Source organism: Quercus lobata, chromosome 8 (genome assembly GCF_001633185.2).
Source record: "Quercus lobata isolate SW786 chromosome 8, ValleyOak3.0 Primary Assembly, whole genome shotgun sequence".
Classification (NCBI taxonomy): domain Eukaryota; kingdom Viridiplantae; phylum Streptophyta; class Magnoliopsida; order Fagales; family Fagaceae; genus Quercus; species Quercus lobata.
Genome location: NC_044911.1, coordinates 27,529,029 through 27,589,976, shown reverse-complemented (window position 1 = coordinate 27,589,976; position 60,948 = coordinate 27,529,029). Strand labels below are relative to the sequence as shown.

General features: G+C 35.2%; 4 protein-coding genes across 4 annotated transcripts; 2 read left to right on the top strand and 2 right to left on the bottom strand.

The window, feature by feature from the left end:
- Positions 1–772: 772 nt before the first annotated feature.
- On the bottom strand, positions 773–6,615 carry LOC115956684 (glutamate receptor 2.8-like). Its single transcript, XM_031074993.1, has 5 exons — positions 6,348–6,615; positions 2,673–3,916; positions 1,842–2,154; positions 1,346–1,743; positions 773–1,257 (listed from the first exon to the last, which is right to left on the bottom strand). The coding sequence occupies exons 1-5, from the start codon at positions 6,613–6,615 to the stop codon at positions 868–870; spliced, it is 2,613 nt and encodes an 870-aa protein (XP_030930853.1). The 3' UTR covers positions 773–867.
- Positions 6,616–9,045: 2,430 nt separating this feature from the next.
- Positions 9,046–32,789, top strand: LOC115956683 (glutamate receptor 2.1-like). The gene is made up of 5 exons (XM_031074992.1): positions 9,046–9,336; positions 22,662–23,908; positions 29,507–29,819; positions 30,006–30,403; positions 32,418–32,789. Exons 1-5 carry the CDS (start codon positions 9,066–9,068, stop codon positions 32,787–32,789), a joined length of 2,601 nt encoding a protein of 866 aa, XP_030930852.1. The 5' UTR covers positions 9,046–9,065.
- Positions 32,790–38,769: 5,980 nt separating this feature from the next.
- LOC115954441 lies at positions 38,770–41,969 on the top strand. Its single transcript, XM_031072296.1, has 4 exons — positions 38,770–38,996; positions 39,102–39,155; positions 39,387–39,438; positions 41,566–41,969. The coding sequence occupies exons 1-4, from the start codon at positions 38,899–38,901 to the stop codon at positions 41,794–41,796; spliced, it is 435 nt and encodes a 144-aa protein (XP_030928156.1). The 5' UTR covers positions 38,770–38,898; the 3' UTR covers positions 41,797–41,969.
- A 981-nt stretch (positions 41,970–42,950) lies between these two features.
- LOC115956682 (glutamate receptor 2.8-like) lies at positions 42,951–47,377 on the bottom strand. Its single transcript, XM_031074991.1, has 5 exons — positions 47,113–47,377; positions 45,399–46,651; positions 44,659–44,977; positions 44,056–44,453; positions 42,951–43,590 (listed from the first exon to the last, which is right to left on the bottom strand). Exons 1-5 carry the CDS (start codon positions 47,375–47,377, stop codon positions 43,270–43,272), a joined length of 2,556 nt encoding a protein of 851 aa, XP_030930851.1. The 3' UTR covers positions 42,951–43,269.
- Positions 47,378–60,948: the final 13,571 nt, after the last annotated feature.

Sequence of the window (60,948 nt, the reverse complement as noted above, 5' to 3'; positions counted from 1 at the left end):
TAATCCAATCATAAGTTGTCACATTAGATTTGTGTAAATACAAGAATAGAGAGTAAAGGTCTGTTTGGATATTGCTTATTTGCTAAAAACTGAAAACTTATTGCTGAAAATACTGTAGCAAAATAATTTTTAAAGGTGTGAATAGTATTGTAGGACCCAAAAATACATCGGTATACACGTTTTGCTGAGTTTGGTGGTCCCATGAACAATGTCGTGAGACCCAAAAAAAGGCCAAATGTAGCTGAAATATAATTTTCGCGGTTGGCAAATGCACACTTAGTCAATTGCCTAAGGCTCCAAGTGGATGGTCCCATGATTTTGTATTAGCTAGATATGTGCATGCATGCATGGTAATTGCTTAGACTTCTAAAAATTAAAGTTCCTTTTGGATAGAACTTATTTTGCTGAAACTGAAAACTGAAAACATTGTAGCAAAATAATTTTTAAATGTGTGAATAGTACCGTGAGACTCATTTTTAATGAAAAAGTTGCTGAAAAGTGAAGTTTGTAAGACCCGTGAACAGTGCACGGATGCATTGTTCACTGCTGACTTGGTCAACAACTGCGGTTGAAACCAAAAAAAAAAGAAGGGAAAACACAGACTTAAAACGCAAACTTGTATCCAAACCCACACTAAGACTCATACATGTATAAAGTGCGTTTTAATTTCAGATATGCTAATACATAAAAGTATATTTACAGGAAGGATAAGAAAAAAAGGAAAATAATTCCCATAAAATGCGAAGCTGTGTCTTTTACAATGGCCCTAATATTTTGTTCTCTCTAAATTTAATGTAGTACTTCTGGCATTCATGAAGAGATTTATTTTGGATCCACATCTCTAGATGCCAATAGCCGTAAAGCGTTCTATACTTGATTCCGCAGTTCGAATGTGTTGGGAGAATTACTTGCATTCTCAGCAACATCACTGACCCTTCTTGAGAATCGTCGCTTTTGACTCCCCCAATGCCCCATTATAGTCCTCATTACCCTCCACATGATTTTGTGACGAAGTATTGATTTATCAACACGCAAAATGTAGACAAAAAGAGCGATGGTTGATGTGCCTCCGGATAATATGAAGAGTACTAAAAAGCTGTTGGGGCTAAGACTAGGAGTTTCTTTGTCCGGTTCTACGTCTTCACACTTAGCGGATGTAATCATGTTGTTCTCTAATTCACGTAGCTGACCACTCTCAGATACCTTAAGTAGTGCTTCAGTTATGCTAGAAAGCAATGGGGATCCCCTTGGAAATGCCTGAGGCATGCACAGAACATATAAATCTAATTAATCAAACCATATTGGTCAAAAAAGGAATGCAAAAAGAAAGTATTAGAGGAATTACAAATCCAAACCCCCCAACTTTGTATGTTGGCCCAGCTTTAGTAAAGCCCGTGCAGTATTTTGCAAGGAATAAATTGGCAAGAGGAACATCAAGAAAGGCAGCTGCCATTTCTCCATTTTTAAGAGCATGAGCATAAGCTTCAGTTGAGGAAAACGTCTTGATGTTGTTAGGGTTGAAATGTAACACTTCCACCAAATATCTCGACAGAAAGGATCCACTACAATGTCCGATTATAGCATTGCTGCTTTTTAGTGTCTCAATGTCTGTTACAGTAGGTCCAAGGTGCTGGACAGTAAGCATGCTGGTGAGGTTAGCTGTGTAAGTCTGCATAATGACGAGTGCTACAAACAACCATACCACCATTGTCATCCGTGATAAATTGCTATGTAACCTTGCTCCTTTTCCATCCAAGTCAATTAAAGTGAAGTTAGATGCATGATCTATTTCAAAACAAAAGCTTATTTGAACCAACCTAAAGAAACGAAATTTCGATTACCATTTGTAGATAAGAGTGTATTGAAGGCCAACCAAATTAACATTCCCATTTGATTCAGCACAGAGCCTTTGAGTTCTGGGCAATTATTTCGTTCTAACAACCATATAACGAAGCCATTGTAGAAATTTATTACTCCTGTCAGAATCCACATGGCCATTGTGAAAGGCTTCATGAATAACCAAGCTCTATTTGATGTTTTAGATATAACAGGAACTACCATCACAATTCCTGACTCGGTGTAGGGGTGTGTGAATTCTGCGTATTGATATCGCCCAGCCACTATTGTTACATCACCAACAACTGCATCGAAAATCTGGTCCAGTGCAAAAAAGAAAATAGTTTTATAGAATTGGTCCTTAATTTTATAAGAAATGAGATGTCATGTTGATTAAGAGGAAGAGAAGGCAGTGTTAACTGTTAAGTCTTCCATAAAAATTAGTCAAAACTATAGCGTAAACAGGTCTAACATAGTGATTTTGCACTGAACCTCCTGCTCTAATTCCATGACAAATTTCTAATTCTCCCAAAAGATTGAAATGTTAGGAAATGGTGAATCTAATCATTTAATCATTATTCTAATAGAGATGTATATTTCTTTCAAGATAGCTGCAATGATATTGAACTAGGTTTAATCAAATTTGAAAAAATTAGCTTATTATAAGATCAACATAAAATTTAATTCAAGTTAACAATTGTGAACCTAAATCATAAAAAGTAGGGCAATAAGTAAGGTCCAACAAAAAAAAATCAATTAAAATACTTCTTCTCGCCAAAATCTTATGTGCAACTTGAAATCAGTTTATTACTATTCTTAAAAAGTGATTCTCATACCTTCAATTGAATTTGCTCAACTAGAGCATTGTATGTGCCATTGAAGGGGAGGAAATTGTATGGCAAGTAGAATGGCAGCTCTTCTAAAGTTGCTTTAAAGACATCAATTGCAAATCCAGTATAAGAAATATTGCTTTCAGATTGATCATATTCCACTTTAACATACTCTTTGAAATTGGCTGCAGCAGGTACACCAATTTTCAGTGGGTTGGTGCTTGTTGGTAGAGTCCATCCTCTTGGAGTATACCAAGGTCCCCCTGGCCAAAATACTTGTCCCAGAACCTTCATGGAAGAGTTGTAAGCAGCATTTTCATTGATATGCTCCGAAAAACCATGTCCATATGACCAAAATCCGAGTTCTCTATAACTCTTACCCATCACATTGACAATCTGAAATATATTTAAAGAGACTAATTTATTGTCAATGAATTCAACCTTTCCACTTAAGCCATGAAAATCACTATGAAAAACTTTTTCTAACAAAAGAGGAGGCACTTTGTTGCTTTCCCTCATTGCTAGGGCCACAGTCCATGCAGCATCATAAGCTTGTGCAGCAAAAATATCTGGCTCATGATTATTCTCTTCAGGATGTTCTGACCTAAACCTTTTGCGAAATCTACGATGGAATTCTTTAAAGTGGCCTCCAGTTTCAGGAAAGTAGCTCTTGACTCCTAAAATTCCTTGCATATTGGAGATGGTGGTGGCATTCATGGCATGGACAAGGCTTGTAATGGGATCAGTGGTGATCCATACATAATCCCTTTCTATCATTTTCATTCTTTTTGCCATTTCAAATAGTTTTTCTGCCAAACTTAATGACAAATGAACCACAAAGACTCTATATTGCCCTTCTTTAAGCCTCGCAAGCTCTTTAGACAATGAAGAAGATGCAAAAGGTGCAAGAGCTACAAGTTGGCTTATTTCTGCACCAACTTCACGTAGGGCATTGGAGAGATGAGGTAAGACACTGGTGGCTGAAGAATCTCTATCTTCGTATATAACAGTGACCCGCTGCCATTCCCAGGACTCAACAATAGCAGCTACAGCTTTCATTTGATTAAATTCGTTGGTTGATGCTTGCAACAGGAAGGGCCACCTCTCTGCTGCCCATTTTGGAATTGTATTAGCAAAGGAAAAAATTGGGATGTCACTTTTGCTTCCAACCTCGGCAACTAATGATGTCTCTTCCCATGTTTGAGGTCCTAAAATGGCTTGCACTTGTTGTGTGTTTATGAGATCCATAGCTGCAAATTTGATTAATTAAAGGGATAATATTCTCTTACACTCTTTCATGTCTACCATTTTACACAATATTCATAATTAATGCATTGATGTACACATTTTAAAAAGAAAAAAAGAAAAGAAAAAAGAAATGTTTATGTTTAAACATGATAGTGGATATGAGAGTATCATTACCCTTGATGAAATTGAATGGGATACAAAAACTACTTGATTCTTACCCTTTTTTTTGGTTTTTGGTTTAGGTTAAAAATCTACTTACTACTAGTAGCTCGTGGTAGTAGCTCACGCGTAGTAGTAAGTACTTGTTAATTAATTTCTCAATTAGGCCTCATTACCATAGATTTACCGTACAAGAATATATGAAGTGTAACTTGTTCTTTTCAATTTTTCCAAAAAAAAAAAAAAAAAAAAAAAAATCCAGAGAAATACGGAAATCGAAAGATTAAAGCAGAGAATTTATCACTTGCACAGACGATTCAGTATTTTAAAATTCTTGTAAATTGTGTGCTTTTATGTAAACATTAAAAAAAGAAAGGAAAAAAAAGTGTGCTTCATTTATTGTTGATCTCCTTTTGAGTTTGAATCAACTTTGAACCAGAGAATGATCTTCAACTGTCACCACGGAATCAGTACTGAATAAAACATTATATAAATCCAAATGATATGGTCTTCTTTTGCTTAAGCTAATTACTTTGGTCAGTCCTTTACTCAAATTTTTCATTAAAAATTATTTCTATGATACTTATAATATGGTGCCTTTCGGAACTCATTTATGCATAAGATTCAGATATCATGCTCTAATTTAGTGCTATGATAATAAGTGGAATACTAGTTATGAGTTGTTGAGGCAAATCATTAATCTATATATATAAAAGCACGAATCTCATGATGTTTTTAAGAGTATTGTAGTTTAACTAACATCTTATAGTGTTTTCAACGAATACATTCACCCCTTATTATAATTATCAAATTAAAAATAAGTAAATAAATAAAAACATAAACCTTATGTATGAAAATATTCATCCTTAAGAATTCTTTTATTTAGCATATTTCATGTTTAAATTAAATATTTATTGTTTATTTAATCTTCCACCCTAAGAAAAGGGTTTTAACAAATTACTTATTTATATTGGATAATAAATAACTTTATGTATTTAATATTTGAATTTAATAAAATTTTTGAAGCAATATATATATATATATATATATATATATTTCGTACCCAAAAAAAAATCCCAAATTTAATAATAGTATTGTGCATAAAAAAAACGACTTGCAATTGTATAAATGTCAAGTATGTAAATTAACATGTTGGCTAATAAAATTTTAAAATAAAAGATGTTCAATATATATTATCCTATAGGTTCCCAACATGGCAACACATAATTTTATTTCACATGTTTTATTTCAAGCTACAATAGCGTAAGTTTTTGTCATGTAGTGCATTTATTGAGAAGGAAATAAAATACTCCTAATTTAACCTTCTACCTTAGCAAAAATTTTAAGAATTTTTAAAATAATTTTAACATGCTTAATTTTTTTTCAGCAAAGAATAATAGTGTTTTATTTATAAAAAAATATTAATTTTTTTCTCATGATTTTAGTTAAGTACATGCATTCATTTTTAAGTATTAATCAAATTTTTATGGTGCCCTAATTATTAACATAAAAAGGGAATTAATATTTTTTTTTAACCTAACAATAATTTGGAAGGGATTATTTAAATTTGGGGTCTTCCAAGCAATGGCACTGAGAGACATAATGGTCTTCCTAATTTATATGATTATTTTTTAAGTTTTAAATTTGACAAGAGAAAATTGATAAGGAATATGAAATTTTTACTCAAGTCAATAGCAATTATTCACTTTTCCTCTATTTTTATGATATGTCATATAAGTAATTCTCAATTCTCAAATATAATACTTACCTAATTATATATGAACAATAAAATAATTTTTTACAATATATTTTTATATCAACTTATAATAGTGTCACGCATCACATGAGATGTTAGCTAGTTAAGAAAAAGAAAGGAAGACAAGAAACAAGTGTTTGATAAGACCACTTGTTATACTCCTAGATAGTTGATGGATAAAGTTTTCCTTCAAACCATTATTAGGTGGTAGTGGATAAGACCATTGACTTGCATTAAACCATATTAATCTTTAAATATTATAAATAAGTCATATAATTATTAAATAAATTATGTAACTAAGAAAATTCAGGTGAATGGTTTTTTAAGTTACCACATACTGAATTTGAAGAATTGGAGGGAAACTCTATCCATACTGAATTCATTATTATCATGATCAGGTTGCTTGGATACCGAAATATTCTTAAACAAGCTAATTAAATTGGAGAGTGTTGTTTCATATCTGAGCATAAGGTCTAGATAATTCAGTAAAACGAAAAAAGTATGATATATTTTGTTACCTTCAAGAGCTGCCTGAATGGGCTGACCTTGAGAGTTCCTGACTTCCAGAACCAAACTTTGGTTGAACTTGTAATAGAAATCTTCCAGTGCCATCTTCATTGCTAAACGTTCTTCTTTGCCAATACGAGAACTATTATCTACAATTGCACCTATAACGCCCATAACGCTGTCATTTCCTTTTGTGTTAGTACTACCATTAATTTTTGTAGTCTGAGTAAATATGTAAACAAAGACCAAGAAACACCACAGAGGACCAAGCTTGTCCATTTCGTTCAGAGAGGACAACTATTAGAACTATTGGTCCCCTTTACTTTATATATGCGTACAAGATTGCTATTAAATATATTTTATTTAGAATACTTTTAGGTTTGGCAGAATTGCTTGCAGGTTGCAAGCTAGTATCTCTTCACCTTCTAAGTTCTAACATGATTTTGATTGCCATCATAATATATAATTAGTTTGGACAAATTACATTTTTTCACTATAAACCATAAACCCGATTACACTTAATTCTTTAAATTATTGAAATGCGTGATTGATCTTATAAAGTTATAATTATATTTCAATGTCCCTTTTACTACTATTTTGGTGTTAATTATAATGGAATTTAGCATTAAAAAACTAATTTGCCTTTCTCCAAAACATACAATTGAGGGATAAATTGGTTTTTCAATACTAAATTTAGTGAGAGTTAATAGTAGAACAAAAGGGCAAGAATTTACAGTAAAGTATTTCTAGTTTTGGAGTTAATCGTGTTTTATTTTCAATATATAGTTCAGTGCATAATTAGGATAATAGTTTGAGGTGAAAAAGTGTAGTCCTATTAGTTTAGGAAAAAATATAGAGCCACATCCTATTGTATAATAACTCTTACATGACATACTATGAGTTCATATAAGATAGTTGTGGAAAAATATGTGGTAAAGTATATTCCTAAAATTATTCTCAATTTAGTACTACCTAGATAGAGCCTAAGCGCAACGTGGAGTCCAAGTAACAAGTAAGGATTTTGAGTTTCGCGGTACCTGATGAAAAGAAATTGACTTGAAAAGAGAAGAGAAGAGCAAGATTCCTGGTGAAGGAGTGAAGGGATACCAAGCCCAGACGATATATATGCGGATTTTCAACTATTATATATATGAATATGAGAAGATAAAGTAATTTAATAATAATAATAATAATAATAGCATTTCGTACGTACTAACTAATTTGGTAGACTGCAATGCAACCAATTAAAGCACACGTAGGGGCGGGGGAGAAAAGCCACTGGAATTTCCTTGCAATATTCTTGTTAGTTTCATGCAGTTTCCGCGCAAGTACTAAATATGGAACTTTGAAATTTTGATTTGAAAATCATTCAACAAGAGAGTGACTTCTTATTATGATGCAACCCGCAGTATAAAGGCGAGGACTAAATTAAAGGGTTTTGATTATTTTACATTCAACAACACTGTACTTATGAATTCATGGGCAATAGTGTAAACCCAAATATTTTTAGTGTGGAAAATTAAAGTAAAACTACTGGTATTTTGAGTTTTGATCGAGTCAGTTAAAGAAAGTTGTGAGTTAATCTTGATACTAGAATCTTTACTACAATTTGATTCTTTCAACATTAAAATTTTACTCAAGACAAATTCTTGTAATTAATTTCCACATCTTGGCTTTTGTTTTAGTTAATTGCCATTGCTTGCCCTATTAAGGCTAATAATTGAGATGCCTGCACTTCAGCTAAAGAATGTGGAAAGTGCTAAGCATCTTCACTGCTTTTAACTAATTATGACTAAACTAGGAAAACAAGCATTTTCCAATAATAAAAATTTAAAAAAAATTATTTAAAAAAAAACAAAAACAAGGAAAACAACCATTCACATAGGCGAAAGGAGATTTAGGCCCCGTTTGGTAGAACATCTTAGTAGCATATTTCAGTTTTTAAACAACATTACACGCATTTTTACATACTTTTTTACCTACACGTATTTCAAAAAAATATAAACACATTATTCAAACTCTTCTATCAAACGGGTCCTTACTTGTCTAGTTGTTTTCTTGTTTCTTTAGCCAGTCAACATACTTACCATAATCTTAAATAAAACGTTCATCGTTAAGCCATCAATATCTATAGAAAAATTATAAGGTACATATTTCTATCAAGGAAATTACTTGGTCCAATGGTTGGACTAATAGCTTCAACAACCAAGATTGACGTATACACAACGAAAACCAGATCAGCAATTTCCAAATCCTATATTACTGACTTTTGAATATGACGCTCCTATATTATATTTAATTGTCTTACCCAAAACAGTACAAGCTGAACCACAACAACAAAATAAATAATAGCATTATTCATCCTTTTCTTTCAATTTTTTTTTATTTTTTTTTGCATCCCACTTGAACTTTGACGAACCTGCTGAATTCAAAATGTTAAACGTTTAGTCCTTGTTTACATGACGCCCGAAAGTTGCAAGAATTCTATGAGGAAATTCTTGTGATGGTTCCTACGTACCTTGCTCGTTTTGATGTTATCCGGCTTGGTATGTAGTCATAAGAAGAATAATTAGTAAGTAAGAAAATCTGTTCAGTTATTATTAATCCATTATCAAACACAAGATCATAAATTTCTGCACTCCATGTACACACACACACACACACACACATATATATATATATATATGTATGTATGTATGAAGGGTCTAACGTACCACATTCCGTACAATATGAAAGCTTTTCCTCCTTTTCACTATTTCTTATTGGCCATACTTTTGTTGATTGCGGTAAAAGCGCCCACTAACCGAAGCACTGAGATAACAAAAAACAGCCATGCTAAACGAGTTATAGGTGCCATTATAGATGGCAGTTCACGTATTGGTAAAGAACAGAAAGTAGCTTTGGAGATGGCAATGGAGGATTTCTGCGAGTTCAGCAATCAGAGTTTTCTTCTTCAAATAGAAGACTCTCACGGTGAACCCATTCGAGCAGGTCTAGCAGGTAACTCTCTCTCTCTCTCTCTCTCTCTCTCTCTCTCTATATATATATATATATGTGTGTGTGTGTGTGTGTGTGTGGGGGGGGGGGGGGGGTTGTTAAACTTGTTGCATAGAGGTTTGTTAATGAATAAGTCTAGTGCCATACATTTTAGCATAACGAATGTCACAACTCGCCATAGTTGATGGTCCATGTGAGGCCACCCCTACACCAACCACAACTAACCACATGAACGAGTTGTGGCATTTGTTATGCCAAAATGTATGGCAATAGACTTATTCTTTATTAATAGATGCTACACATCCGCGTGTGTGCACGTGTGGGGCCAGCCCTTGGGTAAGACCACTTATAGGCAATTGCCTAGGCCCTTATAGAAAAAAGCCCCAAAATTTTTTAATTAATAATAATAATTTTTTTGTAAAATATATAGGTGACTACACTCACTTCAAGAAAGTCCCAAAAATTGTGGGACAATAGAAATCAATTCAAATCATAAATAGTTTCACCCAAAAAAAAAAAAAACCATAGTTGTACAAAATTATCATTGATGATTAATTTTCCATAAAGACTAGAGATTTCAATTTTTATAAAATCAATCCTTCACACAATAGATTTCTAATATTTCAGTAGTATTTTGGTCAATTTGGTCACTTGAAACATTTTGGAAGTATTTTGGTCATTTTAGGGGTATATTGTTAATTTTGGACATTTTAGGAATATTTCGGTAATTTTAGAGACTTGAGTAAAGGGAGGGTATTTTTGCCAATTTGGTGGTTTTGGGGGATCTTTTAGTCATTTTAGACGTCATGCGAATATTTTGGTCATTCTGAAGGTTTCTAGGATAATTGTGCTCATTTTAGTGGTTTGGGGGTCTTTTGGTCATTTTCTAGCTTTTGAGAGTAGTTGGTCATTGTTGAAAGTATTTTAGTAATTTTGAACATTTTAATTGTTCAATGGTCACTTTGGACGATTTAAGGTAATTTGGTCATTTTGGACATTTCAAGGGTTTTTTCTTTTTATTATTTTTTTTTTAAATTGGGTTATTTTTTGTCATTTTTTAAGTTTTGGGGTAGTTTTGTCCTTTATGAGGTGTTGCAAATTGTAGGGACCAGATTCGAGATCCAAGCCCAAAACAATGAATTTGTAAAAATATGGGTTAGAAAAACTGGGCTTTAGTTAACTGAACAACAAGTTAGGTAGGTTTGATGTCTAAAGAATGAAAATACACGAGTGTATGTTGAAAAAAAAACATCCTTCGCCGAGGACAATGGTTTTTATATAATGCTCTTAGGTAACGTTACAAGATTGATTCTTAATTACTATAGTGTTTCTTTCCTCCTTTTTCAGATATCCTTTTTTCACTCCTTCCTTCTCATTTTATAATGTCCTTCCTTTTCATCTCCACCTCCCACGTGCATTCTAGATGGTTGGTTTAGATACTTGTCCCCTCAGCACTCCCCATAAGTCCTTATGTAGTAGTTGTTAGGCTGAAATCCACTATTCAGACATTACCTCCACATTAATGCGGTCAAAGAGTTAGTTACAGTGCATTTAATGCGGAGACAACAGCTTTCACCTAAGATATTTTGGGACTCCTTTTTATCTGATGTCTCTGCAATACTTGTCCGCTCCAACTGAATCTTCGGGATTGTCACCCTTGCTGATAAACCATCTCTTAGGACCTCGACTTTGTCTCGCCGAGGACGCCTTCATCCTCAGCACACTCTCTTGAGCTATTATGACCAAATTCCACCTTTTTATTCATCAACACAGTCTTCTCTGACGAAGACTTCTCCTCCTTGGGCAGATCCTTATTCTCGGCTTAGGCCATAGGCCCAATATACTGATAGATAATGAACTTCTGGGCCTAAGGGCCCTGCAATAGCTCCTCGAGATTCTTCTTTCTGGCTCTTCGGGAAGAAATGAGGATTTCGATGTCCCTATATTAGCTCTGTGCCCATTTCGCCCTCCCTCTGCTTATGAAGACACCTTTTTGACTACCCAAGACACACTCCTGGCGCTGCAACATTTGAGACACGTCCTCATTAAATTATTACAGCTCTTTGTCCCCTACGTTCTACGACGTGATGTGAATCCTACGGTTGAGGGCCTCGCTGGGAATTGAGTGGGAACTTTCCCACTCTCTACTCTCTCCTTCGTATAAATATCGCTTAAATCAAACCTTATTTTTACTTTTAGCATTCACTTAGCTTTAACACACATACATTGAATCTGCCAACCTTCCCATTTCATTTGTGATCTCTACAAATATCTAAAGTCTGTCTGAGGAGACCCTCCTTATATCTATAAGTCTTCACAAATCTCTACACTTTATTTTTCCATATATTTTTCTGTTTTTCATACATTTCCCCTTCTCGGCCCTCTTTTCTCCTTCCAACCTTTCAAGTTCCCTCCAAACCCTTATAGAAATGGGTAGATTTAAGTGTCTGGCAGACTCCGAGGAGGGGATAGAAAACTTTAGGGCTAGTTATAGGATCCCCCCAAGAGTAGGCATTAGGTACTATAGTGAGGGCCAATGGCACGAGGATAGGCAAGTCGGAGAGGTAGTAATTCTGATGATTGCCTTCATAGAGGGAGGGATGAAAATCCCTATGGGTGGAGTCACTAGATATTACCTTAGAGCTCATAGGTTGGCTCTTACTCAATGTGCCCCTAATATGTTTAGGATCTTAAACTCCGTGGATGCCCTTAACAAAAAGATGAGTTTAAGTCTAACCCACCATGATGTTAATTGGGTCTATAATCTTCACTGTCTAAAAGGGCAGGGGTACTACTTGAAATCAAGGTATCCCGAGGTTAGGCTCATCCAATGCCTTCTCAAATCCAACAAAGGGCTGAACAAAGATTTCCTAATCTTGTCAGAGGAGTGGAGTGATGGTCTCCCCTACCTGACGAGAGAGGGAGAACTAGGTGGGGTACTAGGTCTAGGGTGCTTATTTATAGGTCCTCTCTTTTGATTCCTTGTATTTTCATATCTGATAAAATTCTATTACCTTGATGAATTTGTAGACAAACACACTGCTGAGCCGAATCTCAACTTGGTCAACAAGGAAAGTTTAGATAAAATACTTCAGGTCGAGGTCTTTGTACATGACGATGGCCAACTGCGAGTGGCTCACATAATCTTAGGGTACAAGCTGATCTCATCTAGCTTTTAGGCATCGAAGTGCGTGATCAGAGCCAAATACCCCTGTCTTCACCACATAAGTGTAGCTGTCCCTGGTTTTCTCCTTCCCGAAGGTGCCCTCGTCCCAGAAGGCACCTTCTCCACCCAACCCGTCCGGGAAAGTGATCTTTTCATTCAATCGATCCTGGAGGGTATTCCTAGAATAGATCTTCCCTTCCAACACACAGCTGGTGCATCTGGTTCTTTTAACCTACCGATAAAAAAGAAGAAGTAGTTGAAGTACTAGAGTCCGAGGACGAATTTGAAGCCTTCAACCGACCTTTGTCCCCAGAAACTTCAACTCCTGATCTCGACCCACCATTCTCACTAATACTTGACAAAATGGGGATACAACGCAAATCAAAATCCAGCCTAATGGATTTGATAGAGTCCTAGTCGGGGAGGGACGCACCGGTGAAGACTGCCCAAACTAAGCCCCCCACTCCTCCACTTACTTTGCCCCTCCCGTCTGGACCTGCTGACCTGAAGAGGAAGAAGGAGAGCAAAGGCAAGGTGGTGGTGGATGCTAGTAAATCCCTCCCCCCTCAAGAGGACGAGGCTTAAAGGGTGGCTAAGTGGGGCAAAGTGAGGTAGAGGGGTGCCAAAAGGAGGGGCGACATCCAGGCCGAGCCCTCAGCCTGGCTCCCTGAGCCAATGCTAGATGGGGCCCCTCTATTAGCCAATGCCTCCATTAGGGACTTCCAAGAAGGAAAAGCCGGCTATGTGGCCAATGCAGTGGAGTAGGCCCTACTGCTCTCTGGGGAAATGGCTGAGCTACAGTCCATAAGGAGGCATGAGGTCTTTCTCAGCCTCAAGAGATATCTGGTCATGGTATGATCTCTTCTTTTCTTTTCCTTCTTAGTTTGCTTCCTTAACTTTCTTTTTCCAATTCTCGTTTCTCTCTTTGGCAAGTTGTTCAAGCCTTCTTCCGAGTAGAAGAGATGACCAACTACTGTCATCGGCAAATGAAGGAAGAGGGAGGAAGGCGTATCGTCACTATGGAGGCCTTTTAGGTGGCCGACAAGAGCCTCCAAGAGCTTAAGAAGAGGCTGCAATAGGAGGAAAAGGAAATAAAATACGCAACAGTCGCCCTTGAAAATGCTGAAAAGCAAGCTGAGAGCCAAAGGCTGCTATTGAGCAGTGCTAAGGACCAGCTGGCCTCCTCCAAGACTCAAATTGCTGCATTGAAAATGAAATTGAAGGAGGTTGAGAAAGCCAAGGCTTTAGCCGAGAAGGCAAAAAATGAGGCAGAGAAGGCCAAGGATGAAGTTGAGCAGCATGGGTATGATGTTGGGGTGGCCAAGACCAAGGATGCCCTTAAGGCCGAGGTCCCTACCGTATGTAGGACTTACTATTCCTTGGTATGGGATGAAGCCCTCAACCAAGCCGGGGTTGAGGCTTCTTCCGTGCTTAGGAAAGCAGAAAACGTCTACTACCCCCCAGCCATACGCCCTTTAGGCTCTTTAGACTCTAAAGCCAACCCAGCATCCTCAGAGGTAGGTGGCATTCAAGGCAGCCTACCCAAAGTTCCTCTTGCAGCCAACACTCCTTCAGAAGGGGCAGAGTAAGCTGAGGACACTTCAAAGACAGGGGAGATCAATAAGGATGTAGTTCAAGGCTCTGGCCTACCCCTAATTGCTCCAAAGGATCCCTCAAAGGAAAAAGAAACTTCACAAAGCATGGAGTTAGTATTGGCAACTCTCACCGTACCCCCAAAAGAGGATACTAAGGATAAGGCTAAAGTGTCCTCCATGGCAGCAAATACACAACCTCCCAAGGATTCAAAAGAAAAACTTGTAATAAAGATGAAGCAATAGGTTTTTTTTTTTCTTTTTCTTTTTTATCAATTGTAATCAACTTGCCTCTTTGCATTTGATCTGCCTTGTTTTAAGGCTGTTATTAATGAAAATTATGGGCATTTTCTTTCTTCTTCACTGTGACTTACATGTTGAAGTCAATATGATTTTTGTTTTATCTAACATTTAACAAAAGTAGTGATAAAATAGAATTTCTCTCACTAATCTACTCGAGTGACAAAACATTTCTCCCATTTCATATGATCTACAACAATAATGAGCGAAATTTACTAAGTCCACCATCTCGGCAAGGGATAATTCCAATTTCAAGAACATACTCTACAACATTACTTGCATATAGTTTCAAATATGCTATGTTCCTTACTTATTGGTAATTTTAGAGGAGCAAAAGGATAATCATCTCTTGAACGAATATAAGTAAGCCTATAAATGCTTTAAGTGACGCTCATGAGCATCTCATTGTGACTCTTGTTGTAGTGAAAATCATTGCCGTTTGACATGGCTTTACCTAACATTGAAGTCATCAATAAGGGATACTAACTTACCTTAAATTTGTAATCCAAGAAGTCTTCAATAACTAAGGCTTTGCCTTGACCCTTAGGAATTTGATAGAAAACGTTGATTTAACCAAAGTGTGTGGTCCAAGGATCCAGGCACGGGCAAGGTTTGGTTCAATACTTAGAACAATGATTGAAAGTTATCAATTTTCCCAAGGCATGTGGTCCAAGGATCTAGGCATGACCAAGGTTCTGCTTGATACTTAGGTAAATGTCAAGAAGTATTAATTTTCCCAAAGCAGGTGATCCGAGGGACCAGGCATAGCTAAAGTTCTGTTTAATACTTAAAACAATGATTAAAAGTTATCAATTTTCCCAAGCTATGTGGTCTAAGGATCTAGGCATGACCTAGGTTCTGTTTAATACTTAGGTAGATGTCAAGGAGTATTAATTTTTCCAAAGTAGGTGGTCTGAGGAACCAAGCATAGTTAAGGTTTTGTTTAATACTTAAAATAATAATTAAAAGTTATCAATTTTCCCAAGGCATGTGGTCCAAGGAGCCAAGCATGACCAAGGTTCTGTTTGATACTTAGGTAGATGTCAAGGAGTATTAATTTTCCCAAAGCAGGTGGTCCGAAGAACCAGGCATAGCTAAGGTTCTGTTTAATACTAAAAACAATGATTAAAAGTTATCAATTTTCCCAAGGCATGTGATCCGAGGAGTTAGGCATGACTAAGGTTCTGTTTGATACTTAGGTCAATGTCAAGGAGTATTAATTTTCCCAAAGCAAGTGGTCCGAGGAATCAGGCATAGCTAAGGTTCTGTTTAATACTTAAAGAAATGATTAAAAATTATCAATTTTCCCAAAGCATGTGATCCGAGGAGCCAGGCATGACCCAAGTTCTGTTTAATACTTAGATAGATGTCAACTATATATGACAAACAATATAACAATCCCAAATAGGGTGAAGAAAATCTCTATTAATAATAATATCTCCTAAGGTTATATACATTTTAGGGGCGTGGTATAGCCTTTTCCTTTAGATCTTCTAAATAATATGCTCCAATCCTAGCCACTGATGTGATACGATAGGGCCCCTCCCAGTTGGGTCCGAACTTCCCCCATGTTGGGTTCTTGACAGTCCCCATAACCTTTCTTAGAACCAAGTCTCCAAGTGCCAGTGGCCTTAGCTTGACGTTAGCATCATATCCTTGTTTAAGCTTGTGTTGATAGTAAGCCAATTGGACCATGGCATTTTCTCTTCGTTCTTCAATTAAATCTATGTTTTTTTTCCAACAGCCCATCATTGCTGCTCGGAGCAAAAGAACTTGTTCTCAGTGTGGGGAACCCAGTTTCCAAAGGAATGATAGCCTCGGCACCATAGGTCATTGAGAAAGGTGTCTCTCCAGTAGATCTACGAGGTGTAGTCCAGTATGTCCAAAGGACGTGTGGCAGTTCTTCCACCCACTTCCCCTTTGCGTCGTCTAGTCTTTTTTTAAGTCCGCTCACTATAACCTTGTTGACAATCTCGGCCTGTCCATTTCCTTGTGGATAGGCCAGAATGGAATACTTATTCTTTATTCCTTGATCGTAGCAATACCTCCTAAAAGTTTTACTATCAAATTGAAGTCCATTGTCCAAGATGAGGGTATAAGGAATTCCAAACTGAGTGACAATATTCTTCCAAACAAATTTTTTGGCGTCCACGTCTCTGATATTTGCCAGTGGTTCAGTTTCGACCCATTTGGTGAAGTAATCCGTGCCAACCAATAAATACCTCTTATTCCCCGTTGCCTTAAGGAAAGGGCCTATAATATCTAAGCCCCACTGAGTGAAAGGCCAAGAACTGGTCAAGGGATTAAGGACTCCTCTAGGTTGGTGAATGTTTGGTGCAAATCTTTGGCATTGGTCACACTTTTTCACATAGTCTTGTGCTTCTTTTTGCATGTTTGACCACCAGTAGCCTTGTGTGAAGGCCCTGTGAGACAGAGATCTGCTTCCCGTGTGGCTTCCACAAATTCCTTTGTGTAATTCTTCCAAGAGCAGCTTAACTGCTTTAGGGTGCACGCACAGCAGATATGGGCCAGAAAAAGATCTCTTATACAGTTTCTGGTCCTCAGACAGCCAAAACCAAGGAGCTTTTCTTCGCACCTTGTCAGCCTCGGATTTATTCTCAAGCAAAACATCTTCCTTAAGGAATAGCACAATAGGGTCCATCCAACTAGGCCCCATCCTTATTTGGTGAATATGAACCACATTCCTTTCCACTTCAAAAGGTTTGCACAAGTCCTCCACAAGGATTACCTAAGGCAAGCCCTGTGCCGAAGAGGTTGCCAGTGTGGCAAGAGAGTCGCATGTGCATTCCTACTTCTAGGAACTTGTGATAAAACAAAAGACTTAAATCCAGATTGTAAGTGTCTAACCTAGCTCAAATATTCCTACATTTTAGGATATCTTGCCTCCAACTCCCCTTGAACTTGGCCTACAACCAACCTTGTATCAGAGAATATCTCCACTGCCTTTCCACCCTTTTTCTGAACCATGGTCATCCCTACCAACAGAGTTTCATATTCAACCTCATTGTTTTTAGCCGAGAATCTCAATCTTAAGGATTTCTCAATTGTGATCTTTTCTGCGGATACTAGAACTAGCCCCACTCCAGATCCTCTGTGATTAGCTGCACCATCGACGTAGACCTTTTAGGACAAAGGCTCTTGCAGGAAGATTACGGCAACTGATTTTTCATCCATATTTTGCTCCTCTAATTTATCTTCTGATGGGGTCTTGGCAAACTCAACCACCAGATTAGCAAGGACCTGACCTTTAACAGAGGTGCGAGGCATATATTTGATATCAAAAGCCCCTAGGATCGTGCTCAACTTTGCAATTCTCCTTGTGTAGTCGGCACTCTGAAGTAAAGATCTGAGCGGGAGCTGAGTCAAGATAACAACCGTGTGTGATTGGAAATAATGGGGAAGCTTACGAGTGCCATGCACCATTGCCAAAATGGCCTTCTCAAGTGGTAAGTACCAGACCTTAGCTTCATGTAGTGACTTGCTTATGTAATAGACTGGCCTCTGTATGCCACTGTCGACACGGATCAAAACTAAACTTATTGCTCGGGCCTTGACATAATTGGTTGCTGAGAAAGGTACTTTTTCAACTGCTGGAAAGCCAGGGCACACTCCTCGGTCCATTCAAAACCCTTCCATTTGTTCAATAGCTAAAAGAAAGGCCTACACCTGTCTGCTGACCGAGAAATTAACCGGTTTAAAGCAGCAGTCATCCCGATTAACCTCTGGACTTCCTTAGGATTCCGAGGTGGTTGCAGATTGTTGATTGCCTTGATTTGGTCAGGATTGACCTCAATCTCGTGGTGTGTGACCATGTAGCCCAAGAACTTCCCTGATCCAATGCCAAAAGAACACTTGGAAGCATTAAGTCGCATCTTATGTTTCCTTAAGATAGCAAAGATATTTCCAAGGTCGCTAGCATGCTCGAATTCTACCTTACTTTTTACCACCATATCATCGATATAAACTTCAATGTTTTTTCCTAACTGTGGCTCAAATATCTTGGTCATCATCCTTTGGTAAGTAGCCCCTGCATTCTTCAAACCAAAGGGCATCACCTTGTAATGCTAGTTTACAATAGAAGTAACCAAAAGCTGTCCTCTTTTAGTCGTCTAGGGCTAAAGGTATCTGATGGGACTCTTGAAAGGCATCCAAAAAACTCATTCGATGATGGCCCACCGTTGCGTCCACCAGTTGGTCAATTCGAGGCATAGGGAAAGGGTCCTTTGGGCAGGCTTTGTTCAAGTCTGTGAAATCTACGAATACACACCACTTTCCAATCTTTTTCTTTACCACTACGGTGTTAGCTAACCATTCAAGATAATAATAGCTCCAGCCTACTTAAGTTTCGTCACCTCGTCTCTAATAGCATCTGAGTGTTCCTTGGACGAATGCTGAGGTGGTTGCCTCCTGGGGGTGACCATTGGATTGACATTTAGATGATGGCAAATGAAGCTCGGATCCACTCCTAGAGCTTCATAAGCATTCCAAGCGAAAACATCAACGTTCTCCTTGAGAAATATCACCAACTCCTCCTTCTCTTGAGGTGGTAGCTGAGCTCCCACCTGAAAAAACTTTTCTGGATCATCACCTACGGTGAATTTCTCTAAATCTTCACATTTGGCTTCCTCAGCCGGCCTCCTTGCAGATAATTCCGGAGACTTTGATTGCTATAAACCTTTCTTAATCATGGCCGAGGACTCAGTTGCTAGTTGATGCAAAATTGCAGACATGAGGCACTGCCTAGCCATAGATTGGTTCCCTACCAGCTCCTCAATCCAGTCTCTGGACGGATACTTAACCTTCTAATGCAAAGTTGAAGAAACAGCACCCAAGGTATGAAACCAGGGTCTAGCGACAATGGCCGTGTAGAGGGAGTATGCATCCACCACTATGAAGTCCACTTCCACCACCTCTGAGCCGGCCTGTACGAGTAACCTAATCTGGCCCTTCGGGGCAACAAGCTTCCCATCAAAGCTTACCAAAGGTGAATCGCAGGTTGTCAGGTCTTTAGGTTTCAAATTTAGTCCTCTGTACAAGTCCGAATACATGACTTCTACACAACTGTCCTAGTCCACCATTACTCTTTTTACATCATACCCCCCTATCCTGAAGGTGACCACCAAAGCGTCATCATGTGGTTGGATAGTTCCAATCTTGTCTTCGTCTGAGAAACTCAACGAATGTCGGATTTCTAGTCTAGCCCTCTTCGGCTCAAAGTTGGAGCCCTCAGCTGGTAATCTAGCTACAGACATCACCCTAGAAGGGCGAGAACTTGTTCCCCCCGACGCAGTAAAAATGACATTGATTGTACCTAAAGGGGGCCTTAGAGGAGCACTTCCCTGAGCCCTTACCCTTGATTGATCTCCTTGTCCATTGGGTCGATACAGAAATTATCGTAACCTCCCCTCTTTTACCAATTACTCTAGATGTTCCACAGCGTCTGGCAGTCCTCGATGGTATGCCCCCGCTCTTGGTGATACTAGCAATGAAGACTCTGGTTGCGCCTCAAAGGGTCTCCACTCATCTTGTTCAGCCATTTGAAGTACGGCTTATTCTTGATCTTCTCTAGAACTTGATGCACTAGTTCTTTAAATACAGTGCTCACCACCTAAGAAGCTGCAAGTTCAGACTGTCTAGCAAAATCCCTTCAGGTTCTGATATTATTGTAATGGTACGACTTGAAATCCCTCATCTCCTGAGGGATAATCTTACCCTTCCCCTTATCCTATTACTGGTTCTCTTCAACCCTCCTGTACTTGTCAATATGATCCATGAGCTGGTGTATACTGGTAACAGGTTTCCCAGTCAAAGATTTCCTTAAACCATGCTCGGTAGGTAGGTCAAGCTTGAAAGTACTGATGGCTACATCCTCAAAATCACCATCTATCTCGTTGAATATCTCCCAATATCTGTCCGAATATGTTTTTAGGGTTTCTCCTTCTCTCATGGACAAAGATAACAAGGAAGCCAAAGGCCGAGGAACCCTGCTGCATGTAATAAAGCGGGACCCAAATGCTTAGGTGAGTTCCTTAAAGGAGTCAATGGAGCCTGCCCTCAGACCGTCAGACCACCTCATCGCCACAGGCCCTAGGTGGGATGGGAATATCTTGCACATCAAGGCTTCATTCTTGGAATGTACAGCCATCCTTTAATTGAAGTGGCTAACATGCTCTACCAGGTCTGTTCTACCATTATACAAAGTGAATGTGGGTTGAGTGAACTGTTGAGGAAGTTTCCCTCCTTCAATCCAGCACGTGAAAGGCGACTTGGAAATTTGGTTGAGTGCTTTACTCATTGCGTCATTTCCCAGGCCTCCCGAAGATGCATTTCTGTTTTGGCATTCATGGCGGTAGTCTTCATCATAAGAGAAGGACTCGCTGGGGGGAGTCCTTGACCTCTGTCTATAGTCTTTGTCCTTCTCATTACCGGAAGAGTAATCAGAATTTGAAGGAGCTTGCTTTCTGCGTTCATGGCATAAGCTTCCTTTTAGGTGATCAATCTCCTTCTGCATGTTTCTGGTATTCTCCTTATGAGAGACATGGCTCTTACCCCAAGATTGACTCTTACTGGAGTGGGTAGTGTGTACACTTCCCTCCTAGTCTCTTTTTTGTTCAAGTTCACATAAATGATCTTGACATTGAGACCCCACGGATTCTGCTTGGTTTAGATTTGATCCTACCATCGTTGAACGTCAAACTCACTATCGCATCAGTAATTCCCACAGATGGCGCCAATTGTAGGGACCAGATTCGAGATCCAAGCCCAAAATATGAATGGACTTAGGCCCAAAACGCCAAAAACAATGAATTTGTAGAGAAATGGGTTAGAAAAACTAGGCTTTAGTTAGCCGAACAACAAGTTAGATAGGTTTGATGTCTAAAGAATGAAAATACACGAGTGTATGCTGAAGAAAAAACGTCCTCGGTGAAGTTCGAGGACAATGGTTTTATATAATGCTCTTAGGTAACGTTACAAGATTGATTCTTAATTGCACAGTGTTTCTTTCCTCCTTTTTTCGATCTCCTTTTTTCACTCATTCCTTCTCATTTTATACTGTCCTTCCCTTTCATCTCTACCTTCCACGTGCATTCTAGACGGTTGGTTTGGATACTTGTCCCATAAACACTCCCCATAAGTCCTTATGTAGTAGCTGTTTTTCACTCATTCCTTCTCATTTATATTGTCCTTCCCTTTCATCTCCACCTTCCATGTGCATTCTAGACGGTTGGTTTGAATACTTATCCCATCAACACTCCCTATAAGTCTTTATGTAGTAGCTGTAAGGTTGAAATCCACTATTCAGACATCATCTCCACATTAATGCGACCAGAGAGTTAGCTGCAGTGCATTTAATGCGGAGGCAGCAGCTTTCACCTAAGATATTTTGGGACTTCTCCTTATCTGATGTCTCTGCAATACTTGTCCGCTCCAACTAAATCTTCGGGATCGTCACTCTTGCTGATAAACTATCTCTTAGGACCTTGGCTTTGTCTAGCCGAGGACACCTTCATCCTCAACACACTCTCTTGAGCTATTATGACCAAATCCCACCTTTTTATTCATCAACACAGTCTCCTCTGACGAAGACTTCTCCTCCTCGAGCAAATCCTTGTTCTCAACTTGGGCCACAGGCCCAATATACGGGTAGATTATGAACTTCTGGAGCCAAGGGCCCTACACAACTATTTTCAATCAATTTATCATTAAAATTGTAATTATTTCTAGTAATATTATGAGCCAAATATAGGAACGCTATATTCTTGGAATAGGATGGGAATGTGACTAATGAACCATACACCATAATTTTATACTGTTAGAATGTGATTCCATGGATAAAAAAAATTCCAAGAATATATTTCACATTGCAATGCAATTTAACATTACACGAACCAAATGCATGATCAAATTGCTTGGTGACATTTCAAATCTTTGTTAGAGTTTCTATCTAGTGTACATTCCTTCTCTGTTTTTTTTTAAAAAGAAATCCATAAAATTCTTGGATTTATGGCACTCTCTTAACAACAATGTATTTTGAAATAAATAAAAAAAGTTTTGCTGCTTATTTCTCTTGTTCGTTTTTCTACTTTAACAGACAAGGATTTGCATATTAAATTCAATCTCGTTTTAGTAAAGGACCTTCATGGTCTTATGATGCTATATTATACTTATCATATTTGTTTTTGTAGTAAAATATTTATCATTACAAATTATATGAAGATGTTGATTTATCTGTTACATTTTGAATGAAGCTATAGCTCTTATCAAGTCACACCATGTGCAACTCATTCTAGGACCATGTACATGGGAAGAGGCATCATTGGTTGCTGACATTGGCAACAAAAATCAAATTCCAATTCTGTCTTTTGCTGATGTTACTCCCAATTGGGCAATCGAGCAATGGCCATTTTTGGTCCAAGCATCACCTAATCAGCATGGACAAATGAAAGCCATAGCAGCTATTGTTAAGTCTTGGGAATGGCATCAGGTCACTATGATATATGAAGATACAGATTCCTCAGTCAATGGAGTCTTGCCTCACCTCTTTGACGCCTTAAAAGAAGCAGGAGTACGAATAATACATCATCTATCTCTTGGACCTCTCACCACTACAAATTCCTTGTCTAAGGAGCTTGAGAGGCTACAAAGTGGGCAATGTAGAATTTTCGTGGTTAATTTGTCATTTTTGTTGGCCATTCGTCTATTTGAAAAAGCAAATAAAATGAAGATGATGGAAAATGGTTATGTGTGGATTACAACCAACTCCATGACAAGTCTTGTGCACTCCATTGATGCCTCTATCATCTCTTACATGCAAGGAGTAATGGGGGTCAGGAGCTACTTCCCAGAAAATGAGCCTCATTTTCAAGACTTTTATTTCAAATTTTGCAAAAAGTTTGCCTCGAAATATCCTGAGGAGAAAAACCACGAACTAGGGATTTTTGCATTGCAAGCCTATGATGCTCTATGGTCAGTGTGTCTAACAATGATGGAGAGCAACAAGGTGGGGCAACAGTTACTAGATAAAATATTACTAAGTGATTTTCAAGGCTTAAGCGGAAGGGTTCAGTTTTTTAACAAAAAATTGGCTCCTGGACAAATATTTCAAATCATTAATGTGATAGGAAAGAGTTACCAGGAACTTGGATTTTGGTCAAGTAAATTAGGTTTCTCAAAAACTATTGCAGAGAATGTTACTTACAATTCTTCTATGAGAAACTTAGGGCAAGTGATTTGGCCAGGGGGGCCTTGGTATACTCCAAAAGGATGGACATTATCGACAACTGCTGAACCCTTAAGAATTGGGGTGCCTACTAGATCTTTATTCAAAAATTATGTTAATGTGGAATATGATCTCTTGGAAAATAAAAGTCTCTTCAGTGGATTTTCCATCGATCTCTTCAAAGCAACTGTAGAACAATTGCCATTCTATTTGCCTTACAATTTCTATCCCTTCAATGGAACATATGATGCTTTGGTTGAACAAATTCATCTAAAGGTATGTGATTTCTTATTCTCTTGTTCAATTTTTTATTTAGTTATTTTTGTATCATAGATTGAAACCTCAGTGAAAGAATTAAAGAATCTTAGATCTCATTGTCAGGCGAGAAACACCTCTTTCCACCTAAATATATCTTTCTTTAATTTTCCATTCTTATTTTATTATTATTAGAATATAAGCCCAATGGGCTATAGACCTCTTGTGCTTGTATTGCACTTATATTGTTTATACAACACTCATCTGCCTATATAAAGGCAATGCTTAATACATTATTACACTCAATTTAAGACAATGATATGTTAATTGCTTAAGATAGTATCAGACTTACTGCTCTAACCTTCTGATACTTACGAAAAATCTCGTATTTTTTGGTGTTAACTTGCTGTTGTTGTCTTCTCTAGTCCACCCTTGCTTTTGTTGGTAGAAGTGATTCATCATCGCCAACCCAAGATTGTTGCTTTTCTTAGAAATACCACCTACAAATCTTTGTTTAATACACACAGCCACAACCATAGCAAAAATCTTCATCTAATGTTTCCAACAGCAATCGAAACATAACAAACAAAGCCGCCAAATGTCACTTGAAATTTTGGATGCTAATCCATGTGTCACACACATCATCACATGCCACTCTAGGTCTCCGTGTGTCTTAACACATGCCAATACACATTTAGCACACACTGGTTGCCATGTGTCACCATCACAGTGTGCACATTAGCCTAGGTTCCACATTAGTGTCACGTTAGCAAGACATCAATTGCCCCATCAGCACACCTTTCATCCTGCCACATTAGATTCATGTTAGCGTGCCTACAATGTCACCAATTGATCAGGTTGGCCAAACTTAACCTAGATCTGACCCGCACTTGACTCAAGTTTGACCTGATTCCTTCACATGGTTCTTTGACTATGCTTGTTGTAATCACAACGCTGATAATTCTGCCCTCACATTTATACACATTACACTCCCATCTTTATTTTCACTTTTCATACAATTGATGGTTCCACCATGACTATTAGTTAGGTGGGGTCCATTTCAGCACCCAAATTATTTGCCTTTGATGTCTGTTAACTATCTCTCAATCCTTAATCTATTGGTCAACTAATCGAACTTGGATTACTTTTGCTCTTTTCTTCCAAGGTTATTATTGTGTAAGAGGTAAATTGTTGGGACCACCAGTAAGGTTGGTCAGTTGTTTGAACTCACTTCCTTTCATTTCCTTAATCTAGAGTCTCAGGACCAATTGTTTTAGCTTCTGCTTCATTCTCCATAGACTATGACACTCTCTCCTTAGTCACATTTTTTTTGGTAAACTCTCTTTAGTCACATTAGTTACTTGTGTCAAGTACTTAATGTCAAGAGGTCTATTAGGTTAAATTTCTTCTATTCCTTTTAACTATATGGTCTTGTCTTGTCAACTTGGTATATAACCTGCATTATCTTTTGATAAAAGTGAGTTTATTACTTTTGACGCCTTTTGATCTTATTCATTCAAATGTGTTGGCCCTCCCCTGTTCCAAGTATGTGAAGGTAGCAGTATTTTGTTATTTTGTAGCTGATTTTTCAAGATACACTTGGATTTATTTAATATTAAAAACAAATTGTACCAAAATTTCAACTATATATTGCGATTTTTTGAAAATGATTGCAACGCAATTTTCTAAGTTTATTAAGGTATTTCTACCTAACAATGCTCTAAAATACCAACAACATGACTTTCTTGATATTCTAAACATTATGGCATAGTTTCTAATACCTCATGTCCTAGCACCTCATACAAAAAGCTAAATAGAAACTTCGTCACATCCTAGATACTATTAAGGCCCTAAGCAATATTGTCACTTCCACTCTCACCTACTCTTAAGAAGAAGCTACTTTCAATGTAGTGCACATCAACAGGTGTTCGTCACCCATCTTATCAGATCAAACACCTTATGAACAACTGTTTGGTACACCCCCAAACTACAGCCCACTCAAAGTTTTTGGTTATGTCCATTTTGGTCTTCTTCAACCACATGAACTCACCAAACTACAACCCACTCACAGTTATATTGTTTTCTTGGTTATTAACTTAAATAAAAGATCTGTAGATATGATCCAGTAGCCAGACATCTTAGGATCTCCCATCTTAGATACTATTAAGGCCCTAAGCAATATTGTCACTTCCACTCTCACCTACTCTTAAGAAGAAGCTACTTTCAATGTAGTGTACATCAACAGCTGTTCGTCACCCATCTTATCAGATCAAACACCTTATGAACAATTGTTTGGTACACCCCCAAACTACAGCCCACTCAAAGTTTTTGGTTATGTCCATTTTGGTCTTGTGGACTTCTTGGAAAATAAAATATTCCACTCCTTATCTCACTTCACAGATCATATTTCCACTATTTCTCATATTAATCCCCCTCCTAACCTCTTCCCAGAGCATCTATCCACTAAGTCCACTTATGATGAGCCACTAGCACCCACCTCCAATGAGTCTCATCCTTTTACTCTAGCTGGGGACACTATTGGTTCTTAAGCCCCATTGCTCTTATCAATTTTAACTCTTCTCTCTCACATTCGTGACTCATATTACTTTTCTACATTTGCCACCCTATATGAACCTCACATATTTTGTAAGGCTTCCTCTGACCTCACTAAGTTACGGAAGAATAGTTGGATTCACTCTTAAGATAAGGACTTGAGAACTCATTAACCTTCTAGAAAGCAAATCCGCTATAGGTCGCAAGTGGATGTACAAGAACAAAACTAGATTGGTTGACATTGTTAATTACTACAAAGTTCGTTTAGTTGCCAAGGAATTTACTTTGGATTATGAGAAGACATTTGTCTTGGTTACTTGACTTTCTTGTGTCAGTACACTCATTTGTAGTCTCTACCTCCCAGAAATGGCTATTATTTTAAGTGAGTGTAAAGAATTACTTCCTTAATAGCAGCCTTAAAGAGAAAGTTTACATGCAGCAACCTCTAGAATTCTGTCATCCTTTGAGCTTTCCTCACAAATTGTGTTGATTACTCCAAACACTCAATGGACTTAAGCAAGTTCTACGAACTTGGTTTGCAAAGTTCAGCTCATCATCTCACAACATTAATTCTTGGCCAGTTCCTCTATTATTTCAATGCTTAGATCATGGTATCACCTTTCTTTTAAAATATGTAAATGACATGATCAATACTAGTGATTATGTGCTAGGCATCTAGAGCCTTAAGAATTTTCTTGGTCAACACTTCAAGATAAAGGATATACCCTCTCAAATATTTTCTTGGTTTTGAAGTTTCCTCCACATCAAAAGGTTAATATCTTAATCAAGCCAAGAACACCTCTAATCTCATCTCTTAAGTTGGTATCACCATAGTAAGATAGTCAAAAAACTTATAAACAACAACAGTAAGTTTTGTCAAATTTTTTGTGTTTATAGACTTTCTAAAAAAATTTCCTACATGGCTCATATTAATCTCTCTCTCTCTCTCTCTCTCTCTCTCTCTCTCTCTCTCTCTATATATATATATATATATATATATAAAACTAAAGCCTTTAACTTTTTATTGACTTCTCTAGAACTTGCCATATCATTATCAGTTTTTTTAAAACAAAATTAATTTACTTTTTTTAATTAACAATATCAACTTCAACCCAAGGAAGACTAATCTTTGACATCAACAGCCAAAGCCCAAATTTAACAAAAAGTGAAACTCTATCTCTCTAACAAGTTCAGCTTAAATTCAAAATCAAACGTTGACAATTTATCTCCAAATTTGCAAGGTTAACCATGAACACTATAAAAGTAGTGCAAGTCTTAATTTTTTTTTTTTTTTTAAGCCGAATAAAGGTATGAACTCTTCTTCTGTTATTTTCTCCACTACTTTGTAAATTTTTTTTTAATGGTTTTTCATGTATTTTTTAAAAAGTGATTTTCATCTCCATACAACTATTACCCATTCCCATACCCCCGCTACACGCCATATTACCTTTGAGATAAGAAGAAATATATATGTCTCAGCAATATATAAGCCAATACGCATCTAGTTGCTTACTTTCATGGAGAGCAATACTTAAGAATTAATAAGTAGGTTTTGAGTCAAATATATCATATGCATGGTTTGGGAATTGTTTGTGATGCCTTTAGCTTCGTAGTGTTGTAATATGCACTCAATAATTAAGTTGCGGCTTCTTCTTTTTTTTTCTTCTTTTTTTCCTTTTTTTGATAATGAAACCTAAAAGCTATATAGTTTGATGTAATGATTTTTTTTTTTTTTCATCGTTTAAAGTTTAGACCCATTAAAATTTAAAACTTATTGCTTTATGGGTTTGTGTACTTTTTTTCTTTTTTCTTATATTTCTCTTTTAAATAGTTATATATTTTTTGAATTGTTTCAATAACTTATTCTTTAATTTTATATCTTTTTTGGCATTTTGGAAGTTTTAACATCTAAATTTATGTTAGTTTTTGCAATATTTGAACATGTTTAGCATATTTTAATAACTATACCATGTATTATTCTTTTGAAGGTAATCAATTTTTCTTTTATATTTCTCTATTGTGTAATCATATACATTTTGTTTTGTTTCAAAAATTTATAAGAAGTAAATCTTATGACACTTTAATATTTTTTAGTCTTTCAAAAGTTTTAATATCTGAATTATTCTTTTGATGGTAACACATCTTTCTCTTATATTTTTCTGTCGTATAGTCACATGCACGTGCACACACACACACACACACACACACATACACACGTACATCTATATATATATTATGTATAATTTGTAGACTCTGAATCTTTTAATTCCTTTCAATAGTTATAATCATGGATTATTCTTTTGAATGTAACTCATCTTTCTCTTATATTTCTCTATTTTTTTAGTTATATATATTTTGTTTTGTTTCAATAATTTCTAAGCAATGAGTCATCTTTTTGTAAGTCATTGCACATTCAAGCAATGACTTCTTCATCAAATTATAACACAAATTGAAGTCATGCAAGAGTAAATCTTGCAATTGTGTAGTTTCTTAATCAATTTAAGATTTTATAAAATTATTTTAGTCTACCTCACAAATAGGTAGGTTTCCATGCATAGTACAGGTTAGTGACTAGTTAATAATAGTTTTGCATTTAAAAAAAGATAATAGAGTTTAAATAATATCTAATTTTTTTAAAGTCATATTTAATTATTTAAAATGCTTCAATTTCAATTTTCGCCTTAGGCCTCTAAATGCATCAAGCCGCCCTTGCTTCAACTTTTACACACTACCAAAAAAATGGAGATATAACAGCATTTCTAGACTGCCGCTATAGGTCTCAAATAATGTGAAAGATAACATCAATTAAATTGAATACATTTGAAAAGTATATGACTTAGAAAGTCCCGTTATGGAAACCGTCAAGAGTGTCCAATATACATAATCAATCATTGTCACTGCCACTGCCTCATCATTACTTAGGACTCATCTTATGTTGTAGCAGCATTCCTTTGAGTTGTTTGTCTTGCTAATCTCTGTAATGATCCAATTCTTATTTTCTAGATAGACGTGCAAATTAAGACTAATTAAACCTGTATTCTTGAAATCATATTTGCATGGGAGCAGAAGTTTGATGCAGTTGTTGGAGATGTAGCAATAGTGGCCAATCGATATAAGCATGCCGAATTCACACACCCCTATACCGAATCAGGACTGGTAATGATAGTTCCGGTTCAATCAAAAACATGCAATAAGGCATGGTTATTCCTGAAGCCCTATACGAATGCCATGTGGGTACTAATAGGAGCAATAAATGTCTACAATGGCTTAGTTGTATGGCTCATAGAAAGACATTACTGGCCTGAACTTGAAGGCTCTGCACTGAATCAAATGATAACCGTGTTGTGCTTAGCCTTCACAACACTATTCTCTTTACATGGTAATATGAAGTCTTCTCTACGTAAGAACTTGAGCTTTTATTTTGTAACAAATAAAAAAAACTAGTGTTATTTTGTGGCTATCCTCATCTTCGTTTATTTCAAAAGTTGAGTATTTATCATAGTTTTTAGTCTAAAAAAAGTGAGTTTTTGTGCTAACGTTTACTATAATTCAATGAATTGAGCAGGAAAAAAACTGCATAGCAGTCTGTCACGGATGACAATGGTGGCATGGATATTTGTGGCATTAGTTATTATGCAGATTTACACAGCCAATCTCACCACCATGCTCACCGTCCAACAGCTTGAACCCACTGTAAATGACATTGAGACACTGCAAAAGAGCAATGCAATAGTTGGTTGCTCCAGAGCAGCCTTTGTTGGGAAATATTTGGTGGAGGTATTGGGCTTCAATCCAAAAAATATCAAGAATTATACGTCACCTGATGAATATGCTGAAGACCTGATAAATAGAGAGATAGCAGCCATATTTCTTGAAATTCCTGTGGCCAAGTTATTCCTTGCAAGATACTGCAAGGGCTTTACGACAGCCGGGCCAGTCTATAAAGTTGGAGGATTCGGTTTTGTAATTCTTTTCTCTACTTCTTTTTATTTACTTAATATAATTTATTTTTCATTAGGTCACTACAAAAGAATTTTATATCCCTTGAGATGAGGCTAACCTTATGTTTACTGTAACAGGAGTAAGGGCTAGATTAAGATTCTTGTCGTTGGGTTTAGAAAATATTTATTGAATTAGGTAGTAATGTTAGGTCTGAGGAGTAGAGGCATGTATCCAAGCTTGGGTTTTAGTGACTCATTAACTCGTACAATATATCCCATACTTATGTTGTCTACAAGTAATTATTAAGTTAAGTACTCTCAATGTCTAGTGATGTAGTGCTCTCACATCTCATATTAATGATAAATTAATTTCACCATAAATTTTTATTAGAGTCCACAATAAATATGAGAAGAGAGAAACACCTTACGAGGAGTACCTAATAATTTTTTCATTGTCTATAATTTATAGGGTAAATTCCACAAACCACCCCTGAGGTTTGGGTTAATACCAACTACGTCCAAGATGTTCCAAAATTGACCACTTTGGTCCGTAAAGACTATTTTGTCCCTAAAGGTCACTAACACCGTTTGTGCACCGTTTTATTTAACAATTTTTTTTTTCTTTTCTTCCTCTCACCCACGCTGAGCTCTCCCTTCTATGTCTTTCCGATCTGGAGCTTTCTCCAGAAACCAAAAACCAACCATGGCTGAGCCTCCATGACTCTATCTTCGATCAGCCTAAGTCTAAGCCTCCTCAACCATCAACCCTCCTCACTGAAAATCAATCTCTTCCCTCTTCAATCTCACCGATCTCAACGGAGTAGAGCCTCCATGGTGAACCTCAGCCAACACCACCACAAAACCCCATACCCCAAACCCACTCACTGAAAATCACTCTCTTCTCTATTTGATTTGCATTCCCTCAAAACCCCATACCCCAAACCCACTCACTGAAAATCACTCTCTTCCATATCTGATTCTCATTCCCTCAAAACCCCAAACCCACTCTTCGATCTATAAGCCAGAAGGCCCTAGACGACGTGTGGATTTTGGTGTGGATCGGCGTTGGAGTCTTTCCCTTCTCTCTCTCTCTCTCGTGGTCTTTGCGGCAGCGCCATCATGTGTGTAAGTGGTGATTCGTGGGTTTTGGTGTGGATCAACATTGAAGGGTTTGGGTTTTCTCTCTTGTAGTGTTTGTGACGGTGCCGTGGTGTGGGTTGGGGATGGTTAGGTTTCGATTGGCGGTGGTGGGTTTTCTGTGGGGGTGTTTGGTGGTGGACGGTCACAAAGCCACAAGGAGGAGCAAAAAAATTTTCTTGCTGAGGCCTATGAATTTGGGGTTTTTCTTAAGAGGATGTTTTGATTGATTGGGTTTCGGTCTTAGATTAGGATTTTTAATTGAGAGGCTGATTTTTTGTCACAGTTCTTGATTCTTGATTGCATGTTCTGTGGTTTGGGTTTAAATTTGTTTTGTTTTCCTCCTCATTCAAAGAAAGTGAGTTTTGATTGTTGGTTTCATTCAAGCATTTTTGTTGTTGTTTGTTTACTGAGAAACAGAAGAGAGAGAGAGAGAGACATGGTGTAGTTAGTGAGTAGAGACAGGGATGAGAGGTGAGTTAACGGGATTAGTGATTAAAATGTCTTCAGGGACAAAATTGTCTTTTTGGATGAAATTGGTAGGCTTTTAAATGTTCTGGACTTAGTTGGATATTATCACAAACCTCAGGGGTGGTTTGTGGAATTTACCCTAATTTATATATTAGAAAAGAAAAAATTAATAAATACTCTAAAAGTACTGATTTATGAAATATTTTTAGGAGCTTTTAAAAAAAGAAAAGGTAACTAACTTTTTTAATAGCATTTTATATTTTCCATAAAGCAGTATTAAAACTTTTCTAAAATGGTCAATTAACAAATGTCTTGAAAGTAGTTATTAAATAGACCCTGGCTATAAAAAATAAAGCGAGCTGCCAACTTTATGAAACTTTTTAATAACTTGGAATCACTAACTATATTCTCTTTTATCTGCTCCTTAGGCAATTCCTAAGGGATCTCCTTTGCTTCCCAGCATAATTGAAGCCTTACTAAAGGTATTTGAAAGTGGCAAACTAAGGGAATTAGAGAATAGCATGCTTGCATCTCAAGTGTGTATGGAAGTTGAATCATATGATGAAATCCCTAGTCTTAACACCAATAGCTTTTTGGTATTATTCATATTAACAGGAGGCACATCAACAATGGTGCTAGTGATCTATATCTTTCATTTGGATAATTCCACGCTTGTACACAAAACTATCTGGAGACTAATGTTGGCAGTAATAAGACACTGGAGCCATGGGAAGAAGTGGTTTTTCAGAAGAGTCAACAATGCAAGAATTTCAAATACAAGGGAGACTATTCAACTTTAGCCATGTCCATATGGCCTAGAAGAAGTCTGAGAAATCCTTTACTTATGTGAGTGAAAAAAAAAAAAAATATATATATATATATATATTAATAAGAATTTTGCATTCATATAAGTAGATGATATAAGGTATAGCACTATCGGCAGCTAAGTTGTGAGCACTCAAGACTCTTGGAAAACATTTGTATATATTTTTAATCAAAAAATTATAATTTGTATGTATTTTTTTTTTTTAATTGCTGAAATTATTTGAATGTCTCTAATCTATTGATCGGCACTGCTGACACAATATTTCGGTTGGGACTAATCTTTGCCCATATTAATGTTAACCATCGATAGTCGACACACTCCAGAATTCAAATTTTTTGATGTAATTACATATAGAAGAGGACCATGCCGATGTCCAAGAAAGGAAATTAGAGGAACTAGTCGCTAACCCGTGCGATGTACGGGAAATGTATTGAGTACAATATATAATTTAATCTTTGTTTATTTTACTACAACACCAAAATTGAATTTGTAAAATAAAATCATATAGCTAAAACATTTGTTAATAGCTATACGTTTCAAACATTTATTAAACTATATTATTATTATTATTATTATTATTATTATTATTATTATTATCAACTTAACAGTATTTTAATATATGATACCAACATGCTTCAAGAAAATGTCCAACACTGAAAACAATTTCGAAAACAAACTCAACTAAACAATTTGATGAATAAATATATTACAATCTATAATATAAGCCAAGAAATAAACTTTGAAACCAATATGAACAAAATCCACGTCAAACAAAACCATTTCGATCATTAAGAATATGACTCACTAAAGTCATGAAAAACACAAGATTCATTACAAAAAAAAAGAAAAAGAAAAAAAGAAGAAGCATCTTTAGTCTTTATAGATTTTGCCTAAGTACCCAGATACGATGACACATACTCACACAAAAATCATTAAAGAAAGAATCAAAGAACATACACAACATGTACATACGCTATGAAAGTAAAAATAAGAAAAACAAAAGAGACGTAAACACGGACAATTAAAGAAAAAATATAGGAAAAAAAAGTTAGGAATAGAAATATAAGATAAAGATGGGTTACCCTCAAAAAGAATAATCCATGGATATTCATTGAAATCTTCTAGATAATTTCTGATAATAGAAAAAATAAAACCCAAAAGTTATGATGTTAAAACTTCCAAAAGGCCAAAAAAAAATTTTTTTTTTTTAAATCAGAAGATTCAAAGCTTCAAAAGTATTGAAATAAAACAATATATATATATATATATATATACACATAATTACGCAATAGAGAAATACAATAGAAAGAAGGGAATCCATGATTATAGCTTTTCCACTTATGTATTGGACTCCTCTCCTTCTTCGGTCAATGCATCAAGGTTAGGGTTATTTGATTTGTTCAATAAAAATTTGAAGATTTAATTAAAAGATTCAGGCCCAGCAATTAAATAAACAAAACAACAATTGACAAACTTATAAGAAAAAGCAACAAATCTATAATTTTTATTGAACAAATCAAATAACCCTAACCTTGATGCATTGACCGAAGAAGGAGAGGAGTCCAATACATAAGTGGAATATGTGAATTGTGAAGCATGAGCCGCCCTCAAAAAAAATCTTGAAGAAAAATAAGTTTTAAGGAGAAAATTGTGTTGCGGCAAAAATAAGTTTTTGGGGCTTAGGTTTTCTACGCAAGCAATTCTTAAATAGGAGAGAGTAGAGGCGGTGGGAGAGTGTCCTTATTTGGCTAGAAGTCTAATTTGCATTGGAAAAGGAAAACAGTGATGAGGTGGAAAATTTAATTTAATTTAAATTTATTTAAATATTGTGCTGACGTGGAAAATTGTGGGAGCTTCAAAAGCTCATATATATATATATATATATATATATATATATATATATATAGATATATATATATAGATAATATGTAGAAAATGGTGTAGAAACCTTGTGAAGAAATACAATTCAAGAGATAATATGACAGATCGAACACCTCCCTAGAATTCTAAATTTACTAAACTCAGTTTATTGAAGAAGGCCTTTTCATTAATTATTGACACTTTAGTTTTTAAAAGGGGTTAAAAAAGAATCCTTACTCAGTCTTAGAGCACTTGCAGCAGTGGAGCTAAATAGCTATATTGCTATTTTAGCTCTACCAAAACACTAAAAAAAGCATGCAGCAGTGGAGCTATACTTATAATTTTTAGCTCAATTAATTGCTACAGTACACATCTATCTATAGATGTGCACTGTAGCTAAGAGCTAAACAAAAAAAAAACAATTTCTTACTCCTCAGCCGGATTAAAATATTATCTTTTTCTTTCTTTTAATCTGCTCTGAATTGCAAATGAGTCCAGCTTCCCTTCTTTCTTCCTCCACTTTCCTCATCTTCTCTCTTCTTCCTCCACCGTAGCCCGATCTCACAGCCCAGCCGCTAGCCCAACTCCGACCCATCCCCAGCGTTGACCTATCTCGCCAATCTCCCCACCCATTCTGCCAACAAACCCATCTCGTCGATCAAACCTACTTCTCTTCCACCGATCAGACCAAGCCGACCCAAGCCCCAAGTCGTCGATCCACGCCTCCGCCCAGTCCTCCATCTCAACGCTCACCCAACATCGACAAGCCTGGGTTTCTCGAGATTTCGTGGGTTTCATTCATCAATCCAAGCTCTAGGTTTCATCATTGAAACCGCCGCTGCCTTCCTCCGCCCATTGCTTTGGTTTCTGTCGATCCAAAGATTGAGCTCAAAAATAGGGCTACTACCCTAAATATTTCACAAGAGGGTCTTTTTGGCTAAAATATTCAAGAAAGAGGATTAAATAGCCAATTTACCCAATAAGAAGTGCATGATTTTAGCCAATAATCTTAAGGCCAAGAGGTAGTTCCACCCTTTTTGGTGGTTGAGATAAGGATTTGATGTCCTTGTCTTTAACTTTAACTAGTTTAGAATCTCATGCACATGCATAAATACAATTAAAAATTGGTAAATCATGAATTTGGTCCCGGTTATTTTTCTTATATGTCAAAATGGTCGTTAATGTTTCAAATGTGTCAGTTTACTCTCTAACATTTTCATATTGTGTCAAAATTGTCCCTGTAACTCAACTTCAAAAATCTTGAACCTCTCATTTTTTTTTTTTTTTTTTTGGTTATTTGAAAATTTTGAGTTTCAAAACTATGGGTACAATTAAACAAAAAAAGAAAAGAAAAGAAAAAAAAAAAAGCTGATGTTATTAACTATGATATTAAAATATTATTTTTTCGCTGCCTAAGTGGTTGTCACGTGTGTTTATAATTAAAAAAAAAAAAAAATAATAATAACAACTAAGCCGTAATCCCCTTCTTTTCTCTTACCCCAACCATAGCCAACCTCCACAGAGGGGATGAGATATACAATGGAACATAGGATGCCAATCACCTTAGTGATTAGTCAAATTGGGCACTCAGGGATTATATAAACACTCCCTTGCTTGCTAGCTCCAAAATCTCCTCAGTGAGTACCTAAAATCCAAACCTACCACCTCTATGTTAATGTTTGTGTTTCTTTTTTGTATTTAATCTATAAGGGTTTTTTTTTTTTTTTTTTTTTTTTGTAAAAATAAAAAGTCAAAATTGTATTTGAAATGGCTAACAGAGAAACGATGCAAAAAGAAAAAAAGAATTGACAGTAGATTCTCAGGTAGGAGCATTTATTCACGTCTCATTTTTAATAATTTCATTTTTGAATCCGCATTTGAAATTGTCTAGTCCGATTAGATATTTTTGTGGAAAAAAAAAATTTTACTTTTTTTTTTTCAATATATATATATATAATAAAATTATCATCAGGTTGGGTTGGGTAATACCCGTACCCTATCAAACAAGCTAAGGTGTAGGAAAAAAACCCGCCCTAATATCTGAATCCCCCATTAGGTCAAGTAAAACCCAATACTAGCTGGGTTTTGGCTATCCCTACTCATTTTTTAAGGTTATCCCACGTGATCATTTGAAAGCCATGTGTATTTTTTTTTTTCTTTAAAAAGAAAAAAAAAATTCTTTGTGACATTGGTTGAAAAATTCTTTAGCATTCCCATATAAATTTATATTTTCACTAAATTTTCCACTGTTTTTTCTGGCTCTTATCTAAATGTGGCTGATAATAAGAATGAGACTTATAATGATTTGTTACAAACAAATTCTAAAGGCACACGTAGGGTTGGCTTGGATGCAATGCTAACAGCAAATGATACCCTTGAGTATTTTGTAATACTACACCAAAATAAGTCTATTACACCAAGTGTTAATATAATAAAATTAGTATAGTGGTATTAGACATAATATCACATCTAAAAATTAAAAGTCGTTGCAATAGTAACTTAAAAATAGTAAATTATTACATTAATAATAATTAGTTGTAATAATTTATAATTTTCAGTTGCAATAGAGATTTTAATACTAAATTGAACTTAAAAATTTTTTTGCAATAGCTTAAATTGAAGAAATCAATTTTTTTTAATAACTTAAATTGAAGAAACCATTATAATAACTTGATACCAATTATATATTTTGCGATATATTATAATAGATCAAAATTTCAAAGAGATGGCTTATTGCAACAAATTTAACATTGCAATAACTAAAATATCAATTATTTTACAATCTATTGCAATGAATATATTATTACAATGATCTAATTCCAATTATTTTACTATCTATTATTAGAAAAAATATGAAAAATTTAAGTATTACAATAAATATACCGTTGCAATAATTTGAACCCAAATTATTTTTGTCAATTCTTTACAATCTATTGTAATAAAATTTATGAAATAATAGCCTATTGCTACAAGATATTCGAAGTAATAAATTGTTTATTGCAATAGCAAATATATTATTACATCAAAATTTTCATTAAAATATTTAAGATTTATTGCAACAAAATTTTTTTTAGCACAGACTTATTACATCAAATTTTATTGCACCACTTCTCATAAACTATTGCAATGACTTCGATGTTATTGCAATGATTTTTTTTGTTGTAATAAACATTTTATTTGTAGTGAAGCTTTGGGGATTTTTTTATTTATTTATTTATTTTTATTTTTTATTTTTTTTTTGCATTGCGTGAATTTGATTGCCATGGTGTGGGTGTTGCCTGGTGGGTCAGGTGGGTGTGGGCTTGGTTGATTTTTTTTTTTCTTTGTTATGGGCTGTGGTGGTGGTGGTGGTTGTGGTTGTGGTTGTGTGTGTGGTTGTGATTGATGTTTATTGTAGAGTATATATTATTTTATTGTAGTGGATATATTATTTTATTATAATATTTATACTATTTTATTGTTTTGAAAGTTAAAATAGATCCACTGTTGTAGTATGTGTGTAGGTAAAATAGATAAAGTAACTTTTTGTGGAGCTAAATTGCTAAATTTTTAGCTCCACTTTTGTGAATGCTCTTATACGTGGGAAAAAAAGATATTAAGGATATGGACTCTTGGCCAAGATTTTTATTTATTTTTCCTTTTGGTATATATAATTAGGAGAAAGGGATTAGATTTTTAATTTTATAGAAACAAAGGGATTATAATCCTAAATTCTTGACCAAAAAGTAATTAACGACCACAGGTTATTGAGCTTTGATTCAATAACCTGAAACCTTTCAAAAAACATAATTAGTATAGATACCAACAACAGGCCACCAATAAGATGGTTGGATGATAAAGATCCATTACCAACTGAGCCCAAGCCCAATTAATTTATTATAACTCATTTGATTATAATTTTAATGTGATTGATTATGGGCATAATTTTTTCTAGTAATTGATAACTTGGTAGTGATATTCAAGACCCATGTGGTTAGGCATACTCGGTCCAATAACTCAACCAATAGGAACACTAGGACAAAGGGGAGGGCCGACTCAAATCCACCAAGTTAAAGCCCAGTAGATATTGATTGGGGCTTATTTCTTGGGTCGGGTTACACAATTACAATCACAAGAAGCGAAAAGAGGAGCATTTCTTGCTTTTGTAGCTGTCATTCTTGGTGCTGCTCACTGCTCAACTGCTCAAGAAAGACAAAAGCGCTTTGAGTGTTGAGGTTAATGATATGGCTATGGCTATGGCTATGGCTATGGCTATGGACTCCAAAATTTCAATGCCAGACTCCTCCAAACGCCTTCTTTTCGACCGTCGTTACGGTTGGGTGTAAGTCACTCACTCTCTATCTATCTATCTATCTATCTATATATATATATATATATATATATATATCATAGTGAAGCATAAAATTGATTGATTTTCACTTTGCAGAATTGACGAATGGAAAGACCCATCTGAGGAAGCACTTGCTGGAGGCCGAGGAATGTATGTTTTTCTTCTTTAACCTAGTTTTCCTTCAGAACAGAGAAAACATGCTGGAATAATATTGGGGAGTTTTATGCTTTCGGTTGTTGTAATTTCAGAAAGAAAAATTGGGATGGTAAAAAAAGGAATAAGAAAGAAAAACCCAGAGTTTAATCTTAGTCATGGCACAAATTTGAATTCTATAATTTTATGCTTATTCTTTTTTTCTTTTTCTCTTTTTACTTCTAAAAGGTTTTGCATACTGCCTCTAACAAAAGCTTTGATGAAGACGGTTTCTCAATCGGTATGATGACTTATCTATTATCTATGTGAATTCTTATGCACTTTGTCCATCTTCATATAGTGGACTTAAGTTTACTTAATTCTTTTAATTAATTTTAGGCCTTGTGGTATTTATTGAACTTGATGAGTTGTGCCCTTTCTTTTTTCCTTTTTAGTGATAAATGGAATTTTATGGAGGCTGTATGTCAAAAAATTAAAGCTGTAGTTGCTTTAGCAAGTATGTTATCATATATTCTATGAATGATTTTAGCCCATCTGTGTCAAGCATTGTATTAAATGCATGAATTCTGTGTTTATACTTAGATAATACATGCAAATGTGCTGCTAACTCATGATTTAAAGGAAAAGAAAGAAATGAGGGGAAACACCCCAACCATTTTCACCTTTTTTTTCAAATGAAAATAGAGTGGTGCGGTTTCTTATTCTCATTATGCTTTAGGCTATTCTTGTCTTTTAGATCTTTCGAAAGACATGCATTGTCACCTCTCTCTCCCCTTTCAATCCATAAAAGGAGAAAAATTGTTGAATAAATATAAAGAGGGGCTGCACCAAAGGAGAACATGTCCTAAAGGAAGAAGAAATGAAGAAAAGGAGCAGCAAAAAGTTGTAAACTTAGGAAAAAAAAAACTTGAAATATATGCCCCTGCAGCATTTGAATTAGTGTGAATCTAATTGCATTATCTGAATCCTTATGAATGTGTACTAGAAAAGCTAAAGTTTTGGTTTTGTTAAATTTAGCACTGAATTGCTTTTATTGTTATATGCATGTGGTATTAAGTTTGTCAGGTGCCATGTAGAATTTAGGTATATGATATAAAAAAAAGGAGGAGACTGAAAAATTAGAAAATACAAGAATGGCCAATTAGGAAAGGTTGCCAGTATAATATAAAAGAGTATGGTAAACATATGAAAGATCTAATACTTGTATGGACATCTGATTTGCCTCAATCAACTTATCAAATTAAATTTCATGTAAGGTTCAGAATTGTGCTTGTTATATAGCTGTGGCCATACCATAATCCTGAAGGCATGACCCTAGTCAGGATGTGTAATGATGATTTTATTACTTAGTGATATTAAAAAACTTACCTCTTTTTCAGTGTTATACCTTCCTTCTAGTTAATATTTGTTTTATCTTGTTTTTATGTTAGATAGGTTTATTTTTAGCCCTTCACATTCAGGTTCACAATTTTGGTGTGCAAACTTTTTTCTGCTTGCACACAACGGATATAAATGCATCTATGTTATGTCTCACATATTTCGGGGATAAAATTTTCTTCTTGGTCATGTTTCCTTATTTCAATGAGAGATCTACAAAGTAAACTGGGAAGGAAGCCATTAATTTTAAAAATATAGAACCAGGAGTATTGACAGATGCCAAGAGCTTTGTATCTCAATTGGCATCTCCTAGTATCTGCAACAGATGTCTAGGTTTCAAATCTACCCTTCCCAATTATCACATTATCCTTAAAAATAAAAAAGAGTTTTGAAAGATTTAGTATTTTCTATTTTTTACAGATATTCTGATATTTTTATTTTGTAAAGAACTTTAGACATGCTGAATTTGCTTGAGGTCATAAATAATCCTGAGGGCTTGACCCTAATCAAGATCTTTGTACAAATTAGATTCCCTTCACCTTTTCCCTATCTGCTTGCTGAAAAATAACTTTGGGAATACACCTAAATATAGTCTTCCTATTTCATGAATTTGAATGACTGATTGCCATCCTCTTTTTAGAGTTAGTCCTTTGCTTCTTATTGTATCACTTTTCATTTCTTTTTTTCAATATGATTTATGACTTCCTCTTATTTGTATTTTGTCCACTCAACATCTACTGTTGTAAATTGGTTTTGCGCCCTTGCTTTCTTGTTGCTCTCTCCTCTTTTATAATTTTTAACACCTTGACATGTCTTTTGTACTAACAAAGACAACTGTGTCTAGCTTAAGCTGTATCTATAGTTTTATCTTTAATGAGTTGTGTGCTGCTTAATGGTCGTGCATGTTTAACTTAGAGTCTTTAGATATTTTGTTACAATGCACATTGCAGACATTAGATCTAAAGTTTCTTTGATGGGGAACAAGGATGAACTTATCTTTTTTCTCACGTTTCCTTCAATTTCCTCACAGGTTAGTCTTGCAGGGAGCTCTGCAGTTAAAGCTCTTGAAAGGACAGAACTACTGTTGCCTCAGATAGTCCAAGATGGTCTAAATGATCAGCTTCACAAGCTCATGTCTTCATTGGAAAATAAAAAATTCAACCAACTCTTCCTCAAAGAAAATTTGCAAACAAATGCAGTCAGTTGCTCTTCCCATCTACATATGGATAGCAGTGAATCACAAGATTCACAACTGGCTTGAAGCAATTAGATTTGACCAATCCCTTTCACTTGAATATGTATCCTTTATAAACCATTACTTTAGACTTTTGTTTCTGTAGCAAGCTAGATGATATTGTCTGTGATTATGATAACATTATTTGCTGTTTGAAATTTTTTATTAAGAAAAATAGGACTTATCAATTTATTAATGAATTAGATTTTTATCTTATAAAAAAAAAAAAAATAAAGATGGATTATCCAAGTGTATAGTCTCTTATAAAAATGGTGTTTGACATGGTTTATTTAAAAAAGTCTCTTGTATTCTAAATGACCTTGGAGAGTTACCTTCTAACTTCAAATGTCGACTTGATTTGCTGCTGCTCGAGCATTTCTAATTATCTTGCCAATCTTTGTGATGTTTTATGAACCATTTATGTTGATCAGGGCTGGTTTTGCCACTGGGCCACTTAGTCAATTGCCTTAAGGCCTGAAGTGGAAGCCTAAGAAGCACGGATACAGGTATGGATATGATACGGTATTATGACTTTTTTTGAAAAAATAGGACAAGGGTATGGTAGGATACGTCTATTGAATATATTTTTTATTTATTTTTTCTATATATATTAAGAATTTATTTTTCATGTAATATTAAATATATATCAAATTAAAAAAAAAATAGATAATAAATCAAATCCATGACTATTAAATGATGTTTAGAAATTAGCACACAAACCAAAAATAATGATATTTATTAATTTTCAGTTGCATTCTTATATATTATTCAGAATATAAATGTTATCTTTGTTTTGTAAAAGGGTATTTGATTCCTCATGTTCTTGTGTCCTAGCTGTGTTTTGTATTTTTGTTTTATTTTTTTAAATGACATGATTGGGACATGCATGTAGAAGCGTCCCAGGCATGTCAAGTGTTTGACATGACTATGGTACCCCAAATGAGTGTTTCTACCTAGGGTTCAAGATGCAGTTAGCTTGAGTATATATTATATAAGAATAATTATATATAAATAGAGAACAAGCAATTGTCCCAGGCCATTTCATTCTTCACGGTCAAAGATTATGAGGCAACCTTATTACAAATACTTAAATTAGTCGTTTTGCATCTCACCAAAAAAAAAAAAAAAAAAAAAAGGAATAATGGATTTTTTAAATTAAAAAAAAAATTATAATGCAAAAAATTAAATCAATATGACCTAATTTATCTTTAAATATAAGATGCCTTATTGAAAATTGCTGTTTTAACAAGCCTTAAATAAGTGTCTACTCAATTGGCTATGAATAGGAAGCTGCACACAAATGATGGCATGGAGAAAGTTAATGTAAAAGCTTATCTAAGTTTGGTTGGAAAGGAGACTTCAAATTAATTAAGCTACACACAAGAATGAGATTTCAAATTAATTGAGCTCCTCTTTCAATGTTCTTCCTCTTTTTAAATTTCTAAACTTGAGTCCATTATGAATTAATAGATGTGTTTGAAAAATTTGTAGTTGTTTCTTCTACATACCACTGAGTCTTGGAGAGATTGTCCACCGATTTCTCATTACACCCAAGTGTCTCCAGATGGTTTTATGCCCAAAAAGTTTGTAAAAAACAACATGGACCATAAGAGCTACCGTTGATGTACCTCCAGTTAACATGAAAAGAACCGAAAATGTAGTAGGGCTAAGACTAGAAACTTCATCAATGGACTCCACATAATCCACACACTTCTCAGATGCAACCATGCTTTTCTCTAATTCTCGTAACCTACCACTTTCAGATACGTTCAGTAGTGCTTTATTTACATCATGAAGCAGCAGAGACCCTCTTGGAAATACCTAAGCCACAAGCACAATCAAATACAATTCTTTAATTTACAAAATGTTGGCTTCAAATCTGAACTTAGAAACGCTTAATTTACCAGTACTGTTCAGCGTACAATATATGTAAAAGAGACTCATTTTCCTTGAGACAATTAGAAGAAAAGACCCGTAGTTCATACCATATTTGACTAGGTCTCAGGTTTTTCATGTTAATAAAAATCCAAAATTTTATGAAAGCATCTCAATTTGAAGTTTTTGTCGTCTGTTCAATTCCATTATTTGTTTATGATATTCATGACAGTAGCATAGAGGAGAAAAAAAAAACCATTGATTAAACCATGTGTTTCACTTGAGACTTATATTTAAATCAATTTCGTAGCCATTGAACAAAAATGATAGAGAGAGAAATGCTTGGTTGACAATGTTAGAGACATATATCTATTATTTAAAATAAAGAGAATCCTTTAACAGAAAACTTACATATGAGAATCCTCCAACATTGTAAGTCGGTCCAGCAGTAATAAACTCTTTGCAGTATTTTGCAAGGAATAATTTGGCAAAAGGAACTTCAAGAAAGGCTGCTGCTATTTCCTTACTTCTAAGTGCATGAGCATATTCTTCTGGTGAGTTATAAGTCCTGATATTTCCCTTGTGGAATCGTAAGACATCTACCAAATATTTTGCTACGAATGATCCCCTACAGCATCCAACCACTGCATTTCCATACTGCAGTGACTCAACACCATTTACACTGGCTTCAAGCTTTTGCACTGTGAGTATACTGGTTAGGTTAGCTGTGTATATTTGCATGATTACGAGTGCTACAAATAGCCACACCACCATTGCCATGCGTGATAGATTGCTATGTAGTTTCCCCCCTATGAATAAAGTGATATTAGAGACATATATTTCAAACTTTTTCAGATGGATTTCAGAACCAACAATGCAGCACATTCAACAAATTCACAAACTGTCACCTTAGCGGTTGTGAAATTTGTTGTGTATTAATTTTTGTTTCAACATAAAAGTTTTAGAATCTATGGTGAAGAATGATAATAAGAATAAAAAAAATTTCCAAGATACCATGTAAAGAGAAGAGACTAGTGAAGGCTAAGCACAGCAAGGCACCAATTTGATTCGAAGCAGAACCTTTGAGTTCAGGGTTGTGATTCCGTTCTATCAACCACACAACAAAGCCATTATAGACAATTATTGCCCCTATTAAAGCCCACATGGCTTTTGTGAATGGCTTCATGAACAGCAATCCTCTATTAGTAGTTTGTGGTCGAATCCGAACTGGAACTATCATCACCAATCCTGATTCTGTGTAGGGCTGTGTGAACGCTGCATGTCGAAACCGCTTGGCCACTATGGCTACATCACCAACCACTGCATCAAACTTCTACTCCCAAGAAAGAAATATTTCAAGTATGATTAGTCTTAGCTACTAGAAGGAAAGGAAATCATCATGACCCAAAATTAGAACAAACCAAAATAATTTAAATAATAATGCTTCAAACAAAAATAGATTGTAATTAGTATAACATCATTTTCATATAAGATCACTATTGATATTATTATTGTAGACCAATCACACCATGTCATATCAATTGTTGTAAAATTTCTTGTGGCTTTAGATTTATTATAATTTAAAATTAAAATGATAGTTTATCAATCTGGTGATGTCTCTCAACATGCTTGCTTTGAGTTTTTTCAACCAAAAAAAAAAAGAGAAGGAAGGATAAAGTTAACAGCCCAAAAATATTGGATTTAAGATATTCTCAATGACTTGAATAAGTTAAAGGGAGTGAAGAACTTCTCACTTTGAAATAAACCTGCTCCACTATTTCATCATAAGTTCCATCAAAGGGAGTAAAATTGTATGGCAGGTAATATGGCAAGCTTCCAACAGTTGCTTGGAACAAATCAATTGCAAATCCTTCATAAGCAGTACTGTTTTTTGACTGATCTTGTACCACACTCACAAATTGTTTGAAGCTTGATTTGGTGGGTACACCAATCCTCAGTGGGTTGGCATATGTTGGAAGAGTCCATTCTCTTGGAGCAGTCCAAGTTCCACCTGGCCAATACACCTTCTCCAAACTCCTCATAGAAGTGTTGTTTGTAGTTCTTTCATCAGTAGTCACTGAGAAACCCTTTCTTTTTGACCAGAACCCAAGTTCCTTATAACTCTTCCCAAACACATTGATGATCTGAAATATATGTGCAGGAGTTACTTTCTTGTCAATAAATTGAACCTTTCCATTTAAGCCATTATATTCACTCAGCATAATGTTATCTAACAATGGTTGGCTGCCCTTGCTGCTTCTCATCATTGCTAGACAAACTATCTGTACAGCATCAAAGGCCTGCGCTGCAAAAATCCCAGGTTCATTTTTGTCCTCTGCTGGATTTTCCATGCTAAAGTTTTTACGAAATCTAGTATAAAAGTTTTGAAAATAAGGATGGTTTTGGGGGAAGTAGCTTTTTACTCCTATAATGCCTTGCATTGAAGAAATGGAGGAGGCACTGAGGGAATGGATAAAGCTTGTAAAGGGTTCTGTAGTGATCCAGACATAGTCTTTCTCCATCATGTTCATTTCTTTAGCCCTCTCAAAAAGTCTCACAGCTAATGTCAATGACAAATGAACCACAAAAACTCGGTGTTGCTCACCTTTAAGCCTCTTGAGCTCTATAGACAATGAAGAAGAAGAAGCATATGGTGAAAGGGCTACGGTATGGCTTATCTCTGCCCCAAATTCTAGCAGGGCATCAGAAAGATGAGGTATGACTTCACTGAGCAAAGAGTCATTATCTTCGTAAATTACAATGACCTGATGCCATTCCCAAGACTGAATAATAGCAGCTATGGCTTTCATCTGTGCATTCTGGTTTGGCGAAGCTTGAAGCAGGAAAGGCCACTTCTTTGTTGCCCATTGTGGAGTTGTATCAGCAAAAGAAAGAACTGGGATTTGAGCTTTGTTTCCAATCTCTGCAACTAGAGAAGCTTCTTCCCATGTATGTGGTCCCAGTATGGCTTGCACTTGTTGGTTCCTTATGAGATCCCAAGCTGCAAGTTAACAAATAATGCTCTTAGAAAAGTAACGACTTATGCATCACCCTTGTTGTTTTACTAAGATAGCAAGCATGACTCCCTAGAACTTGTTGCTAGAATTTCAACAGAGAATTCCTCAATTATGCATCAGAATTTCAACAGAGAATTCCTCAATTATGCATCATTCATTACCATGAATTTATAATATGAAATTGACCAAAAAAAATATTTTGAAGTTCATAAAAACGCTTACATTAAAAGAAGTTGTGCAGAAATTTTTCTCTACCCAATTAATACATTAGTGGAAGAGTGCCCAAGCTTTAAGTTATATCTGGATCAGGTAAATTATAATATATATATATATATATATATATATATTTCACAATAAAAGGAGAGCTTTCCATGGACTAAGACTTTAAAATAATAATTTAATGTACAACTTAGTGGAGAAAAAAAGGCTCAACTGTTTTTTTTTTACATACCCGCAAGAGCTGCCTGTACAGGTTCACTATGAGTATTTTTAATGTGCAAATCAAATCTTTGATTTGTCTTGTTAAAGACATCCTTTATAGCCATCTCCATCGCCACTTTCTGTTCCTTACCAATGCGAGAACTGTAGTCTGTTATTGCCCCTATAATGCCTCTGACATGTTCCTTTCCAAGTGTGGTGGTCCTTCCATCTACGGTAGCCTTTTCTACAAGTAACAAGACCAAGGCCAAGAATGTGAAGGTAAGAGTTGTAGCCATTTGATGCAAAACTGCTGTCACTTCTCTATTTATGCAGGTATTCGTAGCAGTATCTTGCATCTTGCTCTCTCTGGTCAGTCTTGTGAATTGAATCCCAATTGCGTCGAAAACTCCAATTCTGTGCTGACTGCTGAGTCTGCAGACTAGAACATATCTAGTTTGAACTCTGAAGGTCACTCTTCAAGCACATTCCGGATATTAATCAAAGCACACCCTTTAGAACCGGTCCACCGTTCTATTCTTTTCAAATATCCTTGCATGTCAGTGTCAATGTGTTCCGACTTCCGAGTGAGATAGTAAATTTTGATCGTGGCATTACTATAATAATCTATGGTTGACTTGATTTTTATGTTACATTAAGAATAAAGTTTAGCTACAAAATACCACCGCATGTCTTTGATGCAATGGTCACTCCATAAGTATAAGTGCTTGTGGGATGTAGAGGCAAGAACTGGGATGCATGTCTCCAAGAGGGAGCTTTACACACATATACATTTAGATTAGGTTAGAGTGGAAATTCTATCTTATATCAAAAAAATAAAAATAAAAAGTTCAACTACAAAATTGGTTGCAACTTAAAACTACAATTTCGTTTAAAAAGATTAATATTACATATATTTTGAAAATCTAACTATTGAATATTATATATTATATGATCTATAAGCTACATAATTTTAAATTACAAAAACTTACAATTTAAACAATTTATTAATGACATAGTTATTGATCTTTAATTTTTTAGAGATTTTGCATTAGCATGGAGGCTTTAAGAAGAAAATGTAATCCAATGATGGATTTGTCAAAAATCACCTTTAATTACCTTAGGTTACAACTAATTTTGTAACTAAATTTTGTCCTTACTTTAATCACAACATATCAATTCAACAATTGTAGGGGCTTTGGGGAGTAATGGCCACTCCAAAGTTAAAATATATATATATATATATGTAATACTAATTTTAACAATTTTTGTTCTATAAAATTACACTTTACTCCCTTAAAAATATTATTAATTCTTTTAAGAGTAATGCTACAATTACAAACTTTCAACAAAATTTTTATAAACTATTGAGGTAACAAATTCTTATTGATTCACATATGGGCCCACCAATCACATTATTTTTCACTTACTAATAATCACTTAACACATCATCAATTTGTAAAAAAGTTTGTAACTCTATCATTTTCCACCTTCTAAAGGTCATAAAAAAACAAATTGCTATACTTAAAACATTTTCACAACACTTCACAACAAATTTTAAGTAGCAAGTTGTTATTGGTTGCAATTATTAGGTAAAAAAGTAATTTAAGTGATAAGTTCAAATTAGAACCAATAACAACTTACCATATAAGATTTTTTGTGAAAATATTGTGGACCTAGCACTTCTCTAAAATCATTTATAGATCTAAAATTTAAAACAAAATATACAAGCCCCAAAAAATTAGCCCAACAACAAAATTACCAATAGTGAAGCTATATAATAATAATAATCAAACCCAATAAAACAATTTCACCTGAAACAAACAACCCAAAACTTTAAAAATTTTAAACAAAATAATTTTGTTATTATTACCAAAAAAAAAAAAAAAAAAAATCAACGGCTATAAGCAACAAAGCCGAAGGTCAAAGCCGCTGAACAAAATTAGTAACAATGCCACCTCCCCTAACTTCAAGCCATTACTGAATTGTGGATACTCTAGATTTATTTATTTTTGGTTGGAATAGATCCTCTCTATTTTAAGTACTCTCCATTTCGTCATTTGATGGTTTATGTTTTTTTTTCTTAATTTAACAATGTATAAACTACCTAGACATTTATAATTTTAAATGATGTAACAATTACTAAACTTTTAAATTCGTAATATTTAATTTGATTCATGAAATAGATTAATTTCAAACGAAGACGATCATTTTTCATATTTAATTAATATTATCTTTAGTTGTTGACTTGTTGTATGGTATGAGGTAATATTTTAGAATTCTTAGAAATATTAATTTTTTTTTTTAACATTTTCACATTTGAGTTGGATGCTAAATGAAAATAAATTATTTTTATTAGCAAGAGATATGATGTCTATATTTTAAATATTTTTATTACAATATAATTTTAAACATCACTTTCAATTATATCTTGTTTCACATCTAACTGTGTCCAACTCTTTCACAAAATATTTTAATTATTTTTATTAAAATATAATTTTTGCCAAATGTTAAGAAAAAATGAATTAAAACATATTAACAAGTTTAGAGTCACAAATGTTTTCATAGCTATTAATATGGCTAATTGTAAATAGTGGACAATAAAGTGTATTTGTTAAGTACGTACAAAATTAATAACAACTTAACAACTCAATGGCTGTGAAAAATATTATGAAAAATATTGTTTATATAATGTTTATCAGAACTTTAACTTTATGGCTGCGGCAGTATAATGTCACTAGAATATGTTGCCAAGTCTTTGTCAAGGCATATGTAATGAGCATGTCTTATTTCCTTTGTAGACTGCATTAATTTCAGTCATGGACAAAGATTGGAGCTGGTCGAGTTAGACTAATTCACAGACATAAAAATAATGCAGCTCTCATGCATGTGCCGTCCAGAAGACTTGACATTTTTCAGTACTGTTACTCATTTGTACAAAAAGATTGATAACCAACTGATTTTATTCATATATTGGTCGAAAAAAGATATCTAAATAAAAACAGGACTAATTCAAACGTAAACAACGTACGAGCACGGAGCATACGTAGATCAAGACCATCTATATTTTAGAAATTGTTGACGTACCTCAGGTAGTGCAGACTGCAGACTGCAGACTCATTCACCCAAACCCGCAAACTAGTGTAAGTCATCGGTAAAAACCTTGACGTTCAAATGTTATTCTAGAATCTTGACATTAGTCATTATTTGGAAAATATATTATATATACCAGAATCTGAAATTTGTGTTTTCTTTTGTTAGATTACACTGATAACTTTGACGTATAACCAGTTTAAACTTCTTAATTTGATGGGAAAAATATTATTGGTTATATAAAGTCTTGATGAGAAAAGAAGGAACTTCACATGTTTAAGCATAAGGGTTCAAGTCTCGTTGATTGGAAAAGGGCTGTAGTCAGAGAGATTTTAATTAAATGTGTTCTCTCATATTGTGAAGGATAGTTATACTCGTGTGGTGCTCACTATGGTTATTGCTAGACATGGCAAATGGCCGGGTTGGGTCGGTTGGATTCAGGTCCGGTTAATTAGGTTGCTATTGGGTCAAAATCGGATTTGGGTAAAAAGATGAATCCTTTTAAGCAGGATAAAAACAGGTGGGGTCGATTGGGTTGACCCGTATTTTTCACATGAAAAAAAAAAAAAAAAAAAAAAATTTAAAAAACAAAAACAAAATGTATTTGTCATTTGGAAAGTCATGTAGTAAATTACTTAATGTAAAATGCATTATTTTGAATTCACCACTCATATCAAGAATGAGCTCAGTTAAATAAATTAATACTTGTTCAATAATTTTAAAATTATACAAATTCCAACATTACTAATCAAAACAAAATAGCACAAAGGATAAGTAAAACAAATACACAAGTTTCATTTATATACAATATCAACATCTCAAAACTTAAAACAAAATTACAAGTGCCTTATTACATATCTAATTTGACAAAGAATAAAACATATAAGAATTTTACAATCTTGAAAACTAATTTTATAATCTAATATCAATTACGGTTGGCATTGTATTTCAATTTGAGAATATACATTAAAGTTTAATTATTTACTTATTTATACATAGTCTCTTTTATGAATATCATGTCATTGTTAAACAACACACACTCCAGGAAATATCATAATTTATTTTGAAAAACCATTTATTTTGGACATGATTTGTCAAAAAAATAAAATAAAATTTAAGCATCCATAATTTATGCTAATTTCTTTGTTATACTTTGGCTTCACTCTTATCACACTTATGAATATTTCTCATACATGTCTATAATATTAAATATATGTTTTTAACTCTACTGTAACTAAATTATCTTGGCATGTATTTTGTTATTTGATATCTAAAAATCTTTACTCATTATAGAATACCTCAACTATTTATCTTTCAATTCATTTGTATACAGTAATGTAAAAGTCTCAATTATTTCCTTAAAACCATTATATCTAAATGATGTTAAATATATATTTGAATAGTGTTATCCAAAACAATGTTTAAAAATTTATGTTTTTTTATTAAAAATAAATAATAATAATTGTAGGATCGTGCTTTTCAGCCCAGTCCCAAGATGTATGGGACCTTAGACCAGTGAGCCCGATACAATGAATTTGTAGAGAGTGGGTCAAAGAGCTAGGTTTTAGTGTATGGACAACAGTTAGCACGGTGTTTTTCACGATTAAGCTGAGATGAACTGGGTTTATCAAAGAGGATTGGTCCTTGGCAAGGTTCGAGGAGCTTTTTTTGGTGCCTCTTGTGTGATAGGGGTTTCCGCCTCCCTTCTGTCTCTCTCCACCCTCTTTTATAGTAGTTTCCTTTCTCCTGAATTGGGTTCCTAGTACTGATACTTGTCCCATCAGCCCTTCTCTCCAGTTGTTGGGAGTAGTTGTAAAGGCAGAAAAGCATACAAGGCAATAAATGCAATAATGGCAGTCTTTCCCTCAGACATTTCTATTTTCTCTATTGTCCTTTTTTGTTTTAGTATTTTTCCTGTTCTGTGGAATGACCCGGAGTGTCACTACCAATAGCAGGTTGCTCCCTTTGTCCTCGACTACATCCATGGCCGAGGAGGGTTTTTCCCATGGCCAATGAGGGGTTTTTCCTTGGATTGGGACCTTGGCCCAATGTAGACATTGACATGGACTTTCCGGTCTTTTACCCCCCACGATAATAATAATAATAATAATAATGTCCATTATATATTGTCAATTGAGTTTGACTTATGCATGGTAAAACTCACAATAAACAATTAAACCAATATTGTTTTAATTTTATTATTTTACCAAAAAAAGTTATAAAAAATGGTTTGGGCCATAGGTTGAGTCAGGTTGACCTACAAAAAACAGGTCAAGTCATGGGCCATCTCGTTTTTGCTTTGAGTCAAAAAATTAAGGTCGGGACGAGCATTTTTTGGGTTAGGTTGGATAAGATCGGGTCAGATCAAATCAGCAAATTTTGACCCATTTTTCCATGTCTAGTTATTGCCTTGCAATATTGATTCTTAAGCTAGGCCTTCTTATGTCATTGCCTAGAGCCTCCCAATTAGTTAATTAGTTTTATTGTGAACATAGATGGAGTATGTGCTCTAACCTGCATCTCAAAAGGCCTTTAAAATTATGTGTCAAGAGAATTCTAACTCAATTCAATTGAAATTTTAAGCCGTTTCACTAGAAAATAAAAATAAATAAAAAAGAGAAGAAAATTAGTTATACTGTGTTGTATCATCATTGATGATTAATTTCTCATAACAAATTGAGACTTCAATTCTTGTAAACAAGTTACATGGTAGATTGTCAACACTAGTCTCCCAATCTCCCATACAGTACTCACAATCTAACCAATCTCTCTCTCAACACTAAAATCACAATTAGAAAATATTTTTTAAGCATCTTTTACCATGCATTGTCTTACCCAAGGTAAACTAAAACTTATATTTTAAAATATTAATCTTGGTTTAGTTATTAATAATTAATCAAGTAAAGTTCCAATAATGGTTAATTGTGTTAAATATGTCTATATGTTGTAGGTTGAATCTGCTAAGTTATTATATTAGTGAAATTGCAATAGTGGCATCGATAAATTAGATTCTATTTTTCTACGCTTGAAACTTTATTTTATTCTGGTTATATCATAAATTTTAATTGTTGATAGTATTTCTTTTATTTCCAAGTAATTTTTAATTATAAGCATTTCATAAAAAAAAAGAGGTAAAAGATGATGAAGTAATACAACAGAAAGAGATAACAATAAAAAAAAAAAAAAAAAAATCATAGTAATGGTTAAACATCTAATATAATAATTATTTATCATATAAAGGACTAAATTCTTTTTCAAATGCACATATCACCTACAAAATTGTATCAAAAATATTTCTTAAAGTTGTTCCTACAAATATAAAATATTCAAAATTAAAAAATTGATAAAATATTACATAAAATTAATTGTCATATGAAGATGCAGTGAATTAGTCATATTAACAATTTAAAAGTAGATATTAACAAAACTTAATTATAAAATTTAATCGGTAATTTTGAATCTCAAAAGCAAGAATAATAGATTTTAAATATAAAAATGGTCCCCTTAAAAGTATTGTTTTATGCCTCAAACTATATCAAACAATTCCGATCAATAGGTATCGTCGGAGAGATCCAATAATAAGATAGCATACTTGTGGGTTGGAGTTAATGGCGATTGGAGGAGTGTGCGCATGTGAGCGTGAGAGAGATGACATGCTAGTCCCACTCTTTCATGGTGCATATCGTGGGTGTGGAGTAATTATTGAGTACTCCTGAAGTACCATAAATGCATTCTTTCTTTTCTCACAAAACTGTGGGTCCCACTAATTAAATTTATAGTGGGCCCACAATTAATGTGAGAGGGGAGAGTACACAATTATGATACTCCCAAAGTATTCAAAATTTTTCGTGGGTGTATCCATTGCACTATTTGTGCTCATGGTGGGGGTGTGTGTGTGCATGTATAGAGTGTAAGGTGGGGGGTGTGTGTGCATGTATAGAGTGTAAGTACTAGGATTTCTTAAACGTATAATTGGTCATATATATGAGTTTTGAAAAAGTGGTATTTTCTAAATTTAGTTCTCTAAATTTTCTTTAGGGAGATTCTCCCACTGATTGTTATTTCCACACTATCTCCGCGAAAACTATCACTACAACCAAAAATTTGGGAGGGCTAAGCTAAACATAATAATACCGCTTTTAATATGAATCTAGCTTGGAGATTATGTGTTTAACCAAACACCCTCTAGTTTCTCACTAAAAATACACACACCCACACACAAGACACCCTCTAGGCCATCCAAGCTAAATATTTCACACACAATTCATGCTTGGAAAGTAACCTTCCTTCAAGGGGTTCCCATATTTAGAAAGCTATTCAAATGGGTCTAAATTTCCTTAAACAAAGACTATATTGGAAAGTGGGATGTGGCACAAAAATTAAATTTTGGAATGATAATTGGTTTCCATGTGGCCCCCTTTGTGGACACTATTTGTGCTAGTGTATATGGAGTGACCAATATTTATTGAGAATTGAGATTTTTTAAATATGTGATTGGTGAGCTGAATTTGGAAAGAAAAAAAGAATGATTTTTTTTTCTAAATTTATTTCCTCTAAATTTTCTTTGGGGGAGATTCTCCCATTGCTTGTCATTGCCATATCTCCTTTTGAATCTAGCTTGGAGATTATGGGCCTAACCAGAAATTCTCTAGGCCTAGGTCATCAATGCTAAAATATTTCCCACACAATTCATGCTTGGAAACAAACCTTCCTTCAACGTGTTCCCAAATTTGGAAAGTCATCAAATGGGCCAAAATTTCGTTAAGCAAAGATGAGTTCAAATCTTCTGTCTCACTTTTCCTACTTCACTCTATATTCTACAAATAAAAACTTGACACATGCCAATTTATTTAATTAAATCCTAAATTCTTTTTCTTTTTCTTATTTCATTATTTTCACTTTCTAAAAGAAATAAAAATAAATAAAACTCAAACACATCCCACCAGCCACCACCACCAGTCATCACCATCAAACTTCACAGCAACAGCGAAATTGTGACCCTTAAAGTTTCTTATCCCTTCCTGCATTTTCTTATTTCACTTCCTAAAAGAAATAATAAATAAATAAAACTCCAACACATCTCCACCAGCCCACGACCTCCAACCTTTATCAACACTAATGACCATCCACCATAGGTGCTGGCAAAGTTGACTTGTCAAACAACGACAACCCAATAGTGACCTAACCGAGTCAACTCACGTGGTCCTCTCAAACTCTAGATCTGTGAAATCCAAGGTGGCCACCCCCATTAAAAGTTTATATATATATATATAAGGGCTGGCTCAACAACTTTGGGAACTTAGGTGAAAATTTTAAGTGAGGTTTTTTTTTTTTTATATTTAAATATTAATTAAATAATATGTATTGAATTTTTTATTTAAAATCTATTTTTCTTGTTTTTTGAGATGCAAAATTATTAGAAATAAAATTTAAAGTATAGAATAACAGAACCTGGTTATTGTAACTTTTCTAAAGCCGTAACCACTTTAAAGGCTAAACCTGCACAAATAAAAATTAATTTATTACATAGTTCAATAAATTAGTATTACTATAATATAAATGAGTTGATATGATACATATCAAATTATTAATTGGTGTGATAATTTATAATAATTGATAAAATAAGAGTATGCAAGAAAAAAAATGTGATAAATTATTAATTAGTATGTGGTGGGACCAGTTGTGATGTGCTATGGGCTTTGGGAAAACTGTGCAATGCTATGTGCACTATGCAGTCTTGTCTACACAGCCCACAGCTTGTATGCTGTCTTGTCTTAACTATTTTTGTTTTTTTTTTTTTGCCCTTTTTAATCTTCTGCATTTTAGGATAAAATGATGCATTTTTACTGCATTTTATTAACCAATAAAAGTACTTAAAATTTTTTTAATTAAAATATATAGATAAATATTTTATATATATATATATATATATATTTACAAGTGGGGGCCTTCTTTTATTTGGGGGCCTTAGGCGATTGCATCAATTGCATCACCTGTTGAGCCGGCCCTGATATATATATATATATATATATATATATATATATATAACACAGATCTACATCCATGCCTTTTATGGGTTTGAGATCCACAAACTTTGGCCTCCTTTCATGGCTTGAATCTTCATCATCTCCACAACCAAGAAAGCACCTTAAATTTCATTAAACAAATAATGGGCCTTGACACAGATCCTTTTGGCTGACTCATTGCAGATTGCCTTCTTTGGGCACCTTGCAAGACTAGCCATTCAATCTTTAACATGCAAGGGTTGTTATTCATGTGATTACTAATAAGTTGTCTAACAACTCATTGGATTCAAAAGCTCAACTTCACGGGCACCAGTGGTGATGGTGGTTGTTGCCGTCGGTGAAGGTTGGTGGTGGTGACTGGTAGGATGTGTTGAGTTTTATTTATTTATATTTCTTTTACAAAGTGAAATAAGAAAAGGCAAAAAAATTAGAATTTAATTAAGGTGTCAAGTTTTTATTTGTGAAGTATTGAATATAATAGAAAGAGTGAGACTGAAGATTTAAACTCAGCAAAAACTATGTTGGAAAGTGGGACATGGCAACAAAATTAGTTTCTTTTTTTTTCTTTTTTTTAGAATCAATGCGAGAAGTTTTATTACGAAGGCAGAAAACTTTTGTCAAGAATTACATAATTTGTCACATCACTATGGATGTCTTCTATCCAAATTTGTGGTTCGTACAAGAATTTTGCTAATATGGCAAGCTTGTCAGCAACTCTATTTCCTTTCTGCCTAACATGTGAGTAAGACACTTCTTAAACTTATGGCTAGCCAACACGAGTCCTCAATGATGTGGCCAAAAGCTGTCATGCAAGCTGAATCCAATACAAGGTGCTTGTAGATGATCTTGGAGTCTACCTCAAACACTACATCTTGAAGTCCGAGCTCGATGGAGAAAGAGATAGCTTTCCTGCAAGCCAAAGCTTCCACGTCCTCCACTGTGGATGGTAGCGGAATGTGTTCTAAAAGCGCTGCAATCACCATACCTTCTGAGTCTCGTATCACTACTCCAATGCCTGCTGTGCCCATGTCCTGAAAAATCGCTCCATCACTATTGGCTTTGTACTGAGTTGGTGGAGGAGGTAACCAATGCATTGGGTGGTCCACCAATCTTTGCTGCAATGGGATATCTTGGGCTGCATGGAATTCTTGTAAGCGTTCAACAGCATTAGAATATATCTTCCCCAAAGGCTCCGTGGCTACTTCCACTCTCTGTGCATTCCTATTATGCCAAATACCCCAGGCGATGTATGCAAATACCTCTGCCAAATGCGGTGATTTCTGAGCAAAGATTCCTTGACATAAGTCACAGAAACATACCAATTTTTCAGCCAAAAATGGTCGACACTACTCTAGCTTCCACCACAAATTTTTCACCTCTATGCAATCCCAGAGAGCATGGATTGTATCCTCTGTTTCGCAACAACAGCGATCACAAAGAGCGTTCACTGTGATGTTCCTCTTCATTAAGTTCAGTTTTGTTGGAAGGGAACCAATTGCTGCTCGCCAAAGGAAGTGTCTTATTTTATTTGACAAGTTTAGTGACCAAATATCCCACCAAAACTGCTTGTTGTCCGCTGTGTTTGAAAGGCCCGGTGCTTTCACTTCTTCTTCTTTTGAGAGGAGCTGATATGCTGATTTGGTGGAATAACTTCCATTCCTTATTGTTGTCTAGATAAGTCTATCTTCAGCATGCGTAGAACTTAGGGGTAAACTGAGAATTGCAGCAGCTTCATGGGGCACAAATTCGTTCAGTATTCGATCTTAAATCCATTTGCCATTTTCCTCATCAATAAGGGCACACACCCGAGAGTTTTTAGGCAAATTTTTTTGGGGTGAAACCACCCGACTTGAGTGCAAATCCGGCAGCCATTTATCACCACTAATCAAGACTGACTTCCCATCCCCTATTCTCCATCTCGACCCCAACCTCACAACCCTACAAGCTTTGAGAATGTTTTGCCAAGCATAGGAACCCTTCACTTTCACACCCTCATCTAGGATAGAGCAATTGGGAAAGTACTTTGATTTAAAGACCTTATAAAAGAGAGAGTCTTTGTTATGGAGCAATCGCCAAACTTGTTTCTCCAACATTGCTAAATTGAAGCTTTCAATATCCTTAAAACCTAGCCCCCCTTGACACTTCAGCTTACACAAGTTCTTCCAAGCCACCCAATGTGTTTTTCGACCTTCCCCTTTATAGCCCCACCAAAACTTCCTGATTAGAGATTCAATATCTTTATATAAACTCTTTAGGAGTTTGAAACATGCCATGGTGAAAGTGGGCATCGCTTGGAGGACCGCTTTGATGAGTACTTCCCTTCCCCCTTGCAATAATAGACGTTCTTTCCATTCTTGCATTTTGTGCCAAATCCTTTCTCGAATGTAGCTGAAACTTTGTTTTTTTACTATACCCACAAAGGAAGGTAATCCAAGGTATTTTTCATAATTTTTGGTGGCTCCTACCCCAAGCAGATTTTTAATTTCTTGTTGCACATGATGATCGGTGTTTGGGCTGAAAAATAGCTAAGATTTTCAATGGTTAATTTTCTGCCCCGAAGATGGTGCAAAATTTCAAGGATGGTGTTGCATTCTTGTGTGGTTGCCCAACAAAATATCATACTATCGTCTGCAAAGAACAAATGGGAGACCTTTGGACCTGTATTACAAAGAGAGACTCCTTTTATTGTGCTTGCAAGTTCTTCTTGTTGGATAAGTGAGTGTAATCCTTTTACACATAACAAAAACAAATAAGGTGATAGAGGGTCCCCTTAACGAAGGCCTCTGTTAGGTGTGAAGTGCCCATGTGGTTCACTATTAACCAAAATAGAAAAAGAGACTGATCAAATACAAGAACTGATAAAGGATATCCACCTATTTGCAAACCCCAACTTCTCCATTAATTTTTCTAGGAAAACCCACTCCACCCTATCGTAAACTTTGCTAATATAAAGCTTTAAGGTCATGAGCCCTTCTTTTCCTTTTCTCTTATTTTTTAAGTGATGTAGTGTTTCAAAGGCTACAAGAATGTTGTCAGTAATCAACCTATCAGAAATGAATGCACTTTGTGACTCCAAAACCAATTGGGGCAGAATTTTTTTGAGTCGTTTTGCTATGGTTTTAGACACAATTTTGTACAGGACGTTACAAAGGCTTATGGGTTTGAAATCAGTAGGTTTTTCAGGATTTTTTGTTTTTGGTATAAGTGAGATAAAAGTGTGGTTAAGGTTTTCTAGCATGGCACCCAAATTAAGAATAGTTAAAGAGGCAGCAATGACATCTTGGCCAACAATATCCCAACAAGATTTGAAAAAAATTGGGGGTAGACCATCGGGTCCCGGTGCTGTTAGTGGTTTCATTTGGTTCAAGGCCTATTCTACTTCATATGCTGTAAAATCATGGATTAAATCATCATTCATAGAGGGAGTAATTTTTGGTTCAATACCTTGGAGGATCTGATCAAAGTTTGAAGGAGTAGTTGAAGTGAAAATATTTTTGAAGTAGCCCACAAAAGTATCACCGATCTACTTGGTTTCTTCCACCACCAACCCATCATCCAATATTAGTTTTGGATATAAAATTCCTCTTGTTTCGTTGGGTTGCTCAGCCATGAAAGTAGCTTGTATTCAAATCCCCACTCTTCAACCATTCTACCCGTGACCTTTGCTGCCACAAGCATTCCTCCTTTACCAAGAGCTCATACACCTCTCCCTTAAGAACCCACACTTGTTCGTGATTTATCCCTGCCATGGACAGCTGCTCGGCTTTTGCTAGCACCTTCTTTTTTTGAGTCAACATTCTGCATATATTGCCAAAAGACAATCTGCTCCATGTCTTCAATCTTAATCGGCAAGCTTCCACCTTACCCATTAACCTGTACACTGAATCACCCGAATTCCCCCCATTCCACGCACTTCTAATGATGCCCTTACAACTTTCATCTCTTAACCATACAACCTCGAATCGGAATGGTCTGGATTTTTTGTAGAATCTAACATTTTCATTGTTCGACCATACCTACAACAGACAGTGATCCGATAATGTACCTTGAACATAATGCACTCACATTGTGGGAAACATTTGTATCCATGATGGTGTTGCCACCCCTCGATCTAAATGAATCCAAGTCACCTCTCCATCAAATTGGTTGTTACACCATGTGAAAGGGGATCCCATGAATCCCAAATCTCAAAAACCACAAAAGTACAAGGCTTCTCTGAAATCCCTCATCTGCCTCTCCCTTCTAAATGCTCTACCCTTCTTCTCTTCAATTTTAGTAATTTCATTGAAATCCCCCACACACAACCAAGGTATCTCCATTTTCAGGCAAAGATGTTTTAGTAGCACCCAAGAATGTTCTCGGTTGGCCGTTATTGGGTTTCCATAGAAGCCTGTTAACTGCCAGGCATCATCCATTCCTAGGTTAACTACTGCATCAATATCTGTTGGTGTGGAGTCTAGAACATTGAGATCAATCTCGTTCTTCCAAAAGAGTGCCAATCCCCCACTTGCATTCACCCGTGGTTCAATGTGTACATTTTCTAACTTAAGCTTCGAACAAAGTTTCTTCAAATATTGCTCCTTTGATTTGGTCTCCATGAGGAAGATGATTGAGAGCGACTTTTTTTTCACTAACTCGATGAGTTCTAAAACTGCACGTGGTTGCCCCAAACCATGGCAGTTCCAACTTATGCAATTCATTGCGTTTGGCGGAGGCTGTGGAGTTCCAACTTATGCAATTCATTGCGTTTG

What these genes read in the sequence shown, in the direction of transcription:
- LOC115956684 (XM_031074993.1), bottom strand. Translation starts at nt 6,615, where the DNA reads ATGGACAAGCTTGGTCCTCTGTGGTGTTTCTTGGTCTTTGTTTACATA. An exon ending in CATTCAGGCAGCTCTTGAAG is followed by an intron (nt 3,917 to 6,347) that starts GTAACAAAATAT and finishes TCAAATTTGCAG; the next exon opens with CTATGGATCTCATAAACACA. An exon ending in TTGAGCAAATTCAATTGAAG is followed by an intron (nt 2,155 to 2,672) that starts GTATGAGAATCA and finishes GCACTGGACCAG; the next exon opens with ATTTTCGATGCAGTTGTTGG.
- LOC115956683 (XM_031074992.1), top strand. Translation starts at nt 9,066, where the DNA reads ATGAAAGCTTTTCCTCCTTTTCACTATTTCTTATTGGCCATACTTTTG. An exon ending in CATTCGAGCAGGTCTAGCAG is followed by an intron (nt 9,337 to 22,661) that starts GTAACTCTCTCT and finishes TTTTGAATGAAG; the next exon opens with CTATAGCTCTTATCAAGTCA. An exon ending in TTGAACAAATTCATCTAAAG is followed by an intron (nt 23,909 to 29,506) that starts GTATGTGATTTC and finishes GCATGGGAGCAG; the next exon opens with AAGTTTGATGCAGTTGTTGG.
- LOC115954441 (XM_031072296.1), top strand. Translation starts at nt 38,899, where the DNA reads ATGGCTATGGCTATGGCTATGGCTATGGCTATGGACTCCAAAATTTCA. An exon ending in GACCGTCGTTACGGTTGGGT is followed by an intron (nt 38,997 to 39,101) that starts GTAAGTCACTCA and finishes TTCACTTTGCAG; the next exon opens with AATTGACGAATGGAAAGACC. An exon ending in CTTGCTGGAGGCCGAGGAAT is followed by an intron (nt 39,156 to 39,386) that starts GTATGTTTTTCT and finishes TACTTCTAAAAG; the next exon opens with GTTTTGCATACTGCCTCTAA.
- LOC115956682 (XM_031074991.1), bottom strand. Translation starts at nt 47,377, where the DNA reads ATGGCTACAACTCTTACCTTCACATTCTTGGCCTTGGTCTTGTTACTT. An exon ending in TAGTCTCTTCTCTTTACATG is followed by an intron (nt 44,454 to 44,658) that starts GTATCTTGGAAA and finishes CTTTATTCATAG; the next exon opens with GGGGGAAACTACATAGCAAT. An exon ending in ATGTTGGAGGATTCTCATAT is followed by an intron (nt 43,591 to 44,055) that starts GTAAGTTTTCTG and finishes CTTGTGGCTTAG; the next exon opens with GTATTTCCAAGAGGGTCTCT.